This window comes from Sparus aurata, chromosome 3, assembly GCF_900880675.1.
Source record: "Sparus aurata chromosome 3, fSpaAur1.1, whole genome shotgun sequence".
NCBI lineage: Eukaryota > Metazoa > Chordata > Actinopteri > Spariformes > Sparidae > Sparus > Sparus aurata.
In genome coordinates, this window is record NC_044189.1 from 4,320,503 (window position 1) to 4,392,591 (window position 72,089).

Below are 72,089 nucleotides of genomic sequence, written 5' to 3' on the forward strand. Positions count from 1 at the left end.
TCTGGAAAAAGCAATCCCAAAATGCTTCTCCCTCTGCCCTATCAGAACTCCCATCAGCCTTTGATCTAAGGAGATCTACCAAGTGCCACCCCTTTTCTTCTCTTCCTGCAAGGGCCTTTAGTGTCCCTTTTCCAGTACACACCCAATTCTTCTAATTGGTCACTTTGGTACATTATCCAATAGACTAAAAGAGGAGTTGACCTGTCTCCCTCACAACTCGTCTAACTTGGCTGCGGTCAACTTTAGGTCTTGTCCCCAAATTGACATCTCTATCCTTCTACGGGAACATAAACGTTTAGACATATCCCACCATTTGGCGTGCGGGCCAATCTCAGGTTTAGTACTTTATGATGGCCTGCTGTCTGCTAACCTTTAGCACTCACACAGTTGAAAAACTACTCTAGGACCCCTGGAGCTGTGAGTCTCACTCTGTCTGCATTCCTTAACTCACCTGAGGAGAAACAATGAGTCATCACGCAATCTAAACTAAGTAAACTCAAAAATCAGAATGTGTTGCCATCCAGATACCTCACTTGTGTTACCATATTGCAGCTTTAGGCATAAATTAAAGAGTCTAACATCTCATCTGGACTGAATCCAGGTTTGAAATGAGGCCATAGCGGTCCTAGTGTACCCGTTGAACCCTTGTTGGCTCATCACGTTGCCTAAAACTTTATAAGCGCAGCTATTTTTCATTAGGTCTAAGTTGTGTTCAAGTCCCTCTATTAAATATCTTTCCCTAAATCGGGACGGACCAGCTGCCCAGACAGGAGTCTGTCCCCACAAAAAAGGCTCAGAACTTCCTCCTCTGATCAGAAGAGTCTGTTCAGTGCAGCTGTGAGCTCAGAAGCATTACATCACTCTCTGCTAACATCAAGTCTGAGAGGAAACTTTATAATTAGTGTCAGAGCAGTTATCTGAAATCACAAAAAAAAGGATTATAAGGTGGTCTGAAATGAAATTGGACCGGCTCAAGCAACAGCTCTGTTTGCTCCTACAGCCCCTGAACGCCCCGCGGTGCACCTCCACAGGTGGGCCCAGTTATTTGGGCTCAGAAACATCAAGGTGTGAAAAAAAAAGAAAAAAGCCTGACTGACATCTCTTTAAATGCCGCGGAAGATTTGCTGCACCTCTTGCATCAGGCAGGACAAATCATTTCTTCAGACCCGGACCGGCTTCCACCTTGCAGCACCTTTCACAACACATCCTGATTATTATTCTACGTTTTCTCACACACGCATTTACTACCTTTACATCGCACCACATCAACCCCCTCAAGCTATTCTGTTGTTGAGAGGGAAAGACATTTGTGTGTGCGAGCGAAACGTAAATGACTGTTGTGTGTTATGTTTGCTGATAAAGAACACGATGATCCAGAACCGCTTAATATTCCACATACATACGAGCTCAAATGCGTTATGCAAACGCTGACTCACGCTTTAATAAATGCATCTCATTTCTCCGCGCTGCCATTGTTACATAAGTGTCAACATATGCAAAATATGTTTGTTGATCTAATCAATCTGTGACTCATTTTCTAACCTATTCCTCGTCGCTGCATCTCACACACACTTTCTAATGTCGTCAGCGATGGTTAGTCATACGATTAATTATAATAATACAATGTTAACTATTTGAAATAACTACTAATACCAGATTTCTGTTTCTCTCTTGTCACCAGAGGGGAACGTTTGACTAATTAGCGGGTAAAAATAAATCTGGATCAGAGTTTAAACGTCTCTAATGAAGAGCAGCACTGTGGCCCTGATGTGTTTCTCTAAGTGCTTAAGCCACAACGTTAATACATATTACAAAATGAAACAATTCAATCGTAATTAATTATGAGGGGGATTAACTGAAAAGGTCAAAAATACCTCATATGGCCCACAATGCACACAAGCAGTATGAACATGTGATTTATTCTTTGTTTCATGCAGCTCATGTGCACCTAGAATCAGGCATGACAGTAAAAACACTTTTTAATCTTATTTCTCTCAATACAATACAATAAATGCATAACTACTATGCTTTTTCAGCATTAGGAGCCCAAATCCTGCCATTAAGAGGCTTTACTTTGCCGTGCCACATTACTTTAAACTAATTAAATCACTGTGGCAAAGCAGAGCAACTGTCTTTTATTTTTTTTTGCCATTTCTGCAGATGTCTTGAGCTTTTTCTACAAGCCAAGACGATCAGGTGGGTTTTAGTCCCACTTCCTTGGTTAACTTCATGCTCTTTACAAGGTCCATTACTGGAAGGTCAGATTATTTTATGTGAATTTCTGTAAATATATTTTGAGTGGACAAACAGACCGCCATTTTTTCCGGGAAAAGCCCAGTGGCAGACCAAATAACAAGTGCAGAACCAATCAATACTCGGACAGACTGTTAGACCAAACTCCATTCTAAAAACGTGTATTTTAAGGTAGGGCAATGTTTTTTACACATCAAATTGTGCAGTAATGCTTTCATAAGACTCTTATCAGATTATCTGCGGTGTACAGGCACAATCGGCTCACACATTAACACATTTTTTATGAAGCCCGGACAGGTATTGACCGGCCGTGTCCAAGAGTTACCCATTTTCATCCTCTGTGCGAGCAGCCCGAGGCAACAGATCTCTTCTAATACGGTACTTTTTTGTTTTGGAAAGTAAAGGCAATTGTAAAGTGTCGCCTAAAATGCAGCACAGGAGCTTTTAAGCACAGTATCACCAGCTTTCAGCACTGACGATAAACTGCCATCTCAACTTTTGAACGTGTTAAATGAAATGACATGATAAACAGACATTAATGAACAAGGAGAGGCTGGAACCAGGCAAGCTTTATTGGCTTCAAACTTAACAAAACACTGCTGGCAGATAAAAAAAACGACACTCCTGCAAATAGCTCGTTTGCCGGAATGATGAAAACAAACTCTATTTAAACACACATGAATTATATGGTCTTTTTTTTTTGGATGAGTCAGTCAAGTGTCATTAGACTCAGAACATATATGACCATGTAAACTTCTCTACCTGTAAAGTGTAAACACGTCTTGGCAGACTGCGTACAGCGTGTTCAGGATGAATATTTACACCTTGGATCACAGTTTGAAGAAATGTCTGGAAGCAAACACTTCAGAAATGGTTCACTGCGTCAGAGCGCTGCTTCTCTGCTGTGACAGCTCTGATTCATTTGTATCAGAAGTCAGCTACATAAATATATCTGTGTGTGTGTGTGTATGTGTGTGTGTGTATGCTCACTACACAGCATGAATGCTCAGCTTTGGCAATTAAAATAAACATCTCAAAAAACATCAGCGAAAGCTCTCGTACTCGGCTGCTAAATGATTCCCTAGTTAATTTCCACACAGCAAATATTCATAAAAGATGTTAACACCGCAGTTAAGTTGCTACACTGTTTTTTTCTTTAACAGTACCACAGGTTGTAAGCTTAACATTGTTTCCCTCTATGTCTAAAAATGGCTACAAACAATGTCCCACACGGGGCACCATTTATATTATGCTACAAAAACAAGCAATCTTTAAGTTTGTCACTTTAAGTCACTGTGCAACTGTGAGCTTCATGGGAGTTGAAGTGAAAACCTTGTGTTCTCCGTGGAGATTTATGTTGACGTATATGAGGAGGGCAGGTGCTGAGAATCAACAAGCATTTTACATTTCTGTTGCTTATGTTGAAAATTTCCATATTTTTCACTTAAATTTCCTGGTGCAACAACAACAAACTACCAGAGGTTTGGAAGAGATCATGTGTAGATTAAATTATCCAGTTTTGTTGCCCACAAACACAGCTGGAACACGTGCAGACGTCTTGCTAAAATATACAGTTTTGTAGCTGCAAACAAAACAGGAAATGTCCCGACATCTTGCTGCAAAGATCCAGTTTTGTCGGGACACTAGTAGCTGGAAAACAGCCTGATATCTCCTCAAGAATATCCAGTTTTGTGGCCACAAAGATGGCTGTAAATTATCTTGAAATGTTTTCTCTTGCTAGATGCTGTGGCACTTTCATCCCCTCCTCCTGATAAGAATTTCAGCTAATATTGTTGTAATCTAAATCAAATATATACATTTAAGTTTTGATTGATTTGTGTTTTACAGAAATGTAAATTGCCAACATTTTATTCTGGCGTCTGGGTGTTGAGAATCAGACTTATTATACTCCATGGAAGCAAAACTAAATTTGCTAATGAAGGCCAAAAAAGTGGAGTTTAATCAGTGTTGTTATTTCTTTTGCTGCACTATAAGAATGTCACATGACTTCCTGCCATGGCATGAAAAGTAAACGTGACATTTTTCGTGGACAAGTGCTGAACTTTCAGGTATTTCCAAGCAACATTCAACAACATTTTCTTCATATCACTTCTGAAATAACTACCGTGTGGAATTTTCTGGAAAAAAAATGCATAATCTTCCTCTAATTAATGGTAAGCTAAGCTAATTGCATTAATAATTAATAACAGGACTTAAATTGGAATGCAAAGCCATCTGTCGCGGCGTACTCAGGTTTTCAGTTTGCCTCCCATGTAAGCTCGTGTTCATCAAAGTGCCGTGTCTCTACTTCTATATAGTCTTTATATAAACCTTCTTTTAACTTGTGTAAAAAAAACCAGGAAGAATCGGATTCCATTATGAATCTGTCAATTCAGGAAGCACGTCGTCACAAAAATTAACTCAACACTGTCACATACTTTATCAGGTTAATGTAGAACTTTATAATATTTTCTGACCTGAATGGATTCAAATGGAATCAAATCTGAACCTGGCTTTTCAAACGTCTGCCTTCTCACATCTTCATATATCTTTATATATCTTTATGTACACGTGGCAACAGCATCACAACTCCAAAGGCATCCATTTTGATTGTGCATGTGGGCGGAAACAAGACGGTCCCTGCTCGGTCAGTGCTGAATGTTTTACAGAAGCCTCCTGAAAGCTCCCACCAGAGGGCGTTTTGTCAAACTGCACCGGAAGAAAAAGTCTCTTGTCTTCCGTTTCATTGCACGAAATGTTTAAACATTCATCCCCGAAGCTTCCCTCTCGAAATACAAACAGCTTAGAAAATCCAATAGCTAAAACACCTAAAACATACTGTAATATTTACACCCCGTGATAGTCAGACAGGATAAACGTTTTTGTAATATTCTTTTCAGGAAGAGAGAGTCGGAGGGGGGGAGGAGAATTTCTATACAATGGAAGTATAAATCTCTATGCATGTACAATTCACCTCTGATTGTGTGTAGTTGTGTTTGGAGGTCATGGTACATGGGCAAAAGTTGTAAGCAATACTGATTATTCAGAATATTTATATCATATTGGTGTTTCTTTTTCAAACACAGCTTTCCATGAACAAGGTCGGGAAGTGGGAAGAAGACAAAAACTCGACCAGCACATAAAAAATAAATACAGATGGAAGACATTTTATAAAATCAGATGAAGTCCGTCAGAAACAAATACCACAGTGACAGCAGTCCACTTTAGATTTATAAATCAGGTTCTCTTGTTGTTTTGCGCTCTCATTGATTGAGAAAGAAATAAGAGTAATCAAAATGTAGTGAACCTTCCCAACCGTGTCCAGGAATCGCAGAAAACAACGACTTTTACGTAGGTATTCATTGTCTTTGTTTGATGACAGGATTATACATTTATATCCAGAAACGCTGTTCAACTTATTTTTTCTTTTCTGTGAATGGACGGCGTTTTGGAAATGATTCATGTTCCGGTGTCCCGCGCTGCTTCACACTGTCGCCTGTGTATCACGGCCCTGATGATGAATGTACCCGTCAGAAACCCCACAAACGTCTTGTTGCTACTAATCATCGTATCCCGTCACTCCTCCCCTCCCATGTTCCCTCCCGGCGCGTCAAAACTTTTGTTAAGTGTCTGTCTTCGTCTCGGCCTCGACATCGGCGGTGAGTCATCCCTCCGCCCACCTGCCTCTCCTCTCCTCCCCTCTTTTCCTTTCTCCTCTCTCCTCCTTTTTGATCTCCTTAAACCTCTCTCTGCTGCATCCCTCCTCCCACACACTTCGAGGATGCAGGATTTGTGTTTGTGTGGTTGTGTGTGTGTGTTGTCTCGTGGTGTGTAAGAGCTGTAACGGAGCCAATCTAATCCCCCCCGGTTGTGTTTTTTCCCTCCCCTTCCCTGCGTATGTAGCCTAGCATGGCGAGGCGCTCATTCGCATGTGCGTGTGATAGCGGGGAGGAGGCACGGCTGATGGCGGCCCCGCCATGGGCAGGGACTGGGGCGGGGGCCCGCTCGGGTGGGGGTGAGAATGGGCGTGGGAGGCCCTGGTTAGGGTGGAGGTGGCGGCCATGTGGAGGGGGTGAGGGTAAGAGGAGGAGGTGGAGGAGGAGGAGGCCTGCTGGAGCTGGTAGCTGGCCGCCGATGAAGGCCCAGAGGAAGAGGGCGTCGGCTGGGAGCTGCTGCCCCCCTTGGGTGGAGGCTGCGGCGGCGTCTGGTTGAGCTGGATGGAGATGTCAGAGGAGACCTCGGAGGCGCTGCGGCCACGCTGTGGTGGAGGCCAGGAGTCCGGATGGAGGAACTGGCCGCTGTAGTCGCTGCAGTCGGACATGCGGGGGCGGTAGAGGGCGGGGTGAGGCCGGTACAGCTCCTCCTCAGCGTAACGCTTCATGAAGAGGTAGACGGACATCACTCCTGCACCCTGACACACAGAAACATGATGAAGATAAATGATTTCTGCAATCTTATATAATCAGCGACATGTCATGTTGGGTTCCTTTAGCCTGAGTGTTGCTATTAGTCCATGTCCTGTGAAAATTTACATGCCAGCCTGCTAGGGAGGGACTTGTTGCGGGTATTAATTGGTATTTACAGTAGCTAATAGCTAGCGGTGCGCTGACTCTAGCTGGTCTGGCAGCTCCCAGTGAACTGGGCCGAACCAGAACAGAACAACACAGCCTCGGGGACGGGGAGCCAGTTAGATGACAGGAAGTACAGAACCAAGATGGTCGTCTCGTCCTGTTTGGCTCCTGGCAACGTTGAGCCTGTAGCCGTTCACGAGGCAGCTGCTAGTTAGCAGTAGTTAGCATGTCTTTAGCAACAAGTAAAGCTATTGTTCAAGAATCGAGCTGAGGGAAAATCAGTACTCTGCTGCAGATTCACTCCAATTTACCACTGTCCTTTTTTATAAATGCGCTGCAACATCTCACAAATTCAGAAAGCGTTTACTGGAAATTAAATGAGTACACGCCCTTGAGTGCAGGATGAGTCAGTCGCCTCTTTTTGAAATCATTTCTAGGAAATTTCAAACTCTAAAGTACCATTATGAAAACATTCAAATGATTTTTTTCTGGCCACAGGTGCCAGATGAGCTAACAAAAAAGCTTGCTTGTCTGATAATCCCCTTACTCTGCAAACTAGAGCTGACAACATGCTTTTATTTCATGCAGTCATAGTTATCAGCAGCTGTTGTAGTGCGCTCAGTAACACAGCTCGCTAAGAAACCCTGTTAACGACCCACACGACATCTTTAAAGATGATTTGGCCTGTTGCATCGACTTTGACTGACCTTTTCTAACTCGTCACTCACAAATTTATCAACTTTATAGAAATGCAATACTCGTTCGCTGGAGTAACACTTTTTAATCAAATATATGCAATTATTGCTTTTTTTTATATGTGTATGGTCGAGCAGAAATGGATCCAGATGCAGGTTCTAATTTTTCATGAATAAAAAGTGTAATTTTTTTCTGTTAATTAACAAAACTTAATGGATTATGAAGCCCCGGGGACGTTCGGGCGCTGTCTAGTTTTTATTACTAACTTCGTGTTGCTTTTAATGTGTTTGGCTGTTCTCCTCTTGTATTTTATTACTCCTGGCAGGCGCTTCATCTTCTTACAAAACATTTATTGCTCTGTTATTCTCTTTTTTTGTGTTATGTTTTATGTATATTGATAGCACATTGAGATGCAGCTGCACGGGTTTGATACTCGAGACAAATTCGCCACAGGAGACCGAGAAGTTGCTGTTAAATCAAATAAATAGTTTATCTTCTGGCTACAGTTTTATTTGTGTTTCGACGGTTTTAAACAGATCTGGTTACATGTAGTTTCTGACGGACAGTTGTGAGAATAAAGTGGATCCGATAGATGAATGAATACATCACTCGGGGCTCAGAGTGTCCGCCGGGAGAAGGAAATTGCGACGTAGAGAGACGAGGCCATCGAAATGAGACTTTTCAGCAAATTCTCCGATGCGAAAAAGCTTTTATAAAACATCAGAATCGGCGCCGTCGTCCTAAACTGCAACACGGCGCCATTAGGAGGAGACCAAATTAAATCAATCTGTAGCCGTTTCTGCAGAGAGTTGACAAAAAGCGGCTTGGCACTCCTCGTGGAATGAGCCATTATCACAAATGTATTCATGTTTTCACTTTGGGGCATCCGCCGAGCGCTCGCAGCTCATTCACTATTCATCCACAACATCAGCGCGACAACCGCCTTTAAACTTTAGCATGCTGATGAATGTGTGTTAGTGTGTGTGTTAAACTCCATGTTTTGCAGCTCTGGTGCAGATTAGAACAAGAGCAGAGGGGGAGAAAACAGAAGGAAGGAAAGGAGGAAGAGAGAGGAGGAGATACGAAGAAGGACACAAGAGGACAGGTGGGGAGAAAGAGAACAGGAGGAGATGAGAGAAGGAGATATAATAGAGGATTAGAGAGGGACAGATGAGAGAAGAAGAAGAAGACAAAAATGAGGGAGAAATGCTAGAAGAAGATGAAGAAGTGGGAGAGGAAGAAACAAAGAGGAGATAAGATACGAGGACAGAAGCCGGGAGAGGAGTGGAGATAAGACGAGAAGAAAGGAGAGGGGAAGGGACAGCGGATTAAAGAAGCGACGAGATAAAAGTAAAGGACAGACAAAGAGAGAGAGAGGAGGAGAGGAAGGAGAGGAGTGGAGGATGGAGGAGGAGCAGCAGAGCCCCTCCTACAGCTGCGACAGAGCTGCTGCTGCTGCCCTCAAGTATTCCAGCTATTAACATTTATGAATATTGATGCCGGCAGGATGACGAGCTCCTACGCAGGCACTTTTTAACTGTGTGTGTGTGTGTGTGTGTGTGTGTGGTTAGCTGAATAAGTCTGCATTTTCAGCAAAGCTACAAGCGATTTGTGCATCTGTGTTTACACACATGCTGGAGTGTGTTTAGCTAAACGGGGGTTTGGTCGACATCCAAGACAATCTGTGTGTGTGTGTGTGTGTGTGTGTGTGTGTGTGTGTGTGTGCACATGAGCTTTATTGTCGATTGTTACACAGATTCTGTAAATGTTGAGCATCAGTACACATCAGTGTCACATCACTATGATCTGTGTACGTTTGTGTGTTTACTTCTTTCTGCCTTTTGTCTGTATGCAGCACACTCAAACGTTGATGTACGTTGGAGTGTGTGTGTGTGTGTGTGTGTGTGTTGGTGTGTATCGCATATTCTTCGATTACCTCTTTGAGCAGGAAGGAGGACGCGGCGAAGGCGAAGGACCAGCCGTAGCGGTAGTGGAAGAACTGCTCCGGCTCTCTGGGTCGGTTCATCACCTCGTCGTTGATGCTGGAGATATACAGGACCAGGCCGACCACCAGACTGAGACCTGCACACACACACACACACACACACACACACATAATTCATTACCACAAATACATTTACAGTCGTGTACTGGCTTTAAAACGGGGCGCAAGTTCAACCCAACCACCAGAACAAATACTGGCAATGTACATTTCTGCAAAACCACAGATCATTTAAAACGATATGTTTGACACTTTTTCATTTTCTATCTTGTCACAAGGCTTTGCATATGTTCTAGTTAATTTAAAGCACAAAAAACACTTGTATATGATTAGGAAAATCCACAAAAGTAACTTCAGATGTTCCGATATCTCCTTAAAAAATATCCAGTGGTGTAACGATTCCAGAAGGCTCGGACTGTGGTCACCAGCTTGGCAGAGTTTCCAGTGTGATATGAAGCCTACAACATGAACAGAAGATCAGATCTGTGTTTTGCAGAAATGTTAAATGTGAACATTTGCTGTGTAAGCTCTGTTCATGGTGCTGATCCTCTCTGGGTCTCTTGAGCTACATGACATCAGCCTGAACAGCCTCATCAGACATATTAAAGTGGGTTCAGGGTGCAACAGGTGATTACTTTGTGTCTTGCAGAATATCCTGAAGGACAAACACATCCAAACATCGACCAACAGGAGCACAGAGCGCTGTGTGAATGTGTCAAAGAGAAAGAGGAATAATGATGTTTGCTGATGTGAGGTTTACATGAAGAAACGGAGGATTCATTTTAGAGGTTTTAAAACTAAAGACAAAACAGACAGTGGAGACGTCAGAGCAGCTGAACAGACTGAGACGGACATTTAGTTTTATTGTGTCCTTCATCCGTCTCAATCCTCCGACAGTCCAACAAAACACTAATAAGTAGAAAAGCAGGAGGTGCGAGGCTAATGTGGCTTTACCCCCGCTACCCTGTAATACCAATCCCATTTGAATGGGGCTTTAGTCTCTTTGTATTTCTGTATTATTGTGTGTGCATGTGTGTGTGTGTGTGTGTGTGTGTGTGTGTGTGCTCTGTAGCCGGAGAAGCTAATGATAACGTGTCCTGGTTGTACTGTAAATAGGCTGAGAGAACCCCGACAACAGGCCGAGCTGCGGCACAGAGATAAACAAGGACACACACACACACACACACACACACACACACACACCGTGCACTTCAGCTCGCGGTCAAATCTGTGCACAACACACACACACACACATAAACACACCCGTCCTCACTGACACACTGTGAACCCTCATTAGGAGTGTGTCAGTGCTTCCTCCCGTGTCGACAGACTAACCACAGCCGCAGCTGACCTCCAAAATCCTCCAGCAGCCAAACACTGACACTCAAAACACACACAAACACACACACACACACACATACACACACACACACACGCACACACAGAGAGAGTAAAGAAATAATTAAACTCTCGTCTGGACGGACTTTCATTTGAAAATGTGTTAAGCCGGATTTATGCTTGTGTGTCGGGGCGTCTCGGAGGCTCAGCAGAGTTCCTCCTCAAACATGCAGCTACAAGTCAGAGCTGCAGAGACACGACGCGTTCACCACAACCAGGCCGACCGGTCAGCCGGCTGCTCCTGGTTCTCCTGCTGCTGCGCCATCAGAGGCAGAGACCATCTCTTCTCTACGGATTTTATTTCATGATCTGGCAACGCAAATTTCCAGTGTGAGCGTTTCATGTCGGCACCTGTCGCTCTCTGACAGAACTGAAAAGAAAAGAATGTCATGACTGCCGACAGGAGCTAATGTGGCGTCGGTACAGCTGCATCAATGTTGTATCTGTTTCTCAGTTTCTACACTGACAGATGACAGTAGCTGCAGGAAGAAGACAGTTTGGCTCGTAATCCTGCAGAAACAGCCGTCAGTGGTCAAAATATCAGACCTGCAGTGAATGAAGTCGACGTACACAAGGAGAGCTCGGACATGTTGATGGAGAGGCATTTTAAAGGGTGACGCATGCTTCTGGAAATATCTGATATCCAGAATTAAAGTGCCACTAGGATGTAGTCGCAGTAAGGTTGCAGATTGAGAATCTTATATATCGATTATATTCCATTTCTGCCAGGAGATCCTCCGAAATCATTTACACCAGAGCTGTAAGTCATGGTTAGTTTTTAAAGGCCCTGAGGTCGGTTCAGCGTCCCTGCATCTGCCTGTAAAAGCTTTCTTGTTCGAGATGAGTTGTGCATATTTCAATCTGACTTTGTGTTTTGTAACATGACCACAAAATAACTGACACGCAGCAAACTGGAGGTTGGAATACAGGGCAGAAGAATCAGACGTGTGTGAACACGAGAGTAACAATCGATCGACAACAACTCAGAAAACCAGCAGAAACACAGAAGCCTCATCTGCAAACAGACTCACAGAGCGCCATCTGCTCCTGATTGGAAATACCTGTTCACCAGAGAGGCTGTTTGCTGTCACAGCTGTGTAAAAAAACTGGGACTAATCAAAGCAAGAGAGACAGGAAGTCCTCGAGGAGGCACGCCGGAGGATTTGTTGGAAAGCTTCGAGTGACAGCTCGGAGAGAGCTGGCAGAGGACGCGGACACATTTCTGTTGTTCTGCTCCAAAGTCAGACAATATGAAGTGATGCAGCAGATATACAGCTGCAAGAAAAGAAGAAAAGAAAAAAGCCTCCGTGGTGTCTTTGCAGAGGAAGGACTGTGTTCAGAAAGGAGGAGGAAGGAGTGGGACAGCTCACAGCCTTGCAAGTATTTGGTCCATCATCTGTTTTCTTGTAGTGCAAGCATCATAGAAAACACAGAGAACACATCAAACTGCTCGATCGAACTCTGGAAAATGAGACAGAGTTGTAATTCCCTCTGTTGGCCAGCAGATGGCGGCGTTGCGGCTGAAAGCTCTGACAGCCTCCTGGTGTTCGCTGTGTGGACGTATGTGAATAGACGCGCACACACACATTCACACAGAGGGTGAGGAGGGAAAATAACCAGAGAGGCAAACAACAGAGACAGAATTGCAGGAGAGAAATTACTGGAGGAAGGACAGAAAACAAACAGCTGGTGCACGGCCTCCATGTTGACGCCTCGGGGTTCACGCCGGACCAGCAGTTTCTCCACGACGGGCAGTTTTTCATGCTGACTGAACTAAACTGTGCCGTGTGTTTCCTGCAAAATCTCTTCAAACCACCACTGATTTCTGTTTTTCCTTCTCCCTGATGCTGTGTGAAATAATCACAGCGTCTCTTTTATGGTAAACAAGAGAAAAGAAACAGAAGAAGAGAAAAGAGTTTCGTCGTTGTCGATTTCTCGGTTCGATTCTTTTCTTCGTCCTATGAAAGCAACTCTCAGGAGCTGCACACAAATCTGTGGAAGATAAAATGTTTATTCTGTAATTCTGTTTCTCACTTCATCTTTAAGAAGAAGAATAATGCTCCCACATCTTTAATCTGTTTATTATTATCAAACTGTAGCATTCATAACATTTTTATTATCTTAATATTTGGAAATAAAACATGTTCCGATTTTCTTTCCCTTTTTTTTAACATTAAAAACTGATTTATAACATTAAAGTGTCAAATCAACGTTTTCACATGTGATATATGTGATCACACTGAATTTACAATGTGTAAAAATATAATGATTGTGAAACTAATATTCTGTATTAACTAAAAACATGTAATTAAATAAATAAAGGAAGCGTTCTGACTCTGAGGCCTGCAGGTCACTCTCGACATTTCTGTATATTTCAAAGCTCTGATTCAAAGTGTTCATACGATCATATTCAGCACTGACGGTCTGAGCGCTGGGTTAGAATGTCAGTCTATTTCTGGATCCAAACTGTAAACACACACTTGTCAAAAACAACATAATGGAGCTCTGAACCTTAAACGTCTGTGTCAGCTGCACACACATCAGTGAAGAGATCATGCAGGAGTGCTCCTCATGTCCAGTGACCTCACAACAGATATTATCAATTAGGCCTCAGCACATCGTTTATAATGCAGGACGATCGCCGTGCTCCTGTTTATTGGAGTCAAACTGGAAGTATTCACACGTTTTCTTGACTGAAATATGATTTCTGTTCTCGCTCTTATTAAAATAAATTCATTTCTGAACTAAAACATTGTAAAGTCGACTCCTGAAGGTTTCAGGAGATGTTTTTTCTGCAGAAGTTTCAAAGCAGTTCGTCAAAATGATTGTTTTAATACCTCTGGCAGGACTTCAGTACCAGAACTTTATATTATCATGTTTAAATATTAACTTTAATGAGTGCCAGTGAATCCACACGCAGACATTCATCTGTAGCTGCACGTCTTGTGAATGCATGTAGGATAAAAAATGATTTGTATTTAGATACATCTGTCAGAAAAGAACCAAAAACAGCAATAAAGTTAAAACATAAACAGTCCGACAGCAGCAAATATTGTAAAAGCTTTGGATGTACAATACAAGTGTAGCTGTTGAGTTTGATGGTAACAGGATGTGAGCAGACGTGTTAATCCTGCAGTAAACGTGTGCGTTTGCGTGCATGTGTCTCTCCGTCTTGGCTTGGTGACACTTCTATGACACCGCGGTCGTCACGTCTGGCCTAATGTCCAGTCAGCAGTCCACCATGCTAAGCTAGCATCTGTGAGGTAAAGCTCCCTCATGCAAAAAGGTGATGTCATCCTGTCTGCTCGGAGGAGAGAGAGAGACTAACGAGGTCCAAAAAAACAAAAAAAAAATCCCAACATCCGCTCCATCAGCGAAACGCTCGAGGTAACCGAGCGGAAAACGTCACCCCGCCGAGCTGCAGCGACACGAGGGAGTGATGTCACCCTGTTGGCTGCCGACGTGACTCTGATGAGCTCGACGACAGACATCTCAGCTCGAATCTGTCAGCGACGTGACAGATGGAAGACTTTGTTTAGTTAAATGTTAATCCTCAGCGAAACAGGAAGACGGATCACAGGTTTGTCCTGAGAGGGAAACTTTACTTTAGCTTTCACTGAGGAACTTTGTGTGTCGCTGGTTTGTTAGACGAGTGACTCGTAGCTGCAACATAAAGAAATGTGAAGAAAAGTGCTTGACTAACATTCATTCTGGTTGACATCATCCAGGCCAGAAACTCCCTGTGGTCGGAGAGCTGAACCGGCCACAGGATTGGACCTGCAGGATTCTGCTCTGTGCAGGACAGTCAAGTTCATCCTCACCTAACTGGGAGAACTGTCTCTTTACGGAGCAGCTTTGATTCGTGCCGACGTTGTTTTGTTGAAACAGGAGGCGGACAAACAAGAGAAGCTCGACTGTTGTTCAGGAATCAAGCGAAGAGACCAAACAAACACGCTCCCGGATCAGTATGTGGACAGCAGCGTCTATAAAAAGAATATGATCAAACATTTCAGCCGGTAACTTTCCACTTTCAGCTACGTGTCTGGAATAGTGTGGCTGCACTGAAGCCTGGCGTCCGGTCCACTTACTGCACCCGGACTCTGGGAGATTTTTGGGCTTCAGAGCAGAAAAAACGTCGTCCTGAAAGCAAACCGAACCGACTTTCTGATTGATACGTCAAACTAACACAAAGCCGCTTTCCGGACTGTTTGGTTTGAGTGCAAACCTGCCGAGAAACATCCAGTCGGTGCAGCTCTGCAGCGTCCTCGCAGACGAGCAATTATTATATATGGAATTAAAACCTGTTCGCTGCTCAGCCAGCAGCGAGAACAAGGTGAGTTCTGACAGGCTGTCAGCTGGGAGACGGAACGAGGAGCTGCTCCGTCCACTCAGCTGGCTTTTTATCATTAACCTTGAAGGATGTTGACTTTTAACAAGCTCACTCCTCTTCCTCTGCTCCGCTGCACTTAAACATCTTATTTAAGCCGGCAGGTGAGGGATGAGTTCCCCGTATTTCAGGCAGGTATTCAGTCGGACCTCCATCCTTTTTGTCTGCTCCTCCAGTCCTGATGAAACGACGTCCTGCAGTGACGTCATCAATCCTGCGAGTTCTCTTTTCTCATGCATGACCGGCTCCGTCTCCTACAAAATACTTTTCTATATTAATTTGATGTACAGTCTGGAGGAAACAGACCGCCGCCTGGCAACGGTTCTTCAAATCAAGACAGTGTGACCGCCTGCACTGCATAGAGGAGATAAAGAGGAGGCTGAGCTGGACGGGTGGATGCACAAAGCACCGACCAGAGTCTTAAAATCTTTATATATTTTGTGGAGTTGTGTTCTTACACCGTCCCAAGTGTTTCCAACAACGTCTAAACCCGGAGAAATCCGAGAGCGAGGAAGGAAGTCAGCAACCGTGACGGAACGTAAAGATGGAAAACTTCTTACGTAAACATTTTGCCTCAGTCACATTTTTCCCACTACCACTCAACGTCAAACCTTTTGTTCTCAGCTTAGATTGAAAACATCTTATGTCCGTGTACATCCAAGTCTCACTCAATGCATCAAATAAAGCCGTGCACTTCGAAGTTAGACGCTGTAGGTTCCCGTCTAGCGTCAAGTTTGTTGGGACTTTGGATGGTCATACGATGGAGTTTCCGGTTACACCCCGCCTTTCCAAAACCCCGCTGTTCCGAACATAGACTCCAATTCATCGTAATGGCGGGGTTTCCCTTTTTTTTCAAAGACCCCGCTATTCCGAAACCCCCCACTCCGAACGGACACAATCAGAAAGGAAACGGAGGCTGCGCATTTATCCTTTTTTCCTTTGTGGGTTCAAACGGATCATGTGGCTGATTAACCGCAAAACAAGCCTACTTCATATTAATGACATAACGCTCATTATGTTTCAGCTGGACAAATGGCTATGTTGAATTGAAATTACTTTATCATGCTAAATATCCGAAATTGGCTGGGTGTGGGGATGTGGGATTTCAGCACCACGGATAGCGTCTAAAAAGATTAGACAAACGTTTAAATGTATTTGCTGCAAGCGAAAATATACATAATAATAGAATGAATGAGTGACGGCAGTGTTTGATGTAGGAAGTAATGTTAAACTTGAAAATCAATTTCGGAACAACGGTGTTTAATTTCGGAAGAGCTGTGTTTTGGGGGGAGGGTCGGAACAGCGGTGTTTCGGAGTGGGGGTGTTTTGGAATGGAGGGGTTTCGCAATGGAGGTGTGTCGGAATGGAAGGCTGTCCCCGGAGTTTCCCCCCCGGGTTCATTTCCCCAAGAAGACCAAGAGTCAAGACTGGTTGAAAAGACTGTGTATGTAAATAATTAACACTTACACCACCTTACGCAACGTGACTGGATTCATGTAACTTTCATAACTCACTTTTTGAAGGTTCCCAGATTAAACTTAGCGTGATCTTCTTCCTCATCCTAACCGAGCAGTTCTGGTGCCTAACCGTATGAGGTATCTGGGTGGCATTACATTCTGATCTTTGAGTTTACATAGTTTAGATTTAACGATGACTAACAGTTTTTTCTTATGTGAGTGGAGGAATGAAGGCAAAGTGGGGCTCACAGCTCCAAGGGTCCTGGAGTTTTTGGAGTCAGCTGGGGGTGTGTTAAAGGTTAGCAGGCCGTGAAGTACTAAACTGAGTTTGGCCCCAACGCCAAATGGTGGGAGATGCCGAAACGTTTATGTTCCCCTAGAAGCCAGGGAACCCATTTGGGTCATTTTGGGGACAGGGCCTATTGTTGACTGCAGCCAAATTAGATGAGTTATGGGAGATGAGCAGGGAGACAGGCAGGGACGGACTGGCCATTGGGCAATGTGGGCAAATGCCACTGTGGCCGCCTGGTGATAAATGAATAAATATAAAGCAGAGCGGCTGCATCAATAGGCGGCTGCGGCCGCAAATGAATAAATAGGCTAAATAAATAAATAAATAAAAATAGCGGGGCGGCTGCGTCAAAAGGCGGCCGCAAATGAATAAATATATGGCCAGCGACCCTCATTTGCCATTCGGGCCGGCCGTCAAATCACAGAGCGGTCCCAAGCTCGTTTCTCCCGGCGATTTCGAGAGTCAATAACATTTTTAAGTCAAAGGGAAACCAAACTTCTCCTCACCCAATATACTAAATGGGCGATCTAATCACTATTTATATGCCACATACGTGTGTCTATATCACAGTCATGGTTACCTTCTACAGTCACAAAGTTTTATATCATTCTGCATTGTTAGAATTGTTGGAAGTTGGAGGTTGGAAGCTGGAAGTTGACTGAGTTTAAGCTAACAAAATAATGAATCGAGGTATCAAGCGACACAAGGTGGGAGCAGAGAAAAAGAGAGAAATCTCAGAGAGCACTGTTGGTTGACGGTGAAAAATGCTGCAAACCGACTGATTTGTTTTTAAAATCAAGTGCAGCTTCAGCTAGCACTAGCGCTAATACTGCTAGTAACAGCACACCAGGGAGAAAGACAGGACAGTGAGGATGAGCAAGAGGAGGATGAAGAGGTAGACATGGATGACTGCGTGACGGTAAGACACGTTTGTATTATGGAGCGTCTGGCTCTGATGATTTATTAATGTGTTTTATGTATTGGGGTGTAGTTGTTTATAGCTTGGGAATTTATGTTTACTATCACCAGGGCTATCAAAAGTGCCTGCTCTTTACGTGTGTTGAAAATTGCGCGTGCGCGCGCGCACCCCCCTTCCGTGGGCCGCTGGTGGGTGAAAATGCCAGGGCCGTTTTTTGTTCCCAGTCCGTCACTGGAGACAGGTCAACTCCTCTTTTAGTCTATTGGATAATGTACCAAAGTGACCAATTAGAAGAAGTGGGTGTGTACTGGAAAAGGGACTCCTCGCATAGGAAGAGGAGGAATGGTGGCATTTGGAAGATCTCCTAAGAACGAGGGCTGATAGGATTTCTGTTAGAGCAGAGGGCGAAGCAGTTTGGCCTTGCTTTTGCCTTAGATTTGAGAATACCAGAAAAGCGGCCGCTTTCTCGATCCAACGCGGGCTTGAGATCTGTTTCAATAATTCAATCATTCCACCCAGCCTTGCCTCTGCAGAATTCTTTTATCATCAAACTACACACCGATACCTTTTGATGAAGAGAGCCCAGATACCACACGTAAACCAAACCTTTAATAACATTCCGAAAGTCTTTCAGTCATAATATTTGAACTGTTCATCAGGAAGCTTTATTTTAAATCAGATGTTGCGTACGTATTGTCAGAGTTATTGGTTATTAATCAGATTTTCTGACGTCTTAATGTTGTTTGATGAACAACTCACGCTTCTGTTTTCATCTGCAGACACTGACTGGACAGTATTTATACCACAAACCTTGTTTTTCACTCTTTGAACAAATTAGATAACATTTTATTTTATTATAATAAGACTAGTGTTCCTGTTTGACTCTGCCAGGTGTTACAGACTCATCCCTGCACGCACATTGTGGTAATAAAACATGTTGCTGTGATGTAATCTGCTTTCACTTCCACAGAAACATCCTCCTCTTCAGGGACAAGCAGCTTTAAACTTTTTAGTGTTTGTGTTGCTGCAGAACGTCAAAGAAAAATACTTTTTCCAACAAGGCAATAAAAAGTTTTTTGGGGACATGAAGGTCAAACAGTAATAAAAGAAAGTGTAACCTCAGCCGTTCTTAAATCTCTGCTGCAGCGCTGTTCTTTAAGTTTCTTTTCTTTTTTATCTGCCGTAACAGGACGAGTTTGGAGTCTCTCATTGTCACCGTGCCAAACTGTAAAGCCTTCAATTTAAAGCGAGGCAGGACGAGTGACCGGAGAGCAGCTGAGGAGAGTCCACTTTTAATCACCGGCTCATAAACCTCTGAGAGCGGCGGGGAGAAAGTACTGCTCGCGGGAAGCAGCACCTGTCCCATTAATTGGACTTTTTTGGCATAAAACTCTGAGCGAGACGCTGTTTTGTCTTCCTGGAAAACGTGTTTGTTTTCCACAGACTTTTCATTCCACAGATTCTCCCCACAGCTGAGGTTTTGTCTCCCAGGCTGCTTTGCTGCGACGACAACACGCGGCGGCGTAATTGGAAAATATGGAAACAAACCGTGACAAGAAAAAGCCTGGAGACACGAGTTGTTCCACAAGAGCGTAATTTGTGTTCTGTGAGTTTTCGACTTGTTCCTGAGCACAGAAAAAAAGTTAATTAACACGACTCTCCGTGCGGGAGGATGAAGATGCACCCTCGCTCTTCTCTGGCGGTTTGCTCGTGGTGCACGTGTCCGCGGTACCTGACAGTATGAAGAAGATCCCGGAGACGAAGGCGAGGATGGTGCGCTGCGGCCGGATGTGTCCGATGTTGCTGATGACGAAGGCCGTGAAGACGAAGAGCAGCGACACCATGGGGAAGGGCGTGGCGGTCCGGACCATTTCTTTGATGGGAGGGAGAAGACAGAGAGAAGGACGGACTGATTAAGAACAAAAGTTTTCCAACAATCCAAATAAAACATTTCACCCCTTTTAAAGAGTTTCTTCTTCTCTGCTGTGAAGGAAACACATCATGAATAATTCAAACTGTAATCAACTTGCTTCTTGAGTTACTTCCACTGTGTTTAAACTGTAAGTCTGACACGACAAACTACGGCTATTAATATTAAATCTGCCACGAATCCAGCCAGCAAAGTCTTCACTTAAATCTTTTATTTATTCATCATGTAAAAGACATCGAGATGGTTTATTCTGTGTTTGTGGTGCAGCAGGTGCTTTACTTTTACGATACTGTTGGATTTATAGTTATTTGTCTTCAAATGTTGGACGTTTTGGATGGTTTGGTTGTTCGTTCTGGTTCTTGCAGCAGCGATAATTCAGGTTTTCTGTCTTTTTCAATTCGTCATTCAGAGAGGGGAAACTGGAAGACCCAGTAAGATGATATACAAACCGAGACAATCGAGACAGTGATTGATTTAAGATTAGAAATGTAACTTGAGAAGAAGAGGAGGTGAAGAGAAGGAGGAAAAAAATGGTTGAAATCATCAACCGGCTCAAGAGGCTTTTACTATTTTCCGTTTCTCTTCTTCTTCACCCCTATTTTTGCTCAGTTTTGGTCTCCACCAACCTTCTGAGAGTGATATCAGCTGCCTGATACATGTTTTACTGTGTTCATCAGCTAATATAACCCATTTTAGCCATTATTGAGGCTTTTTTTTTTTGCCTTAAAACACCAACAAGAAAGACAGAATCAAATCTGTAAAGTTGCCGGAAGTAGAAAAAACTAAACAAAGAACTCAAAGACACTAAAACCTTTCAAAACCTTTTCTTGTGGGTTTATTACTACAAGCAACCCTTTTCACATCACACATACTCATTTAATCAGTTATTAATAAGAAAATATTCTTTAGTGCAGCTTTAAATTTGAACTCACATCAGCTGCAGACATGTTTGGATGATTATTGTTGTATTTTACATCATGTTGTGTAAAGAATTTGTGTTTTTTCACAGTTTTTTTCTTAATCTGAGCTTTAAAATATGCAGATCTGTATGTTTGTCCTCCGTTGGTTCTTATAATTCTTGCTCTTACTCTACAAAAGTGTTTTCTTCAAGTGTTTTCTATCAAATCAGAACCACAATATAAAGAAATATTGCAGCGTACCCATATTTCAACAACACAAGACATATTTTCTGATGAAACACTTGTTTCAAATTCAGAATACGCTCAGAAAAAAGGTTCATATGAATTCTGCACACTTCTAAATAACCTGCGGTCTGCTGGAGCAACTCAGCGTTGTGTCGAGCGAGGCGGTGCGTATGATTTATTCAGCAGCGTCTCCCACGGTGCCACTACGGTGTTATGACTTGTGCAACGTCTTGTGAGCCTGAGGACATTTATCCGGCATTTAAACGGACCAAATGTCTCCCTCCCCTCGACTGCCGGCGTCCCCGACAACGCCGAGTGTTTTACTTCAAAGAGACAGAACAAACCGGAGCGCTCAGAGTCCGATTCACTGTGTCAACGCGTTAAAGCATTAAAACAGCTCAGAGACTAAATAACTCTGTGGGGAAGTTCAGAAAACTCCATGTTCATTAACTGTCTGACCGAAGAGACGCATGTTCAGTGTTCACAGGCTCTCTGGCCAACATCAGGCCTTTAGGGAAGTTTTGGTCGTGTTGATGCTTTTACTTTTACTCTGGGTTTCTTCTACGAATATTACGATTTTAGGTAAATGTTAGTTAGCAGCCTGTTAGACGATCAGAGACATCTGATCCTTATTAAATCTCACCTACTAGATGCAAAGTTAACCCTGTCTTTATGTAGAAGTAAGACGAGGAGTAAAAACCAAATTCATCTTTCTTTGGTGTTCACAGATGATTTTATACACGGAGAACCTCAGTCTTCTTCCTTATCGTCACATTTTACAGTCCATAAACATATTGTTTTAGCTCATTATTAGATCTTTCTGGTGTCCTTTCATTCTGTGTGTGTCATGTGCCTCATTAGATTGTATGAAGTCAATACGATTGTGAGTGTGTTGATGTGCTGCACCTGTCAGGTGGATCGGTCAAACATGGACTTTAATATAATCCTCCTGAAAATCTAAAAGAATTACTCCTGATCTTTTCCTTCATCTGGTGAAAAATGTTAAGTGTTTTTGTATTTGTCATGATTTGTATGAACAATTTCATGTTTTCTTTTTAGATTCTTCTTCTTCACAGTTTATATAAGTTTGATTTTGCACCTTTTTAACTTTCACTGCATAAATACATGAAGCTGTTAACATTAAGCTGTGTAGTTTGACGACATTATTTAGCTGCAAACAATGAAGGTAAAATGTAAAGCTGAAGGATACAAACAAAACAAAGACATTCAATATGAACGTTACATTTTCAGATATTCTGTATATCACATATGGAAACATTTAAGGGAACATTCTGTCATTTTCTGTCGAGTTCAGTAATTTTTCACTCAACACGTTTACTGACGTAAAGTCTGAATCTTCACGGCAGCACAGAGTCGCAGCGTTCTCCTGAAACAACTTCAGTATCTCAGGACTCGTTTTACAATGGCTGATTTGATTCGTCTTTTCAAATCAATCTGGCATCTCTGGGCTTCAGGAGACGTTGATTCAGCTTCATGGAGCCATTTTATTGTATGTTATTACATTTACATGTTAGAGTCTCCAGCTAGAATGCTGCAGCTCTGTTCTGCAGGACTGCGAAGCTTCACACGTGCAGGTGAGGAGGTGATGACTGGATTATTTCAGGTTTGGATGAACTGTTCCTTTAACTCCTACATGCATCTAAGAGTTCATTAACATCGTCGTCTATCAGTGGAAATAGGTTGAATCAGCGTTGGTGAATATGATTCATTCTGTGTGGCTGTGACTTACTGAGGATGTTGGCCGTGTTCTCTGTGGTGATCTCTATCTCTGGCTCGGTGAAATACTCTGACGCCACACATCTGCCCTTCTCCGGTCCTGAGAGAGAGAGGGAGAGAGAGAAAAGAGAGAAAAGAGAGAGTGAACTGAGAGAGAACGAAAAGCAGAGCGATGAGAGGGAGGAGGGTTCAGCTCGGGTCAAAAGCAATATGGAAATGTGAGCGTGCAAAGAGGAAACACAGAGTAAACCCACAAACAAACCAGAAACACAGATAAAGGACAGACAGACAGACTGAGACGGAGACAAACAAACAAACAAACAGAGAGGCTCAGAAAAAAAGGACGAATGGAAACGAGAGGCGAGAGACGAGAGACGAGAGGGATGATGAAGAGAGAGAACGAGCGAGGCGGAGAGGGAGTGGAAGTGGAAGAGAAAGTGAATTAGAGGTAGAGACAGATGGAGGTCGGGAGGGTCGAGAGAAAACAAGGTCTGAGCCGAGAGACGGAGGGGCTGAAAACACACAGGACGATTAACCTCACGCACACACACACACGCACACACACACACGCACACACACACACACACACACACGCACACACACACACGCACGCACACACACACACACACGCACACACACACGCACACACACACGCACACACACACACGCACGCACACACGCACGCACACACACACACGCACGCACACACGCACGCACACACGCACGCACGCACACACACGCGCACACACACACACACACGCACACACACACACACGCACACACACGCACACACACACACACACACGCACACACACACACACACACACGCACGCAAAATCAACATCCATATAAACACAAAAACATGTCAACAAATTGATGCATACATGTACAGACAAACACCATTTTTCTTTTTATCTCTCTCTCTCTCACTCACACACACACACACACACACACACACTCACACTCACACACACACTCACTTACACACACACACACGCACACACACACACACACACACACACACTCTGAGAGCCCGTTCCAAATGCCACCAGCGTTTTCCTCCCCTGACCTTTTGTACCAGGCGTCAGACGACAGGGAAACACAAACATGGCCGCCTCCCCAGAGCGACGCCATCATGACCCGAGACACAGAGACAGCCACTGCGGCGAGGACGGTTATTTGTATCCGTGCTGTCCGACCCGGCTGAACGCAGGCGTGAATGAAAACCTCTTTCTCTTTTTGTTTTTAGGGCTGCAGGATGTCTAACCGGTGAAATCAGACCGCGTCTTCATCGTCTTTGTGTTTAAAACATCAGATCTGTTGTTGAGGTCAGGGGTCAGAGTCGTAACCACAAATACAATACAAATAACATAAAATTGATTAGTTCCCGACCTGCCACGAAGCAGACCCTCCACAGGCCGGAGTGCAGCGCCATCTTGACCTCGGTGGTCTGGTTCTGCTGCAGGACGATGCCCTCCTCCATCAGCAGCCAGTAGTCGGTGGAGACGGCGACGCCGACCAACAGCAGACCGCACGCCCCGAAGATCGACGAGAGCAGCGTCAGAGCCCTCGTGCTGAACGAACTCATCTGAGGAGAGACAGAAAGAAGAAGGCGTACCTGTCAGGTGTCACGCTGAAGACGACGACAGAACATCAGTGGGAATTATTTTCAGTAACCAGAAGACAGAAAGTGACGACAGCAGAGAGGAGAGAGTCCGGTTTGTTTCAGGATCAGAGAGATGATGCGAGGACGGACACAGATCGATTCAAATCATTGATTTATACGTTTTAAAATATGCAGCAGCAGATCACAGAGGCAGGGAAAACAAGGCCGACGGGCTTTTTGATTGAAATCTTTCTTGACTTTCATTGACTGGAGCTGTTAAATATGTATGTTGTATTGAACAGGAGAAGAGATGAAAGAAGACAGGAGGGAACGATCTCGGACTCAACGGAACGTCTTCATGCTGAAAATACAAAACTCAACTCGACTCATTTTAAAGTAGAAGAGCGCTGAACAGCCTCTTCATACGAGTTTCAGAGTAAAAAGTCTCCCTCTGAAGGACATTTGTGGTCAAAGCTAACTGAAGCTCACGTCATATTAATAGAATTCAAAGACTATTAAAGTTAAAGGTAGAATCAGTAGGATTTGTCCCAGCTGTTCCTGAACGCACCACAAAGACAGTTGATTGTTGAGTCTCATTCCCAGGACGTCAAATAGACACATGTTGGGTTGGTAAAGCGTCCCGAGCAGCAACAAAGAGAGAAAATCAGAAACTCTCTGCAGATACGAGACACTAACACGCCTTTTCTCCACATTCCAGTCTCCCTCTCTGTCTGTTTACGGCTTCTTACGTCTGCCGTGCGTGACGCCAAATAAGAATAATTCACCTCAAATGCACCAAATTAAAGTAACAAGGCTGTTTTGAAAATGCGAGGAGGAGAAAGTTCAGATATTTGCGTTCAGATGTGGAGAGGAAAAGTCAAAGAGATACTCAAGTAAAGTACAGATACCTGATAAAAATCTACAGTAATGAAGTCAGTATTTAGTCAGCTCAGGCCTAACCTTCAGCAGGAAGTTGTCTCTAATATGATTAATGAAGGCAGAGATGAGCATCATTAGCTAACGAACGGTCAAACAAAAGGATGCAGAGGTCAGAGAGAAGACCTTCATTAGGTGGTCCAACATATACGATCCTGTGAGGGGTCGATAGTGCAATAAAGATTAAAACAAATCTAATTAAGCCTGGAAGATGGGAGAAACATTCAAATGTAATATGTACAGGTTGGCATGCTTCATTAAAATGAACAAATTGTGAATGAACCCTGGTGTGAAGCTCATCAGACCTGCAGGGAACATGCAGTGCAGTCTGACGCTCACTAGGTGGCAGAAACGCCTCCGCTGCCTCTGCTGAGCATCATATCAGCTGTTGACACACTGAGAAACATCCACACACACACACACACACACACACACACACACACACACACACACGCACACACACAGAGTCTCATCCATCCAGTCAAAATGGAGGTCACATTCAGCGGGCTGTGGTCTCTGTGATGTTTCACGCCTGCTTCGCTTCCACACTGCTGGAGAGCTGACCGCACACACACACACACACACACACACACACACACACGCACGCACACACACACACACACACTGAACAGAAAGTGCAGGTCGCTCACCTGGAATAATAACGACCTGCACGCACCAACAGGAGAGGAAGAAATGAAGCTGAAGCTGAACGTGTGACAACAGATGAGACTCAAAGTTGAGAAATCTTTATTTGTTGAAGATTTTAGGGCAGATTTTATGTGACGTCTGTAGACAACAACACCTTTCACAAGCTTTCTTTAAACATACCTTCCAATATTTCTGTCCTTTAAAAAAAGATTGAACCCATTTCAAAACTGTAATCCTTCATTTTATGTCACTGCGACGATCTTTTCCATGTAAATAACCTTGTTTTGTATTTTTTGTGTGAACTGTGAGAGAAAACACAACGTTCGATCCTTTTTATCATCTAAACTCAGTTGCAGATTTGTCTCGTTTGTCCAGGATGTGACTTCATAAAGCTTTAAGAAGATACACAGTGAAAAGGGCTTTTCAAATACGTCTGTGTGTTAATTAATTTACATTTTAATAAACTTGTCTTCTGATCTAGAGCTGAACTCGATCAGTCGGAGAAACTGCGTCACTACTTCAGGTTGAAACTTAAATGATTTATAAAGGAGCGAAGCTGCTGTCAGGCAACAGAAATGTGGATATACATCAATATTATCATCAATAACAAACAGTAAACTCACTCTGTGTCATCATAATTCAAACTGTCTTACTGTAACGAGGGACTGATGTCGAAAGCGATCACATTAAGCATGAGACGTGAGTGAAAGAACGGAGAGATTATATAAATAAACAGCAGAGGAGGTCATGAGATCGTCGATGATGTGCACAGAAATGTACATATCTGTGAACACATATTAAAGTATACATATTTAGCTTTTAAATCATATTAAATCTTTGTTTTGTATATTTGTGTGAACTGTGAGAGAAAACACAACGTTTGATCCTTTTATCATCTAAACTCAGTTGCAGATTTGTCCAGTTTGTCCAGTTTGTGACTTTATAAGGCTTTAAGAAGATACACAGTGAAGAAATCTGCTCCAATACGTCTGTGTGTTAATTAATTTACATTTTAAAAAACTTGTCTTCTGATCTAGAGCCGAACTCGATCAGTCGGAGAAACTGCGTCACTGCTTCAGGTTGAAACTTAAATGATTTATAAAGGAGCGAAGCTGCTGTCAGGCAACAGAAATGTGGATATACATTAATATTATCATCAATAACAAACAGTAAACTCACTCTGTGTCATCATAATTCAAACTGTCTTACTGTAACGAGGGACTGATGTCGAAAGCGATCGCATTAAGTATGAGACGTGAGTGAAAGGATGCAGAGATTATATAAATAAACAGCAGAGGAGGTCATGAGGTCGCAATGATGTGCACAGAAATGTACATATCTGTGAACACATATTTAAGTATACATATTTAGCTTTTAAATCATATTTACAGGCAGACTGACGATTGTGTTTCAGCACAGATACGTGACATTTACAGCAGGACGTTGAAGGAGGTTCAGTGACTTTTAAAAATGGTGTTTATGAGGCCGACAGAGAGGAGGAGCGAGGGGCCGATAAGAGAAAAGCGCCGGGAACAAAATGAACTCAGCAGACAAGATCAGAGCCGAGCAGATAAGAAGCGCAAAAGAAAGTCGCTGTCAGGCAGGAGCGAGCGGTGACCTCATCGCTCGGGCGAAAACGCTGCAGAGCACATTCAGCGGTGTCAGAGACGATCCGCTCGCTCACACATGAGTCACACGGTACCGATCTTTGATAGCGGCGGTGAAACACCTCTCGCCTCGAGTAGATCCCCGGCCAATCGAAACCCCGCGCGGAGATAACGGCGGACACGTCAGGAGCGTGGTGGCATTACGTGCAAATACTCGAGTATGAGCGAAGGCCTGATCCCCGACACAAGGTCCTGGAAATATTTGAAGTTTCTGGTCTGACCTCGACCAAAGACCATGAATAAATCTGCAAAACCTGAGCAAGTGGATGAGTTATAAATATTTAAAACCAGTAAGAGGGGAATGTGTGTGTGTGGCGCCAGACGGTACAACTTGTATTATCTTTTCAGGCAACACATGAATTTTAAAGCAGGGGGCCAATCCCCCCAAATATATCAGAACAGCAGCAGATCATTCAGAGTTTCACAAGTTGGCCCTGAGGAGGAAACAGAGAGCGGTGACTTTCTCCAGAGTCAAACACGCAGACGTCACCGAAAGACGTCAGACGTCAGCGCTGCAGGAAAGTCACATCCTCCCGCTGAGACAAAGGTGATTTGTGCTCGGCTCGTGTAAATAAGCATCAGTCTTAGCGCTGGAAATGTCAAGGCTCAACGCGAGACGCCGCTGAGTCAAAACACACAAATCCGTCCTCAGACGAGAGGAGACGGAGACGAGGACCTGCAGGACTCAGATAACTGTCTCTCACATAGCGCTGCTCACGCTGCGTCTCTTCACTTTCACAAACAGAAGTCTCAGAGTCGCTGAAGGACACTGTGGACGTTAAATACTGAGATCCAGTTGTTCTTTTAATCACTGGACTATAAACTGAAGACGGAGAGAAGAGATTACAGAAGCAGCGACTATGAGGAGAAAAAGGCTTTAAAGTTTTCAAACTGTTGAACACATAATCAGAGTTGAAGTGTTTTTCTCTAAACAAGTCAAAGTCATATCATCAGCACACTGTGAATCATCGAGACAGGACCTACAAACAAATTACATTTTAACTTAATACATGTAAAGTGTAATTAAAAGGTAGCCTGTTCTGACCTGCACCCCAAGAATTCAGTGATTTGTTTTTACGTTATGTTACATAAGCGACGGAAGTTACGTTACGTGATTTACAAGACTATTTTTTTTTTAACAAAAATAAAAAGGATGTTTTTTCCCTGGTCCTAACCAATAAGTTTGTGAACCTTAACCTAACCAAACCACAAACGTTCGAGACATAAGGGAGCGTAAAAATCAGAACATGTCTGCAAGCTTTATTTTGAAAGTCTGATGGGTCGGTACTGAGGCCGTGTTGACGTGTTAGTTACCGACAGCCGGAGTCTTTATCTGGCCTTTCCACTGAGATTTCAGTTAATCAAAATGGATATTTTTCAATTAGAAATCACAAAATAAATTTCATTTGAGCTTCACCTGAGGCTAGTGATGGCCCGCTGATTCAAAATTAAAAACTTTACCTCAATACTGAGACATTTCTCCGACTGTCAGTGGGCAAACAGTTCACATATTAGGACATATTCTGACTTTTTGACAGTAATTAAGTTCCCTTACATCTCAAACCTTTGTGGGTTGGTTAGTTTAAGGTTCGACAGCGACTTGATTCGGATCAGGGAAAGTAAAAAGTCTTGTAACTAATTGCTGGTAAGTTTTTTGGTCCATCTGATACTTAATTAGTTCCAATAGTCTCTCTCAGTTTCTTGCAGAGACTGTCACTTATTAAAATGTGTTTGGTTGACCCGCTCCCAGTTTTCTTGTTCCAGCTTTATCTTTTTTGTGAAATCACAGAACGTTTGACTCGGCATGTTCGAGGGAAACAAACACAGAAAATAATCTCCAGTCCAGGTCCAGTCTGTTTTTTTTATAAATGAGTTATTCTTAGAGCTGTGGCTTCGTGACTAATGAGAGACGGGAGGCTGAAGAAAAATGTGGGTTTGGAGGACAAGAACTGTTGTAATGGGTCAGCGCACACACACACACACACACACACACACACACACACTGAGGCAGGCCTGTGTTTGCTGAGATAGCTAACAACAAATGGGCCGGGATGAGGTTCTCTTTGTAGTTTAAGCCTTGAGAACGTAAACCACAATTCCCAGGTCGCACCAGCCGCTAACTAACTGTGCGTGTGTGCTGGGAGTGTCCGGGAGCAGAGGCGATGTAATGAATTACAGATGAACGGAGCGCCGGTGCTTAGGAACAAACAGACAGAGGTAATGATGTGGGGAGGAGGAAGGAGTGAGGGGGAAAAAGTAGAGGAGAAGAGAAGGTGAGCGCTCGCCGGGAAGGATTAGGGGAGAAGAGAGGGGGGAAGGAATGAGAAAGTGGAGAGTGAAATGGGAAAAAAAATTGGGGTGAAAGGAGGTGAGAAGAGATGGGATGACTGAGGGAGTAAAGGAGGAGAGGAGATCAGCGAGAGAATTGGTGAAGGATTTAGGAAGGGAGTGTGGATAAATAAAGGGTGTGGAGGGACGTGGGAAGCAGAAAGGAAGGAAAGGAAATTAGGAAAAAAGAAGGAAATGGGACGAGAGGATGAAGGTAAACGAAATGAAAGAAGGGAGGAGAAAAGGGGTGGATGAGGAGCTATTTTGGGCATTTCAAGGGACTTTATGTCAGCGCGTCCCTCCACCGGTGCACAACAGTCCCTCTTACATCCGGATCACATTGCACTAACTCAGTGAAACCTACTAGACATCATTCAGATCCCTCTGTTACTCCCTGAGATCCTGGATCCTGGACCAAACATCACTGGGGTCTACTCTGGACTCAAACACATCTACAACCCAAGTTTCGTGAAAATCCGTCTTGTAGTTTTTGTGTTATCTGGCAGACAAACCAACAAAATAAATGGACAGTCGTGAAAACACGTTTCTGCAACGAGCAGCAGGCCGAGGAAAAAAGAAGGAAATGGGATGAGAGGATGAAGTTAAATGAAATGAAAGAAGGGAGGAGAAAAGGGGCGGATGAGGAGCTATTTTTGGCATTTCAAGGGACTTTATGTCAGCGCGTCCCGCCACCGGCGCACAACAGTCCCTCTTACATCCGGATCACATTGCACTAACTCAGTGAAACCTACAAGACATCATTCAGATCCCTGTGTTACTCCCTGAGATCCTGGATCCTGGACCAAACATCACTGGGGTCTACTCTGGCCTCAAACACATCTACAACCCAAGTTTCGTGAAAATCCGTCTTGTAGTTTTTGTGTTATCCAGCTAACAAACCAACAAACTAAAAGGACAGTCGTGAAAACGCGTCTCTGCAAAGAGCAGCAGGCCGAGGAAAAAAGAAGGAAATGGGATGAGAGGATGAAGGTAAATGAAATGAAAGAAGGGAGGAGAAAAGGGGCAGATGAGGAGCTATTTTTGGCATTTCAAGGGACTTTATGTCAGCGCGTCCCGCCACCGGCGCACAACAGTCCCTCTTACATCCGGATCACATTGCACTAACTCAGTGAAACCTACAAGACATCATTCAGATCCCTGTGTTACTCCCTGAGATCCTGGATCCTGGACCAAACATCACTGGGGTCTACTCTGGCCTCAAACACATCTACAACCCAAGTTTCGTGAAAATCCGTCTTGTAGTTTTTGTGTTATCCAGCTAACAAACCAACAAACTAAAAGGACAGTCGTGAAAACGCGTCTCTGCAAAGAGCAGCAGGCCGAGGAAAAAAGAAGGAAATGGGATGAGAGGATGAAGGTAAATGAAATGAAAGAAGGGAGGAGAAAAGGGGCAGATGAGGAGCTATTTTTGGCATTTCAAGGGACTTTATGTCAGCGCGTCCCGCCACCGGCGCACAACAGTCCCTCTTACATCCGGATCACATTGCACTAACTCAGTGAAACCTACTAGACATCATTCAGATCCCTGTGTTACTCCCTGAGATCCTGGATCCTGGACTAAACATCACTGGGGTCTACTCTGGCCTCAAACACATCTACAACCCAAGTTTCGTGAAAATCCGTCTTGTAGTTTTTGTGTTATCTGGCAGACAAACCAACAAAATAAATGGACAGTCGTGAAAACACGTTTCTGCAACGAGCAGCAGGCCGAGGAAAAAAGAAGGAAATGGGATGAGAGGATGAAGTTAAATGAAATGAAAGAAGGGAGGAGAAAAGGGGCGGATGAGGAGCTATTTTTGGCATTTCAAGGGACTTTATGTCAGCGCGTCCCGCCACCGGCGCACAACAGTCCCTCTTACATCCGGATCACATTGCACTAACTCAGTGAAACCTACAAGACATCATTCAGATCCCTGTGTTACTCCCTGAGATCCTGGATCCTGGACCAAACATCACTGGGGTCTACTCTGGCCTCAAACACATCTACAACCCAAGTTTCGTGAAAATCCGTCTTGTAGTTTTTGTGTTATCCAGCTAACAAACCAACAAACTAAATGGACAGTCGTGAAAACGCGTCTCTGCAACGAGCAGCAGGCCGAGGAGCTGTCCACCGCCGCGGTGCTGAAATCCTCACGACACCCAACACACACACACACACGCTGCCTCTGCTACTCATTCATCTCTCTCTCTTCAGGCCTCTTTCTTTTTTTGGGTGTTTTACACATGAGTGTCTTTCAAAACGTCCCCTCCTGATGGTTCTGTTGACCCAGTTTCTGTACGGTGTGGAGACTCGGCACTGTCGGAACAAAACAAGGTGGAACAAAGTGATTGTTGACTCTCGTGAAGTGTTTCTGGGGTGGAGAGTTAGTTCAACAAAGCTGCTGACTCCAACACAGGAGACCTCAGTCCGTATTTTATATTTTAAGAAGCAAACATCTGGTGTTTACACTCTTCTGTCACACGCTCAGAGACTTTTTAAGCCATTGTAAGACACATATCCCGCCCAAGGACCCAATCGTCTGCTTCATCTCAGCTGGGAAACATATCAGCCAATCGTGTTGTTGTTCACAGTTGAGATTCAGGAGTTTGGACCAGGTGAGTGCGACCAAGAAAAGGTGAGGTGATTCCAACATTAACCCTCACAGACCCAGACAGCTGATAAAATAGCTATTATTCTAAAATGTTCAATAACGTTTTGCACCACTAATCCTGTCCACACGCTTTAGAAACCTCATGTTGTTTGGACATTCAGGGGCTCCGTAGTGAACGTGATCGTGCCACCGTGTTCATCAATTTCTTTCTATCTGGGCCAACTGGCGCTGGTCGTAGTCGAGGTACTGGATCACACGTTGCTTCCAAACACACGTATGTGGTCGGTAGATGAAATATAGGATTACACCTGATTTTCAGTGAAAAATGTCCACATGGTCGTGTAATAAATCAGTGAAACTTGCTGAGGAAAGTTCAGATATCGACAAAGAATGCACATGGAAGTTTAATTTCTGGAGCTTCTGTCTGATTTCACAGAAGATTCTAGTAAATTCTTCCATTCTCAGACAAACCAAATGTATAACTGTGACTTTAAATGAACCAAACTGACATCTGAGGTTCTCCTGAATCAAATGATGTTCGCCGCCTGACTCAGACTGTCAGAATAAGGTTTGAAAAACTAAAGACCTAAACGTGGCCAAAGCCTGGTAAACAAAGGAACGTGCACCGAAACTAGTGTCCAGCAGTTGGCGCCGATTATCAAACTCCCATCTCCAGATGTTTAAGAGCGCACCTGAATGCATCATGTGTGAGTAGCAGCAGTACAAGCTGTGAGGAAAAAAGTGTTTTAAATCTAATTTTGCGGCAAAATTATGTTGTTTTTCACTCAGATTCACGATGACCAGTGAACATGAACTTACAGCTCTCTCTCTATGTATTCCGACGGGGTCCTGGTCTTGCTAAGCCCGATAATAACAGCTTTGGGCGTCGCTAAGATGGCTACTAAGTGGTAAGACTTTGCATAAAAGGACTCTGATTAGCTGTTCTCCTGGAGGCAAGGAGGGAAGGGGGAGGTCGGAGGTTGAGGTCAGCTCCAGTGCTGCATTTTCTTGAGATAACAGTGCTTATTTTTCTCGCTCAGAGGCACTTCAGCAGGGCGAACGCACACCGCCGCTGATTATATCTTTATTCCCGCCGCTGCCTGTCATCTCGTTTTACGTCAAACTCTGAATGTGTGTCTGTTTCCTCTGTTGAATGACTATAAAACGGAACATTTAATGACTTTACATAATCGCAGAACCTGAAGCGCCGTTCACCCGCCGTCTCCGCCCCTCCAGCACAAAAGTCTCCAAAAGTGAAAAAAACTGAACGTCGCCGCGGGGTTAAATTTAATCCGCCTCTTCATTACAACACAACAGGCTCGACACGATCGTCCCGTCCCCGCCCCCCTGCACGATTTCAATTTTTTATTTGGATCTATTATTAATTCTGTTTAATTTTTATTGGAGGCTTAAAAGCATCCTCAATGAAGTCCAACTTAATGAATGAGTGTGCGTTGCTAATTAAGGCACTAAAGCAGGGGTGTCAGAGTGGGAGTGATAATAAGTTTCCTTAATCAGGAGCTTTGCACGTATGAATTAATTTCCGGAAATAGGCCATTTACTTAATAAAGAGCCCATTGTGCGGTATATAGTCGGAGAGATGGTTTTTATCTCCCATCAACAAGCCTCTTCACTGGTGATTATTGTGACGGGTCTGCGTTGGATAATTCTACGTCTCACTTAATGAAAAATGACACAATTGTAACTGAAGAACAATGTGGACGGAATTAAACTAGTAATCTGATAAAACATGAAGGATTCATATGAGATCTGGACATATTAAACAAACTTTGTCTTTTCATTAAAGGCCCCCACGACATGTTTCATCTTGATCAGCTCACAATGAGTGAAGTGGTCCGACTTGAAGACTCTCAATTCTGCTAAAATTAAAAACATGTATGTGTTTCTTGGTTCTCTAAGCTCTTCAGAAGCACAGATGCACAATAAAGAATAATAAAAGTAATAGAGTCCAGGCTCTCATTTGTGGTCAAAGCTAACTGAAGCTCACGTCATATTAATAGAACTCAAGGACTATTAAAGTTAAAGGTAGAATCAGTAGGATTTGTCCCAGCTGTTCCTGAACGCACCACAAAGACAGTTGGTTGTTGAGCCTCATTCCCAGGACGTCACATAGACACATGTTGGGTTGGTAAAGCGTCCCGAGCAGCAACAAAGAGAGAAAATCAGAAATCTCTTTTCTCCACATTCCAGTCTCCCTCTTCTTACGTCTGCCGTGCCGTGCGTGACGCCAAATACAAATAATTCCCCTCAAATGCATCAAACTAAAGTAACGAGGCTGTTTTTAAAATGTGAGGAGGAGACAGTTCAGATGTTTGAGTAGTCAGAAGTCTCAGAAAAATAAATATAATTATTTCTCTCGTCTGCTCTCCTCAGTAGTTTGGATTTGTTTGCTCAGCTGGAAAGAGTTTCCGAGAATTCAACTTTTGACTCATGATCCCAGTATCTCTAAAATCTTTGCTCCGCTCCAAAGAGGCCAAGTTTTCATCCATTAATATGGATCAATATTTAATATGAATATTTCCTGCGACTTCGAGGAAACCAGCTATACCATATGCACTCCAAGATGGTTTTTCAAAAATCTTGGCTCCTTAAAATTAAGAAGTGGCGAAGATTCAAAAGGTGAATCAGACGAAACGGAGATGAAAGACTCGGCAGCGACGGCGGGTCAATATGGAGCGAGGCAGAGCGACTGCTGAGCCTCACGAAAACTACGCGTCCCATGGTGCCGGGCGGGGGTCCACAGATGGCGTTCCCAGGTTAGCTTGCTCGCGTTGGGGGGAGGTGATGGGGAGGGGTTGTTTTCTGTTGAGAAGGCAATATGTCCCTCTGTCAGCAGCGAGAGGCTCGCGCCAACTGGCAGGAGGAGAGAGATGGATATTTAAAGACGGGAAGAATGGAATGGAGTCGTGCAGGAGGGGATGATTAAAGGGAGTAAAAAAAAAGATGGAGAGAGGAGGGGCATGAGGTCAAATGCATGTGCTGGATTAGATAACCCCGAAAATCATTTGTAAGAGGGAATGAGGAAGGAAGAAAAGAAGGACGGCGAACGCCATGACACATAAGAAAAAGGGATTATGATGCTGAAAGCAGTTAAGTTGGTAAGGAAAGAAAGGACAAGCAGAGAACGAAGAATTGAAGGACATTTAGCTCTAAAACACCCCCAAAAAAAACAAGTTATCGTTCTTAAAAATAGCATCAAATTCTCCAGACGGGAACTGAACCACGCTCGCGTTCGCCGGGAGCCGCCGGAAGACTCTCGTTCCTCAAAGCGAGTACTTAAGACGATGAAAGCTTTGGGAAACAAACCCCTCGTCCTGTAGTCTGTGGAACGACTGCTGGACTGATAAAGATAATTAGCTTATGCGGCGCGTAAGAAAACACACACACACACACACACACAGAGAAAGGAGGGAATGCCTGCGATAGACTGTGTGTTAATGTGCTGAGGAGATAAAATAGAGGGAGCGATAAGCAGAGATACAGTCGGAGAATAAAGGAGGCGAGAGGAGGAAGGGGAGCGGGAGCTTACAGGGAAAGACCTTGGCCCAAAAACAGAGGAAAGTCCTTGTACGTACGCACATACTGTACGTCACACACACATGCAGCACGGCTGGCTGGCTGGAAGCAGGAAGTGTTAAGTGTGACACATCCTACACGTCTGTTCATGTGCAGGATTCATAAAAAGCCTCTCACACACACACACACACACACGGCTTCATTCACCTTCACTCAGTTTGAATGTTGTGTAATTTGAGGTCACGTCTGGTTTCGGCCGGAGGGGGAATCGTCCTTAACTGTGCCTGAGCCCAACACTGAAAATATATCTCTGCTGCTGGGAGGGAAGCTTCCATCTCTAGGATGTTTGCCTGCCAGAGAAAAAACAGCTTGAATGCTTTGATTTTTTTTAGATTCTCCGCTTTGACCTAAAAGGAACCGACTCAAGATGTGAATGTGAGCTGGGCTGTCGCAGATTTTGAATACTGTTTGTTTTTAACAACATTTCAACATTTCTGCAGAACTCTGACACAATCAGATTCATTAATATCGGGTTTTATGTCGAGGGAAACGTGCTGGTGATGGCTGCCAAGCCAGAGACCAATGTTAAAGATGGCGTTTAGACATTTGTAGGTGTGAGACCGCTGGACGATCAGGGTGAAGCAGATATTTTTGAGAAGACATTTTTTGAGATGACATCTCCAGCCGCGTTTGTAGCGACAGAACCAGTTATTTTAAGCCGAAACAAGATGTTTTTCTAACCATGACCAAGTGGCTTTTGTGCCTAAAGATAACCAGAGCATAAGAACAGCATTGTGACGACATAAAAATGAAAATTGAGCTTGAATATAACAGAAAGAACGTAAAGTTCCAACACATCAGTGGTTCTCAGAAACGGACATCGCCATCATTTGTTTATCATGATGATTGGATTGGGTCAACCACCAAATTTGATGACTTGGGCTCAAAATATATTTGCTTTTGATGACGCGTTCACGTACGCATGATGGCTGCCACACGTATCCTGGGTCAGTTTGGAGCATTTGTCGTGCACGTTCTCAGAAATCAACGCTACGTGTCCGAAAGATGTGCATATAAAGAGCAGTATGAACAGTGTTGAGGGTCGCCACGTAGGGTTCCTGGAGTCGACATGCATCAAACTGGATTATCTCTGTTATGAATCATTGTTTACTTATGTTTTACAACCTTTTTACACTCCTCACACAACTACTTTTGTCACCTTTTGCATGAGAAGCCGAAGGGAACATCATGAAAGCCTCTGAGGAGATACTGCAGGAAGGTGTGTTCCCTTCTCCTCATTTGTAGGATTAATTGTGCTGAGACAACAATTGTGTTGAGATGCAAAACACACAGCTCTTGGAGAGAGATCGGAGAGGCAGCCAGCGGGAGACGGCGGTGACGGGCTTTGTGTCTCTGCCTTCGACTGTCTCTAGATTTAGTTGTTTCATTCTGAACCCCTGAATCCAGAAAGTACTTCAACCTCAGCAGCCTTCACGAGTTCAACTAAAACTACTTTCATTTGCTTAAAAAACAAATCCCCCTGTTGCTGAATCAACATGACAGCGGAGCCGTGTTGTCGTCTCTCCGCTGGACAAATGTATCTCAAGGACTTCGCAGTACCTCGAGTAACCCGAGTGGGAAATGAAGCGCTGACCCTGCCGCTGTCGCTGACTCACACCATCAATCAGCCGTTTAAACAACTGAAGTTAGCGTGTGATTCATATCCCTTCACCTCAGAGGGCTGCGCGCCATCTGACCACGATGATACCTCACGTCTTACACAAGCGGCGTTCGGATCTGTGCACAGCTCTGCAGTCGACTAAATGTTTGCATGTTTTATCAGAACCTTCTGACCCACTGTGATGGGGGTTCTGAGCTTTCACACTCACACTCAGACTGTCAAGAGGAACTAATTATTAATACGAGGCGTATTCTGCTGCATTTTCAGAATGGGTCTTAAACGGAAGCCCGCTTTCCCCCTCAACCAACCTTGACTAATTCCACCTCGGTTTGCGGTTTACTACATCTCCATAATTGTACTTTTGTTGTCATTGTGCGTTTTCTGCAGCTTTATTCTTCAGCTGTAGCAAAAAGAAAGTACTGACAATGAAAAGCAGGACAGAAAAGGAGGTTTTATTTTCAAGAAAAAGCCCAGAAGTGATCTGTGTGTTCTCTTCTCAGACAGCGGCGGTCTTTTTGTTGGATTGGATCGTTGATTGTGTCGGATTGTCTTTTTGTTTGGGGGCCGACACCAATCACTGATGGTTTGTTCTCTCGGACATACACTTAAAGCAAAGTGTTTTTATATCTTTGTATTGCAAATGGCGACGGTGCAAAGCATTTCCAAGGGAAAGCTTCTCAACAATGACAAACCTTAGCTTGCTATTCCTGTTCCGGCTGCACCCACTTCTTCTAAGGTCACCTCTTCACCAGCTGAGTTTGAGATGTGGTTTCCTTTTCTCAATGGATAACATACGCTTTACTACAAGTCCTGAATATTAAAGATGGCTCGTGTGCGAACGAATCAGTTTGAAGGAACGACTCTTTAACGCAAACGAACTGACCTGATTCCACGTTTCACTTCTCTCTTGTTCGTTCGTTCGTTCTCACAGACGAGTCGCTGTGTTGTTCACTGTTTAGTTATCAGAATGATGAAGAGGACTGAGAGCCAGCCAATCAGATGCTGAGTTTAGGAAACTGTCATCCAATTTTAGCCAATGAGAAACAGGAAAGCATAGCAACGGTTTCCATGAAAAAAAACCCCATTTAATTTCGTTCGTAGCTCGTCGTTCTCGTTCAGTCAGTCGGTCACTCTCGGCTTACCTTTAATACATTTAATCAATTTAATGTCAAGGTGAATATACACATTATCCACTGTTGTGTTGTCTAAAAGTACACATAATCTTGAAGTTGCAGCTGTGTATTTGCCTCGAACTACAGTGTTATGTTGACCGTTAGCACGATCGTTTGAGAACGAGGAGCTGAGAACTGTGCGTTACATGATTCACCGCTAAACGCGACTGAACGAACGCTATAAACGATTCTTCCTGCCGAACTGACCGACAGGAACTGAACCTCAACATCGAACGATGAAATCCACCTCTGCTGCGAAATCGTTGAGTTGTACAAACTGTACATGGCTAAATTTGACTGCTACACTGGGGGGTCGTTGGAAAAGCTTTGATGGATCCAAACATGTTTTGAAAGCCACTATATGGATTACTCAACTCCACCAATCACGGCCACTGCACCAAATTTAATGCTAAAGTGAAAAAACGTACATGTAAACCATCTCGCAGCCCCACTGGGACCAACTCTGCCCGACATCGAACCACAATGCTGAATGCTGAAGCTTTCACACACTGGCTGAAGGTGAAGTCATCGTGATAAACAGACGGACGCATGAAGCAGATGAATCACGACGTAGATGAAACGCGAGTTGAGCGTCCACAGAAACACTCAAAATGAAAAATGACTGAAACCTTTCTTAAACTAATAAAGCATAAACACCAGGCTTCCATCGCGTGCTCCACATTTTATTTCTTCTCCAACATTTTGAGTTGAACATGTTGCTCCTTCAACTACGTCAACTCATCGCACACTCGCCTCTTCTACACTAAGATAACGGCACGACGGGAGAATTAGCTTCACCTGTCGCTTAAACACAATTACAAACATTTGCATAAAACACTAATGGATGAAAATGTGCATAAATTTACTGATTTTCATAAAACGTCGAGGCCGTACCGACGATGTCAGCATTATTAATGCATGATTCTTTGAGAGCTTATTGAGACTTTTCATTAAATTTACATTTTCATAACACTTCACAGTCATTTATCCTGTGAAATTCTAGTTTGTCACATTTTATATCAATAAATCAGAGGAGGCGTATTGAGCGTAGGCTATCTGATGATTGGTGGAGATGTGAGTCCTCTTGATATAAAGTATATCTTAGATGGCACGCAGCAGAGCGTATACCTCCGCCGAGGCTCAACAGACCCCTCCGACTCAGTGGCACTCTAAATTTTAAACCACACTATAACTGCTTAACTATAATTTATACCCACAACTCAGAGACACCAGCCACCTAAACACATCTGATTCTTTCATCATTTATCCTGCAATTTTACAGAAAGCGAGATGTAAATTCGGGGATCCACACCAAAGGTTGATGGGGTTTATTCTGGCCCGTGACCCGTCCTCCAGCCAAGATTCATGGAAATCTGTCATTGTGTAATCATGCTGACAAACCAACCAACAAACCAACATAATTTATGACAGTATATACAGCTGTTGTGTCATCGTACGCTGCACCGGAGGAACGTCTCTGCAGATCATCCTTCCTCTTTCTTACAACAGCAGCAGCAGCAGCAGCAGCGAACACACCGGTTCACAGTTATCACCAGATGCAGGCTGGGAAAATAGGTGGAGAATGAAAAAGAAAAACAAGGAGCTTCTTCCCCCGTCTCACACACACACACACACACACACACACTTTGCATATGTATGCAAGTAAAGAGAGAGAAAGATGGACCCAATAAGAAGTGCTGCAGTCTGCTGGAACAGTATCACAGGATGGGTTCCCCGAGAAGGAGCCAGGAGTTTTTAGAGCACACACACACACACACACACACACAGACACACACACACACACACACACACACACACACACTCTGTCTCACCCTCACACACGTTTGCCTCAGTCCGGTGTCTCCTCCCTATCCTCTCTCCTCTCTTTCTATCTGACACACACACACATATATACTGTAATGACACAATCACATCATCCACACACACTTTGCCCCCCCACCCTCCTCCTCTTCCTCCTCCTCCTCCTCCCTCCATCCCTCCCTCCCTCCTCCCCTCCACGCGCCGCTGGGAGTGAAGCGGCTGTACTGAGCTCCTCTCCAGACTCTGTATGAACTGTACGGTGTTTCAGCGCGCTGCCTCCAAATGCGCCACACTAATCACTGTACAGTACATTCCTCCGCTAACAGGCCGTGCAGACACACTCATCAGCAGCTGTCAACACACACACACACACACACACACACACACACAAGAAAAAATCCCAGCGCACATCTCCTCCCTCCTCACAGCGAGCGAGGAGCAGGGAGACTTCTCCTCCTCCTCCTCCTCTCTTACACAACATCCCTGCCTTTCTCTTTTTCCTATATTATCATTATTATTATCATTATTATTATTATTATTATCATCATGTCACGGAGGAGGATCGAGGCTGGGTCGCATGTCAACACACTGAGCCACATGCACGATGAGCAGAAAGTCCTGAAACGTGCGCAGCCAGAAGAAGAAGAAGAACGCGGAGCTCGCCTCTCCTCCCAGCAAGAAGCCAAAGAGTGCGAGCGGCTCCGAGGCAGATGTGCGGCGGGAGAGGAGGAGAGGAGGAGAGGAGGAGGAGTGGTGAGGGAATGAAGAGGTTTTCTGGTTGAGGCGCAGTTAGAAAAAAAATGAGGCAGCAGAAGCTTTTACTCACCCTGCGGAGCGGAGAGCTGCTCGGACGGTGCAGCCGAGGAGAGATCTGTGCGCACTGGGAAGCCTCAACACCAAAATCGCAGTTTTCGCCTTCTCTCTCTCTCTCTCTCCCTCTCTCTCTCTCTCTCTCTCTCTCCCTCCCTCTCCTGCTCTCGCCCCTCTCTCTCCCTCCCTCTCTCTCTTTTGCGTGTTTCCCCGTACTCCCCTCTTTTCTCTCTCTCCCCCTCTTTCACTCCTCCTTCTCCTTCTTTACTTCACTCTGCTCTTCCAGCACTGCGGAGAATCGGTTGAATGGGCTTCACTGTAGTTTGGGGTATGGGGAGGTGGGACTGGTGTGTGTGTGTGTGTGTGTTACAGTGATGTAGGCTTGAGGGAGAAGACACGCACGCACGCGCACGCACGCGCTCAACGCACGCGCGCAAAGACAGCATGGCATGAGAGCGTGCATGCTGGCTGCAATTGAGGACACATCACCAGAGCTGACAGCATGACTGATTCAAACATACAGCAACAATTAGCATCTGTGTAACTCGTTAATGAGCAAAAAAAAAACAAAACAGGGACTCTGTAGTGGGAGCCAGCTGCATTCAGTCTTTATTCCACGTTAATCTCTGAGGCGGCAGGATGACTGACAGCAGCGAGCGGATCTCCAGCAGAGAGCCAGAAGAAGAACGAAAGCGAGCTCCGATGGGTTCGTTTGATTCGACTGTTTTGCGTCTGTGATGAAGCCGCCGCGATCACAACTCGACAAAGTGTTTGAAAACGGATGAAACCCCCGTCGAGATGGACCGTTTTCACGTTTTCAAGGGGATCCTCAACACCAACACACAGAATATATCACAGCAGAATGAACGATGGCTGAGTAACATCGGCTTGCGTTAAAACTGAACGTTTCTTTACGTCTGTTTAGGTTGAATTTTCTGTTTCTGTCCTGTCACGCCGCTCTGGTTGGGCTTAAAATACCTGATTTGGTCGTCACGATCACAGAAGGAAAGTTCTCCCAGTTCTCCTCTAAAAACACCTGCTTTTGTCTCCACAACAACAGCTGGAAATGTCCTCAAAAACATCCAGCTGTGTGACTCCAGCTGTGGTTGGTCGTTTGGCAGCTTTGCCGGCTTTAATAACCCCACCACCACCTCTTCCTCGCCCTCCTGAGGTCCCTTGTCGATGCCCGGTAGTCGTGCATGACGGAGCTCTGCACCATCGTGACATCGTGATTTGAATTAGCCTCTCGCCACAGAGCACAAGCAGTAGTGTGTCCCTCCTGAGTTGCTGTAAAGTAAGAGTTGTTTGTGTTGGCGTGACATGTGGGAGAGAAATTAAAAAGACGTCGTCGCTGCTGGTCGATACATTAACGTCACCTCTCCATGTCCTGTATATTATTCCTGCTCAGTTAAACAAACCAAAGACAATGAAATATTGATGTTTTGCAGTGTTGCAGCATTATTTGTGTTCTCAGTTTAGCTTCCTCTGTTCAGCTAGCCAGCTAACTTTGCTTCAAGCTTCAGAAGTTGAATATAACAGAAGCAGTGAGACGATGAGGACGCTTCGATGCGACGGTTCATCTGTGTGCTCGATCACCGGTGAGGGGAGGCAGTCTGAGGTCGTTATCGGCAACAGACGGGAAAACACGATGACTTCAGAGGTGAGCTGGTAATCAACTTAAACCAGCAGCTCATCTGCAGAAAAACAGAGTAACCAATGTCCTCCTTCCAGCGTTAAATATGTCATCATCATCACGATGTTTCACTGTGCACATCTCTATCATGAACTCTGCACGATGAGTTTTAAATCTAACATAAAAGAATAATTATTATATAAAAGGTCCAATTTAATGTCCTCTTTATGGACGTCAGAGAGCGCTGGCTGGTTCTGATAATAGAGTTAATCAGAGCTCTACAGCAGACGAACACCATGACAGACTGAACGGTGCAGCACTAATTAGCAATGTGTCACTAATTAATGATCAAAACGCATTGAAATCCTCCTGAGAAAAGATCGATAGAGAGAACTCTATTTCTAATGATGTCATTCGAGGTGCTGAAGCTGAAATCAATACATTGCATTTCTTTGGTCATTATGACATCATACGTTGAAAACATATAAAAGAATAATTGATTATCACAGGATTCTAAGTATTAAAATCTTTGATCAGCGGGTTAATCTGGTCCGGTCAGGTATGAGTTAAACCCGGCCGGGCTGCTGTATAAGCAGACAGCATGGATTTATAAAATATTAAGGGAGCGGTTTGATTCGAGGGCTCCATAGTATTCATTTTCAAATCCTGGCAGTCTTCGACCTCGACCGGCCAGCGGCAGAAATGGAGAATTTCAAGGTAAAGTGCCTCAGACTGATCGGACTGGACAGCTCCATCTCCCACAAGATTCGTTCATATTCCACTAAGATGCTTTTTTCTCCAGATTATTGCTGCCTGGGTACGGTAGAGGTGGAGGACTGTGGCACCAGAGACCAGAACTCACAACCTACATCATGCATGTCGTGTGTTGCTGCAGCATATTCTCACTCACCGCAATTTGAGGTTGACGCTGTAGTTATCCCTCAGGCGAGACCCTCTGGTGCAGTGTAAATAGAGCACGACAGGTCCGAGTCGGGGGTTGTTTGACAAACACTGGACTTTCTCTCCAGAGACCCGGGTTCATGTTCTGGGCCTGACAAAGAGTCAAACAGGTGAGTGCAGTTCGAGTTTGCATTGTGCCGTTTGTAAACGTGACACCAGTGGTTATTTGTAAGGCGAGCTGACCTCTCCAGCTGTATTTCTGGTGACCAAAACCTGCAGATATGTATGACGAGAAGTTTGACCATCTCCAGCCGTGTTTGTGGCAACCAGAATACGTATTTTAAGCCATGATAAAACGAAAGGTTTTTTGCGTGGAGACCGGAGTATCAGCACAACGTAAAGATGCAGTTCTTCTTTATTCTGGCAACGGGGTTGGTCATTGACTGAAGCTTAAAGTGAAACTCTCGCCAAAAAGCAACCGAGACTTTATTTGTGATTGAATAGTCAAACCTTCATGTAAATGCACAATTACAATGAAAGAGGCACTTTTAAGATTTACCGTATTCTCGTTTTCGGGCAAGATAATTTTCAATGGGAGTGCTACGGGCACTTTTACGCTAGCATCAAAATCTCTATTTTTAAAACAGTAAGAAGTCTCGACACAACGTGAAACTTTGCTGGTAATATCACCAGGGTCTCTACACATGAACACGAGCATTGAGAACATTGTTTGTGTACACAGAGTTTAATAAGAAGAAGGTTTTTGGACAACTCACGTTAGCAGTAGCATCTCCGGCGCGTCGCCGTCATGGCAGACAAAAAGTGTCGATCCCCGAGTGCGACCTAACAGGTAGGAGGTCCACCATCACTCTCCTGCCTGTTAGGTTGCACTCGGGGATCGACACTTTTTGTAGACAAACTATGTTCTCAATGCTCGTGTTCATGTTGTGTCGAGTCTTCTTACTGTTTTGAAAACAGAGATTTTGATGCTAGCGTAAAAGTGCCCGTAGCACTCCCGTTGAAAATTAGCTTGCCCGAAAAACGAACTACGGTAATTCTTAAAAGTGCCTCTTTCCTCGTAATTATGCTTTTACATGAAGGTTTGACTCACATTCAATCACACATAAAGCCTCAGCTGCTTTTTGGCGAGAGTTTCACTTTAAGGTGGGTTTTGGTTAATTGTTGGACACATGGACACATCCAGTCTTGTGTTTCAGGTCAGCCACAGGGACCACAGCCGTTCCCTGTCCCATTAAAATGATCACAGTGTTTTAGTTACAGGCGAGAACGCAACAACTTTTAAGCCTAATTATAGACATAAATCAGTGTTATCAGCTTATGTTAACGTTTTATACACATTAAGAGATGATCTCAAAAACACACATGAGAGAGCGAGAGAACATGATGTCACATAATTTTACTTGAGCAAGAAAAAAAATGCATGTGCATGTGTCTCCCCGTGCTTTTACATGTGATATTGTGTGTGTGTGTGTGTGTGTGTGTGTGTGTGTGTGTGTGCTTGTCTGTTATGCCTCCATACCCTCTTTCATGGTTGAGTGGCCCCATCAGCCCCTGGCGACCCACAGACGAATACAGTAGGCTGTGCTGCCCTGTGAGTCACTCTGTGTGTGTGTGTGTGTGTGTGTGTGTGTGTGTGTGTAGATGCAGGGGTGTATGTGTGGGTAACAAGGGAATTCACCCCACCTGCCAACCTCACACACTCACACACATTCAGAGGGCCCGCTGTTTGCAACCAGACGAAGGTATTTACTGGTTTGTTTGCTGTTGTTTGTTTGTTTGCTGCAACTGTGATTGGCTGATTACAGAAGAGGACAAAAATCACACGACAGGATCATCCAACTCATGACTGTAGAAAGGATATTGCTACGGGTGCATGGAGACTTCATAAAACTGACTGCATTTGGTTTTTATTCAGGTTTTACACGTGTCCCATATGTATATAATCAGGTTTTATGACTGCTTGGATGCTGTTGGAGGACTCCTGCAATGAGATAAAAAGCAGTCAGTGATGTAGTGGAGGAAAGATCCATATCATCTTTAAAAAACTGCATGCCAGGGTCTGGATATCATCATCCCCTCAGGTGCAAGGAGAGCCTAATGTGAGCTGATGTGTGCCATGTGGCCTCTATAGGACGCTAAGTCCATCCTCAGAGCGTGTTGGCGCTTCGCGGCCGCTGGCCTACATTCTCACACGAGTTCTCAATAATATCTGCCTTCAGGAAAACAAAGATGAGTTCAGTCTCGAAATTGGGTCGTCCCCACTTCAGGTGGGCTCTCATCCCGCAGTGCTACCGGCCAAATAATCTGCATCCATAAATCCCGTTCCCAGGGGAAAACTCTAAACTTCTTATGTGCGAGCTCGAGGATAAACGGCTTCATCGTCTGCACGGCTCACGCGGTAGGTTCTGCAAAATGATTTATTTTCTTTGACCAATGATTTGTTGGGACTATATGACTTAGAGGACGACATGGTTCTTGTTTTAGGTCCTATATAATTATTTAATTTAATCATATCACTTTAGTTACTTGACTCTCGTGAGAAAATGCTAATTCCCTGTTCACCGTTACGCCGATGATACTCTGCTGTACCTTTGACTGGAACTGGGTGATGTTTTCTGTCCTGTGCTGATCACCTGAAGGTCATTAAATGTTTAATGGCTGAAAAACTGTCAAGGCTGAATGAGAGTTGCACCAAAATCCTCTTTGAGGCCCCATAGAATCCCATCCAGGGTTAAAATAGTACAGATGTGGTTGGGATTGGTTAAAGCTTCACATCAAGAAATCAAGGCTTAACTTTTGAAACGTGTTAACAGAAACCTATTGACTTTCTAGGTCTGTAAAAAGAAACTAGTGTTAAACATATGCATAAATAGAACTGTAATAGGTTTTTGCCCCTGTTACTGTACCGCAGGAGTATTTTAAGGAAAAAACAAATTCTCAACCAGCTGCCTTCATGATCTTTCTCTGGAAGAACATGTGTTAAGTGTTCATGTTAAGTAATATTGTTATTTATTTGAACTTGAACCACGTGAGACTATAAGATGTGGCCCCAGTGTGTTTTCCATTTAATAGGGTCAGTTGCAGGCTTATTTTTGCATTAAGAATTTTAAGTAAGGAATAAAATGATTAATTAATTGTGTTCAAACTCCTAAAGATAAATCCCAGAAGCATTTAGAAAACTTCTGACAGCTTGGTAGAAAAATTCAGCTTATAACCTTTCAGAAGAGCCAAAACCAGGAGCAGACAGCAGACTAGGCGTTTAATCTTACATATATTTCTAGAACTAAAATCAGGCCAGAATGTGTTTTATATCCCTGTATATTGCTGCAACGCCAGTATGTGAAGTACACTTTGATTTTAGAATATATTACTTATTGTCCTTTCATTGCAACTATTATAAATAATGTAAAGACCTCGATGTTTTGCAGCGTCCTAAACTTGAGTTGTTTTGTGCCTTCACGGCGGAAAGCAGAAGTGAAACTTCCCAGTGAAAACACTTCTAATGAGGCCCAGAAAAACAGAGGGTTAAGGAACCTCCTGCCATTTATGGTGTAATGTGTGACTCATAATCACAAACATAGTAATAGCGAGGGAGCACATGGCCTATTTAACTGGTTATTCCGAGTCAGGCCAACTGGTCCTGAGTCAAATTGCCCTTCTGCTGCTGCACAGATCAGGGAAAAAATAACTACCGATGCAGCCATCACACTTTGCTGCAGTCCTACTGTTTCTCAAACTGCCCCAAATCCAACGTTTCTACACTTCCGTGGAGTATTTCGATATGTTTCGCTGTAAGCACCCAGCTGTTTGCAAGCAATTTTGCAAACTGGCAGCCAGAAATGGAAGTGAGAAGTCATTGTTTGACTCGTGTATGCAGAAATAACAGCCAGTGGTGTCGTTCGGTTTTAAAAAGGCTGTTTTAGTTTCGAGGGATTAGGCCTCAGCTGCTGGAGGTGATCACGTTGCATAATACAACATATTGTTTGCTGTGTTGTATTGAAAATCTACTTATTGCCCCTTTAGTACTTCCATTTTACCTTCCTCGGGCTCTCTTTCTGTAGTTAGAGAAAGGGCTGCTGCTGAGTGCAACAGTAAATATCACTGAATCAATACTAATATCCCTTCAGAGAGGCAGAAGTCTATTTTGAAAGACAGAGCGATAATCAATAATTATACAAAGGGTAGAGTTCAGGGGAGGACGCTCTGTTGGCTCACAGGGAATTCTTAAAATGGCTGTTTACAATCGATGCGCTCATCGATCGGAAGCTAATAAAATCAGAAGTGATACATGAGAAAGGTAACTAACATGTCAGCATCTGGAGAACAAATAGATTCAGTGTTAATGTGTGTATAGTCACTTAACAAAGGTATATTTTGACTGTTTGATTTAACTTTTAACATTGATTTGCAGGCACAAAGATCACTAAATGTAAATCCAGCAGCAGTATGTAGACATACCTTTAATTTTAAACCAAATTCAGCCCAGTTGTAACTTCTACTTGTCTTCAAGATGAATTCTGGGTCTGCTCGACTATACCTGCTTGGTTTGCAGGTGTGGTTCTCCATTCAGTTTATCTGGCCTTCGTCATCTTTGGCCACTTTATTATTGTTTTCATCATTAAAAGTGAGTCAGGAATGGAGTCAACACACTGATCGATAGAATTCACACCAGCATCCAAATGAGAAACAGATGTTTTCTGAAATCTCTGAAAACACCAAATGTTGACGCCTCACATCAGTCAAAGTGATTCTGGGTAATTATACCCAGATTAAATGGATGCTGTGTTGTATTGATGAACAGTTTATGTATCCTCATCACTAAATCTAATCAAGGAACTTTCTTGTAAACATTGAATCTTCGGCACATTTACCATCAGCACATGGTGTGATCACGGTCGCTCTGATGTTTGAACTTTTACCTGACGTATCTTTGAGTAAACCTTGTTTACTATCTGTGTTTCACTATTTAATATGTTGTTTCTGTTTCTGCTTATGACTGGGAAGATTTCTGAGAATGTGTTTTTCACTGAGGCCATCCTCTCGGGATCCAGTTGTTGTGAATCAACATAATACAGATGTGTGTCCGGTCCATCTTCTCACACGTGTTGCTACCCTCGTCTATATGATTTTAAAAAGGTAGTCTTTGGGGGTGGGACTAGGAATCAGTCCTCACTTCTGAATCTCATCCATCCTGATGAATCCCAGATGAATAACATGAAGCTGGAACCTCCGCCGGCAGTCAGGGAGCCTCATCGCTGCAGCAGCTCGATCAACGCTGAACACAAGCTTCTGCTTAGCACAGCTCGTAAAAAAACCTCCCAGTGGACACAGAAACCTACTACTTCTGCCCGAGGCATTGCTTTAAGAGCTCCACGGTAGAGTAACTGAAGTAAAACTCCCTCAGCACCGAGGTGCTAAAGGGATAAGTGGGCACCGATCCACGAATGCGGCTCCGTCCAGGGGTTAACGGCCCGGCTGCACATCAGTGTCATTCACAATGTTATTGTTTCTCAGGAAAAACATCAATGGCAGGCAAGAGAGGAACACTGTGACTGTAGTTCTGAGCTGTTATCTCACTATTTAACTTCCCTATGTGCTTTGAACAGAAATGTATAAACAGCAGATCTTAGCAGGGAGGAAGAAGGTAAAGAAAAAGCTGCACAGCGAGCACAAGAGTCCATATAGATCCTCCCCCTCCTCCTTCATCCTTCTGTGTGTGTCTTATTCCTCTGGGGTCCCTCTCGCCCCCTCTTTCCTTCGCCCCTCGCTCTATTTTTAGCTCTCTGCCAGGGAAATCCAATACAGCAGCGCTGCTATATATAGCCCACTGTACATTGATCTACACATGTGAAATGAGGGATTTCTACTTCAATGGACTGCAGACTCTGGCGGTGTGGTAATGAGGGACGGCTACATCTGCAGTTTGTTGGCGTGGTGCAGCGATGTACGCTCACTCGTTAGGGTTTTATTTCAAAATGCTTTATTTACACAAGCATGAGCTGATTTTTCCTGTTTCAGTGGGTTTGTTCGCCACCTGGAAAGCATTAAAGAGTTTAACAAACGCTTAATCGTCGGTCGCTAATCACGTGTTCTCTTTAGAAGTCCGTCAGGCTGTTAATTTATTACTCTGTGGCTTGTTTGTTTGCCTCCATATTGGAATATCCTCTTTTTTAAATGCAAATGTGATGAAAAACATGCACCAGAGAAAGATAACATCTCCAGCTGAATATGAGATCATTACAAACATTTTAAAAACAAGCACACACTCCAATTATTGAGAATGATTCATGTTAAATATTTATTCATATTTGCGGCACTTCTGCACCATTATTACTGTAGTTTGGGGGTCTCGCTACGTGGATGCAAATGTCACGATAAGCTACATGCACAAAAAGACGCAACACGAGGATAATTTCACTAAATGTCAGATGACTCGTGTGCCTGTGTTTGTACTGGCATGTGTACATCCTGCTGTCAGTGTGTACAGTATGTGTGTGACTGCCTGCACGTGGCTTTACATGCAGCCTGTGGGTGATCTGACTCTGTTCAGGCAGAACAAAACGCATTAGATCCTTATGTTAAACCACCCGGACGCCAACGGTTTCACCTCTGTCAGATAGCATACATTTCCCAGAATGCTTTTAGAATACGTCAAGAATAATAAAAGGGTTCCAAGAAGCATCACGTGCAAGGTTTAAATTGGTGATGCAGAAAGAAAACGGAGCCACAGTTCATCATGTCACACATGTTGCAATGCATTCTGGTCCGTTGAGGCTTCTGCTAGTCTCTTTCTGCAAAAATGACGGCAACAGCACTTTAACTTTCCCCCTTGTTTTTATATTAACAGTAAAATCAAATGATTATGTGTAATGTGAGAGGTGTTGCTTGGAACAAACCAAATATGTTATAAACTAGAATGGCACGAGTAGAGTGCATACCTCCACCGAGGACCAAAAGTCCAGAAAAGTTGCTTTTTCAGTTTCATTCCCAACTCGTCAAATACGACACTTTGGGTTTCCCAACCTGTCACAAAATGAAACTGACCTACAGTCAGTGGCGTGCACAGACTTTTTGAAGGGCAGGGGCAAAAAGAAGGGCACTTTAGCGCGCGTTTTGGCTCCCAAGAGGGCACTTTAGCGCATGTTTTGGCTCCCAAGAGGGCACATTAGCGCGTGTTTTGGCTCCCAAGAGGGCAGTTTATCATGTTTTAACCAGCCAAGGGGGCAGTTTAGTGTATTTTGCCAACCAAGAGGGCACTTCGGCACGCTTTTTTTGGCTCCCAAGAGGGCACTTTAGTGCACATTCTGGCTCCCAGGAGGGCACTTTAGCGCACGTTTGTCAACAATTGGGCCACGAGGGGGGGGCGACTGCCCCTGCCCCCCGCTTGTGCACATCACTGACTTACAGTTCCAGGGTGTCAGTATTTGACGAGTTGGGAATAAGACTCAAAAATCTCCTTTTCTTATATATAGCACCTCTGAGTGTGATGAAAGTGATCCGCATTAAACTGGACTCACTCACAGAAACCAGCCACCTACCTGCCAACTTCCTGGATCCCTTTGTGTGGATCTGAAACGAAAGCTAACATGGTCTTATTCTGGGCAGGGACTCGTCCTCCATTCATGTTTTGTGTAAATCCATTCAGTACTTTTTGTGTTGACAAACCAGCAGTGTAACTCCTTTTAGCCTCTTTACGTCAGTTGTTTGTGTTTTATGATGCATTTACTTTGGCATTCCATCTCAGCACAACACATCCAATCGTTTAGAGAAGCTGGGAGCTGTTTCCAGCTGAAAAGGCTTGGATGAAACCACTGCATGGTACCGGTCCAGCACCAAACAGCAGACATGTAACGGTCGTGTAACGTTTAGCAGCTAAAAAGGTTTGGTTGTTTTGTTGTTGGAAACCAAAAGAGACAAAGACGACTGCAACTGTCTTTTTTATGGTTCTCTTTGTGGTTCCCGTGTCATCCAAACAACCGTCCAGGTGATGGAAGACGTGTCAGATGTTTGTGATGACTTGTAGAAAACAGCCCTCGAGTCTGACGCAGCAGACTCCATACGTAACGGTAGTAAACCTGGGTGCATTTCACCACCTTTGCTCCTGTAGGAAGCTTATTTTGAATACTTCCACTATCTGGTTGCTGTGACAACAGCGACTTCGGAGAAATTCCAGCAGGGAAAATAAGACGGGGTGGAAGAGGTGAAGGACGGAGGGGAAGAGGCAGCGAGGGTGAGATTACAGAATCAGAGGCAGAGGTCTGACAGTGAGCGAACAAGGTGTTCATGTGATTACTGAGAGGAAGGAGAAAATTATGTTAAACAAAAAAGGGGAAGTGAGAGAGGGTGGAAGGAGGCGCTGCATACGGAGGAGGACGGAGAAGGAAACAAAGAAAGGAGGAGGAAGACGGGGAGAAAAGAAACGGGAGGGAGGGAGGAAACCGAATTAGGAGAAAAGATGAACAAATGAACGGAAGAAAGTCGGGGCGGTGCGAGGACGAGAGGAGGCTGATGAGGAGCCGCGGGAAGGGCGAGGAAAAGTGTGAGACGAAAACACGAGCGGAATACGAACAGAAGAATTAATTGTGTTTATTAGAGACGAGTGAGGCTGACAGACACACGTAGAGACAGAAACATACAGGAATTATGAAAAATCACGTTGTTCTCGTGCAAAAATGAGGAAAACTGTCTTGAGTCGTAGTTCTTGAGGTTAAATAACGATCATTCGGTTAAAGTTTGCGTGATTCAACTTTACTTTTCTTTCTTCCGTGTTCTGCTGAGTCCGACACGGTGGAAACCTCTGAGGAGCGACGGTCGGCCTCCAGCTCCACCCTTCAGTGTGGCCATCTGATCAGGTCTTTAGATACGCATCATCAGCTCCACATCCTCCTCCACCTCCTTTTTAAAATGCATACTGTACTCCTGCACTGTACTCTATGACACTGGCATACGTAGTTAACTGCTAACGAACAGGATCGAGCGATGAGATCAAGGGGAGCGAAGGGATGACGGCGGCAGATTGACTGAGGGAGGAAAAAGGGATTTTGCTGCTCCGACAGTCTGAAACAGGAAGGTCAGCGTCTTCAGAGGACAGCCAGGAAGAAAAGAGAAGAAAGGAGGAGGAGGAGAGACGATAAGAAGAACGGAGGTGCTTCAGTGTGTGCAGGTGAGAACTTTGCGTCGCTGCCATTTTTCCATACATACTTAATAAAGTGATGGCGGCTATTGGTCATCGACTCGACACAGAAAGTATCGGCAGAGCTTCTTGGTCTGGAAGTAAAGACAATGCAGAAGTTCTTTTAAACATAACATTTTTTTACTGGTTGCAAAAAGAAGCTTATGAGAAAATTTGACCTCAAGTTTACAGACTCGATCTCTGGTTTCAAGTCTTCTGTTTAGAGTCAAGTAGACGATAGAGTAACGTATTCTATCGGGCGTGGCTAACTTCTGTTCCTACCTGATCTTCCGGTCCTCCGTCAGATCCAATCAGGATATCAGGATGTCCTCTCCGGCTCCACCCTCTCGTCCACATCCGTCACTTCTGGCTCCAAAAAACAAGATGGTGACGGCGGTAATGCCAACCGTGATTTATAAACAATTCAGATGAGGGCTTTCTTTGTTTTGTTACACCCTCTGCAACATTTGGGATCATGTAAGAGCACAACTAAAACAAATATATATAGAAAAAGGTCATTTTTAGACAAATAGGAGGATTCTTACATATTCTATCCTTAAGCATCAACAAATACCAGTTTTATTGGCACAACCGAGCTGTGAGTCGATGGCGTTGATGTGGTTTCTGAACGTTACCGTGGCTCACCAGGCTGTGGTCGGCACCATCAGCGAGGGCCAGTGTCGCCTCTTATGTAACTGCGGCCGCGTCAGCGCCCCTTCGACTCCGCCTGCGGTCTGATCGCTGCCATATTTCACTTCAAGTGTTTGCAGGCTCTTGGACAGCGGCGGCCCGAGGCGGCTGCTGCCGTCTGTGACAGCGTCTCCTCGCGCAGCGAAGCTCCGGCAGCATCTGAACATGCTCCATGTTTCTCCTGTTAATCACCGCACCTTCTGCTTTGTTATCAGCAAGGCTCCAAAGTTCTGTGATAAGAGGCGCCGACGCCACGGTGTGAATAAATTAGGAAGAACCTCGCCGTTGTTCCTGCAGAGACCTTCCCCGCTGTGATACAGTACACGCAGGTTGGAGGGATTAAGAGAAAGAGAAAAAGCCTGAGCCAACACATAATGCCTCTTTGAAATCCTCCGCACCCTCTGCAGACGACTAATTTCCCTCTCTGCTTAAATCCACTCACCCTCTCCATCCTCCTCTCCCTCCATCTCCCTATCTGTCCTCCTCCTACGGCGTCTCTCTCTCTCTCTCTCTTCGCCTTCGTCTCCCCGCGCCGCTTTTTTAATGTCAATGCTAAATCGTGTTGACATCATGTATATGATGTTTGTGTTCCTGTGACTAAGCTGATCTCGCCGGCTGATTTCCCTCGTTGGGTCTGTACGCAGAACGTCGTGCTCGCTGAATGGACGAGGATTTGTCCTGAGAGATTGTGTGACATCTTTACACATCAGCACATTTTATGTCATTATCGCTTGAACAAATAATGGATTTCTGTGCTCTGTGAAAAAGGCTTCCGAGACTTATTAAAGACTTTTTAGTCACGAGGAAAATGGAATAAATGCGAGACGCTGTTCTTGCCAACGTGAGGAACTGTTGTCTCTGGGTGATTTAGCCTCCACCTCATCTCTGCCTTCATTCCCTCTCTCTCTCTCTCTCTCTCTCTCTCTTGGCAGCCATTCTGCCGTCTGTGCTTATTGTTCCCTCCGTCCTTCGCCGCCTCCCTTCCCTCTCTCCTCTCGTTCACCTCTCCTTCATCCTCCCTCCTCTCCTTTCGCTCGACAGCAACAGTCATAATTGGCGCAGAGACGCTACAACACGGTATTGACAGCGCTGACACACGCGCTTTTTCCAAGGACGGCCGCGGTTGGAACAGCACGCAGGTCACATATGAACGTATTCATGGATCCGACGCTCTCTGAGGAGGTGTACAGTAAGCAAAGCTAATGCTTCACTAATGTGGAGAAGTCATATTGATTCCCAGTAATCTCTATGGGCCACCAGTAGAGGCTGACAAAGGTTGTGACGTCGCTTCAGGGCTGCGAGCTTTCAATACATCCTGAAACCCAATAAAAACTTTACTACGTCCTCTTTCACAGCACTTCTTCTAGAGTTTGAACCTTTGCGCCATTTAAACATCTAAAACTGGTACCGACTTCCTGTCATTCAGGTTATCAGACGATTGCCTCGAACTTGACGAAGCTACAGTAGATATAGTTTTATAATCCGTCGTATCGTCTTTTATCGTCATCTAAGTTTGAAGCTGGAACTTCTGGTGTCTACATCGACATCGCTGCTGACATATAACACACACACACACACACACACACACACACACACACACACACATTGGTCTTGGGTTTGTGGGAATGTTTTAAAAGAGCAGTGAAGTAAACCACATGAGCGTCACAGCAGCAGGCGAGCTGGATGGATCAGCAGCACAGGAGATAACAGACGTACCACGAGGTCCTGACGTCTGTTACTGAGCGTGCAGGCTGATGAGCTGATGAAGAACAGGTGAGGAGCAGAGCGACCAGGTGAGGTGAGTCTGACGGCCACGCCCACAAACACAAGCGAGGGAAATGTGGACGTTATTAAAGCTGTTAAAGGTGAATTTGGTAGAATCTGTGAACTCTATCGTGCACCAAACCAAAATCATCCGATCCAGTGGCGTGACTGAGTCTGCTGGATGTGTGAACTGTATATTCATCCGACCGAATGTCCTGCTCATATTCTTGAGAGGGAAAAAATAACCGAGCAGATGTCCGTGTTTTTATGTTTTTATGTTTTTATGTCGGGGTGTTTTGATTTCCACGAGCAGAGAAGTCTGCTAAACAGCAGCTTCCTCTTCCTCGCTGCTTCCTGTGAGAGAAACGCCGCGAGCCGCTTTCAGTCAGCAGACGCTGCCGAGGCCTGAAGGGACCGGAGTCCTGCTAACACGCACACACACACACACACACACTAACGCTAACATTCACACTAAACCATGATGACGTGCTGTCATCTACGTGTCATCTGCTCTGTCAGAATTTAAGAATTCCAACATTTTAAATGACAAATGATGATTTTCAAGGTCACCTCCCGAAGAAAATTATGAAATGTGACCTATGAATACTAAAGTGTGTGTGTGTGTGTGTGTGTGTGTGTGTGTGTGTGTGTTCAGGTCTGTGATGCCTCTGACCCATTTAAGGCCTCCTGCTCAGCCGGATGAGAGACTGAATGTCTGAGCAGCTGAATGTTTTTTTACCCTTCGGCCACCGAGCTCAGGCACATCTGTGACAGACTGCAGGACCAGAGGCTGGACCTCCAGTGTGTGTGTGTGTGTGTGTGTGTGTGTGCAAATGTGTGTGCAAATGTGTGTGTGGATGATGTGAACTTTGTGAACTCGCTGTGTCCCCCAACGTTTACTTATGTGAATGTTAAGAGTATTTTTTGCATGCATATTGAGAGAGTGTGTGTGTGTGTGTGTTTGTGTGTGTGTGTGTGTGTGTGTGTGTGTGTGTGTTCCCCTTGCAAACAGAAACAACCTCCATCATTCACATTTTATTTCTGTATTGGAAGAAAAAAGGAATGCAGGTGTAGTAGCAGCGTGTCACCACTAGCTGGCAGCAGACTGTTTTCCTGCTGATGTGCTCGTCATGCTCACAGTTCAGTTTTCTGTCTCGTAACGAGCAACAATTTTATTCACACACCTTTTATTCCAGGTGAGAACACAAAGTGCTGCATACAGATGAGTGCTGTGAGGCAGCTGCAGCCACAGAAGTCATGTGGAGACGGAAAAAAAGATTTAAAACCTTTAAAAAGTACAAATAAAAAGAGATTAATTAGATGTTAATTACATTGAACAGCTTCCTGTTACGGAGATCATGTGCTCAAAGCTAAACACACCTTGTGGATGGATTCTTGTCTCAACTTTTAATTGTCAATGTTGATTAGTTTCACAATAATTTGATAAGTTGTTTGGTCTATAAAATGTAAATCAGTGTTTCCTCAAAGTCCAACACAACGTCCTCAAAAGTCTTGTTTTGTTCACGACATAAAGACGAAAATATTCAGATTTACGACGCTGGAATCAGAATTTTGACCTTGACAGATATTTGGTGATTCATTTAAGCGATTATGTGATTAATTGTTGCGGCGCTACACTGAACATTTCTTGTTTTTTCTGATGATAGATTTCACTGAATTCAATTAATCTAAAACGTTGTCTCAGAGAGGCTCCGGCTCATAATGATCTTAAGCGATGTGGTGAAAGAGTGACGGCCTCCATGCTTTTATACAGAAACTGAACTTCGCTGCACGCTGAATAAAGTCAACGCAGACTCAAACGTTCCTCCTGCATCGTGTCTGGATTCATTCCTCAGGATGTTTTACACCGACAGAGGGATCAGATCTGATTCTCAGCAGACCTGATGACGCTCTAATCTCCCACTTTCACAGCAAAAACAACCAATGATGGAAAATATTCCACTGAAATGAAGCTCCTGCAGGTCCAGAAGAACCCTCCCCCACCTTCCCCGTTGGTCCGAACCCACGACACCTTCACCTTCTGTCAGGTGTCGCTGCGAGCACCCCGCCATCTGCCGCTCCAGGTGGAGGTGATCATGGATGATGCGGCGTGTACAGGGCAGCCGTCCAATAACCTTAACGACACACACACACACAAACGCACGCTGAAACATCCCACAGTCGAGAATATTCAGTCATTTGGTACCGTCCCGGCTGAGGCCCGGTTAACGACCCTGTTGTGAAACGCGTGGCTTGTTAACTCGTCCATTAATTAACGTTTTAATCGCCGTGTTGATGTACGGTCGCGTCACGCAGATAAAAAGCAGGCCTGCCCTTTGAGATTATTAACTTTCACAGGAACATCCATTTATTAGTGAGAGCTGCGACCCGGTGCGTCTGTCAGCGGCGAGCGGATGATGAGTCGACGCCGTCACACACCGACGCCGCCGTCACCGCCGCCATGCTGCTGCTGCAAATTGGCGTCGTTTTGTGTTGGAAGTGTTTGTTTTCCCAGCTCCGCTCGTATCGACGGCTCGAACAATAAAACACTGAAGCAGACGTGAAGTGCTATTGATTAACCGCTGCCTTCACTTCCCGCCATTCTGAAATCATTATCTGTAAGTAAAGAGTTTGCAGGTCGTTTGTGTGAAGAAACTCGAGAAGCTTTGTCGAGTTTATCCAAACACAGACGGAACAATGCAGCTCGTGTGACGGCTCGTTGTTCCTGTTGTCAATCTGTTTTGTGACGGCGAGCCAATCAAACTGATTTGATCAGTCATCTTCATCTCGAGTTTCCTTTCTTCACTTGTTTCCATCCTTCCTCTGAGAAGTAAAATAATGTCGGTCGAAATGAAAATAGGAAATGAAAAGCAGGCGTGTGCTCACTTCTGGTTTTGTCTTGTCGTTTTTTGAAACGTCTGATCGTCTGACGGCTTGTGTTTGTCGTCCCATCGGGCGAGCAGCGATGTCACGTCTGTCTTCCAAATGTTGTCATGACTGATGAAGATGAAGGACACAAAGCAGCGGAGTTATCTTTTAAATGTCAGAGACTGTCGAGACTGTCCTCTTTTCATTTTATACCCAAAACGAACATCCAATCATGACGTGTTCACTAACAGCTGTTGCCGTCCTCATCCTGAAAGCAACCGCCCATTTCTGTCATGTTTTCTTGTTGGACAGTGACCTCTCGTGGTCGCTTTAATTATCACGGCAGCAAAGGAGGAAGTCAACGTATGCGTATAAATCCCGTATATGGACGAGGACGATGTTTTCAAGACATTTTAGTGCCTCAACAAATGTCCAGCGCGCCAAACTCTGCACGGTGACATGTTTTGTTCCAGGAGCCAGTGGGAACATGTCAGCTGGTAACGGTGCATTCAGGCGTTGTTGGAAATTATCAGAAAAAAACGTCTTTCCAACTGGGAAAATTCTCGTGAATGACTCAGAGAAAAATGTTGGTACACGAGTTGTTGAGTTGACGTCATGCGATGCCGAGAGACATGGTGGATGAAAGTAAACACTGGGTTGTCATCCACACACACACACACACACACACACACACACACTTTCAACCCCCCTCCATCTTCCTCATCGCTGCTCGTCTCCTCGTCTCTCTCTGATGGAGTCGGGCTCGGAGGGGGAGCTGGATCTCCTGCAGACTGTCATCAGGCAAGACTTCACCTACACACACACACACACACACACACACACATACACACACACACACACACACACACACTCTCTCTCTCTCGCCCTCCTGCAGACGTCTATATTAGGCAGCCAGCTCTGACTTTATTACCTCGCCATGAGATCAGATTAAAGAGGAGGTTTATTGTCCTTCTTCTCTCTTCAAGGTCCTTAAAGTCCTGATCTGCGTCCGACTCTGCTGCATATCTTAAACATCACGTACAGACGACGGCGAGGCGCAAACTGACAGCGGCTCCTTGTAATGAAGACCGAGCGACGGCGGTCACACTCCACTCGTCTCGGCTCGGCGGGGGATCTGTTTCGGGACGGACCTCGTTTAAGGGAACTCATGATTGGAGACATCAGCAGCGGTCGCTCGGTGTGATCGGTCGTTGCTTTAGATTCGAATGAAAAAACAGTTTGTGGACAATAAGCTGCTTGTGTGTAACTTATTCCAGGCACATGAAACATGACAGACGCTCCTGACGGTCGTGATGTTGCAGCTCGCAGGTCCTCCGAGCTAGCTCAGGGTGGTTTTCTGTCCTTTGCACTGACTCTTAGTTCCTCTCCTGCTCCTCCACATGCAGTCCTTTATTTTCTTTTACAGCAGAATTGAGAGTCATGAGCCTCTTTAACCGAGGACTCCATCCATGTAGCCGGGAAATTTACCTAACCCTCTCCTCCTAATTGACATTTAGAGGCGGGAGTACCGACGGCAGATCAGTCAATTTCCTCGATAAATCAGTGCAGCCAAAGCAAAGAAAACCAATTTCAGGCAAGAAAGAAATTGGTTTTTATTACGACTGAGGTTTTCTTTATTTTCATCAGATGAGGGGCGACAAACACGAGCAGTCTGACATTCAGGGAGGTGAAACAAAGCTCCGGGTTAAACACATTTATTCAGGAGAGGAAGCAGAGGTGAGAATTACAGCCGGCTCGGTCTGTAAACAGCCGCGACTCGAGCTGTAATAAACAGTAATCTCCCTTTAACCTCTCCGTGACTCATCTCTACCTGTCTGAGGATCTCTCTCTCGGTCGGTGTATGACTCAGCTGAGTGTTCGCTGCAGAGTGAAGCTGTCAGAGACTCGCGTGTACTGAACTCTGTGGAGACGCCGTGCTGCGGGAAAGGTGAGGTTAGATCTGCAAATTAAGTTTGAAGTTCGAGGACACACACACACCGTTCTCTTACTCTTTGACTCAGCTTTCAAATCTCTGTATCTGAGCAAGACTGAGGGAAAAACAGGCTTAAACACACAGGAACTAACTAACAAAGCACAAAAAAAGGAGGTGGAAAGTCACAACCAGAGAAACGGTACGAGGATGAACCTACAAAATAAAACAGGAAGCAAAAGAGACGACTCCCTGACTCAGAGTCTCGACTCTCTCGGCTCATCCTGACTCGTCTCATCCAAAGTACACAATAAACACTTCTAATTTCATGTTTTTATGAGTGTTTTTTATCGTCAGTGAGTAAGTAATTAATAGGGCTGCCCCCAAATAGCCAAGCACTGGTCGACCAAAAACTCATTAGCCGACCAAAATTTCATTGGACAAATGGTCGCAGGAAAAAAATAAAATAAAAAAAATAATTGGAGCCGTGTCATGTCAAAATTAAGTCAAAATCTATGTGACGGGCCTGGCCTTGTATAAAAGGCTGGAGGGCTTTTAATTTGAAGGGCCAGATACAGGAAGTTGTGACACTCACTCACTGTCAGTGTTTTTTTTAACACGGCAGGTCCCTTCGACATCGCGGTTAGACAGTTAACAATTAATAGCCAACCATGTCGGGAAAGACGTCTAAAATATGGAATCATTTTGAAAAGAAGGAGGATGAAAAACTTCGCCTATCACTCCTCCACAACGAACATGATGTACCACCTTAAACATGTTAGTAGCCTAGCTACCTGCCCATGGCGGCCCGAACGTTTGAATGCACAGATAAATACATTTTATTATTGTTATATGCGCTAGTATTAGACTATTCGTGTGTACTGGGGAAGCTAAATTATCCAGCTCACTGTGTTTTACTTACTGTGTAAATCTCTCTACAGGCGCATCCACTTTACTGTGCACTTTACATATATATATATATATATATATATCAGTGGCGGCTGGTGACTGAAAAAATTGGGGAGGACAGGAGGAAAACCAGCCCACGGTGTCATGTTATTTTATACAAGTCAACTACTTATCCCTACTTTCTTATATTCAATGAAAATTAAGCAATAACACAATGACTTGCAAGACTTCTTTAAAAAAACATTTCATTAAATGGCTAATATACAAGACAAAAAAAAAATACAAATTAGTATCCCTTCCGGGATTCAAACCTCAGTCACCTGTATGGCAAGCAACTGTGCTACCCCCTGTACTACCTTAGCACTTACTGTACAAATATGACGACAGTGACTGTGTTGCTGCTCTGTATTGTGTCCCGGTCGTGCCGCTAACGTTATGTCCTCCAGCAGGACGAACGAAAGAAACGAAAACTATACTTCTCTCTGATTTCTCCGAACAGTTTTTTTTCTTTCAGAATTTTGCTTATATTTCCTTTGAAACTGATTCCAATATCGCTGAAAACTCCATATTTCTTGTCCGAGCATGGCTGGCAGTGAAAGCTGTAAAATAAATAGAAGTATTTTTTGTTTACGGTTGTATAAATGTGAGGATGAAATTTGGGAACTGTTATTGGACCAACCTGCTGTCAATCTTGTATTCTGGTTGCTGATTGGTAAGGGAGGACGTCCTCCTTTAGCGCGTCATTTTACGTGTCTTAGCCAATCATAGATCAGCATGAAAAAATCCTAAATGAATTGAGTGAATGAAGGAGATCCCTCCCACGGAGGACAGAAGCCCTCCGTCCTCCTCTAGCCCCCACCTTCCTGCTCCCTCGCTGTTCAACCGTTTTAAGTGGATTTTCTTCCAAAGAAGAAACTTTTTTTTATGATATAATATATATAATATATATATATATATATATATATATATATATATATATATATATATATATATATATAGAGGAGGACCAAAAAATAGAGGAGGACCAACCTCCTCTGCCTCTATGGACGAGCCTCCTCTGATATATATATATATATAGATATATATATATATATCTATATATATGCGTCGATTAGTCGACTAATCGCTCTAAATGATGACCACTGGTTGATCAAGAAAATCCTTGGTCGGGCGCAACCCTAGTAATTAATCAAGGAATGGATATGTTGGGGGAATCAGTCGTTGAGTCTTGATTATGAAGTCGATAAATAGTATTTTATGGTGGCAAACTGCAGAAATGACTCTGAAGTTGGACTGAAATGAAAAACTGTGAAATGCAAATGGTTAAAAAAAAGTAGTTTAACTTGTCAGGCCGTTAGATTCAGAGAGCTGGAAGATTTCTGGACATTTACAAAACAAATATCTATTAACTACTTTCTTGGAAAACAGCAGAATATTATAAAAACTTTGGAGGTAATTACTGTGATATTTTGGGAGTAATTTCAAAGATTTTTGATGAAAATGTTCCTAAATTTTGCCGACCTGTAGAATTAAGTGTCACCAGAAGCATCTCTATAGGTTAAATATGAGGTATGAACACATTTAAGTGCTTTACAAAAGGCCCGTTTTCATTGGGTGACGTATGATGCTGCATGTCACACACACACACACACACACACACCTCATCCTCTCTTCATTGTGACAAACCTGCATCCTGCTTCAGTCCGCTCCATTGGATTTCTGTCCGTTCTGCTCGGCTGCCTCTCCTGCAGTCAGTCCGGTCCGCACAGTCCGGCCCGGAGTTAAAAAAGAAAAACAGCGGCGCGACAGCTGGCCAGTAATTACACTGCTGGCCCCGGTAATGTGATTTATTAGGTCAAGCTGCAGCAGTGAGTAAGTCACTCAGGCAGGTAGTCAGACAGGATCCTCCAGCATCCTCACTGGATCTGAGAAATCACTGCAGCTGGCTCCCTCTGGTGGAGGGAACGCTGCAGTGCAACCACAGCCAGAAAACACTGTGGATTACATCGGTGCCTCTCAGTGAGATGGAGCCTCTTAGCTAAGGTGGTGACATATTGATTACTGATCTGAGCGAGGAGGCTGAGTCGTTACAGCAGGAATCATTTCACGGCGAAATATGACATGAAGGACGGAAAACTCAGCACGCAGCATCATCAGCACCGTTATTTCTTATCTCAACAACCCCAGAGTGATCCGGGCTATTCTCTTTGGTGTTACTGAAGGATAAAACTTAGAGTGCTCTTTAAGGAAGTCAAGAGAGGAAGACTTTACTGATGTAAACAAAGTGAAACGATGAAGTTTATGCAGCTTGTTAAGCAGCAGTGCTCATCTGTCTCAGTTTAAACTCTCTACAAGGTCTCATCTTTGCTAATTCCTCAGAATTACCCCTCGAGCGTCGTATCTGGAGGCGCCCCTCTAGTGAAGTATACAGGAAGAGAGACGTTTATTTTAAGGATTTCTACCCAGGAGACCTCACATTGTACGCAAAGTTTCATCCTGATTTTACCCAAACATGATGGTTTTTCTAAACCTAACTAGGTTGATGGATTTGCTCGTGTTTGTAGAAAGTGTCCGTCCTCTTCTGACCTCTCAGATACGCACTAAATCTGATCAAAATCCTCTTTTTAAACGTTAACAGTCCAGAAATCATGATATATCAGACGGGATGTTGGAGGAGCAGGTAGAGCGTCACAGGTAGACACAGTTTGTGTGTTTGTCGCTCTCCTGTTAGACGTGATGATAATCGAATGAAGCGGTTCCGTTAACAAGTGGTTCTCCCCAGTTTGGTGTGGAAGAACTTGACCTCGACCTCGTCCAGCACCTCTGGAACAGACTGTGAGCCGGAGCCGTTAGCGTTGGACGTCAGCGATGCTCTCGCGGATGAATCCCTGCAGCCCGACTCAAACCATCTGGTGGAAGAGCGTGGAGGCACCGAGCGAGCGGCAGATTAACGCTCGTGCTGATTCGCCCCGAGTCTCTATTCTTTCCCTTATTGTTTTGTTTCCCTCTCCATCGTCGCGTGTCCGTTCCGCTGTAATTAGAGACGGATCGCTCGCGGTACATTTGCCGCACATCTCAGGCCACCACACCCCCATCGGCTCGCCTGATACTTCAATCAACGTTAAATCAGCTCGCGGCTTTCGGAGGAGCGGCCGGGGTCGGAGGTCACGCTGAGCTCGCCGCCTGTACGAGGGTTTCAATCACAGCCGTGTGATCGGCGGCGGCGTGTGATGAAGATAAGTATGAAGCGCGGGAGGCTGTTAGTCATGTGCGCCCTGCGTGTGGAGGTGCATCATGAGAGGATTTCAATTACAGGTTTGAAGGAGGATGTCTCATGAGGTTTTTCATCAGCAGGTGTGTGTGTGTGTGTGTGTGTGTGTGTGATGAGTCTGTCACTAGATGCTCTTCTTCATTTCACGTCCCGGCTGCAGCTGTGCGCCGTCACCCGGAGGCCAGCGAGGAGCTGATGGGGATCACGAACTCGGACCACGCCGCCCTCCTCTGGTCAGCGCGGGGACGATGATCAGAGTTGTGAGGTCTTTATTGGACCGTAGCTCACAATGTGCGGCGGCCTGATAGCTTTATTGATCACTACAAATGAGTGAGCCTTTTTGAAATTGCACAGCGTGGTTTACTGTCCGTGTTGGCGATAAAAACAGAACTGCTGCCATGAAATTTCTTTACGGTTCATTCCTATTAGCTGCCTGCTTTAATGGGAGTCATTAGTTTCAGCCATCTGTCATCTCAGACACTGTCTGTGTTTTGAAGTATAACTTTATTTCTTCTGTCTTCCCCAACATTTTTAAAGCGACAGGGAAATATAAGTCAGTATGCACGAGGCTGCGAGAGCCAGAAACCTTGTTCACCGTTTGTCTTTGCTGCTCCACATTCAAGACTTTTGGTGGAAAACTCTAAATTGGGCTCAGGGACGGAGCAGGTGGAGGCCAGACAATCAGGAGGAGCAAACAAACCCAGAGAGGGGAACAGATATAATCTAAAATAATACAACAGGCAAACAAGAGCAGAAGCTGGAGCGCGATGGCTAACAAACAACTGAGGAAGGTGCTTGTGAAAGACGGCAGGGACGGATGAGAGGATGAGATTCAGGTCAAAGATGGAGATGTTGGACGAAACCTGGAATTTCTTTAGGAGACAGGAAAAAAGAGGGATGTGAAGAAGGTGAAGGAGCAGAAAGTTTAGTCGAGTTGTAGATGAAGTTTTTCCCACATTAAAGGAATTATCGCCTTCACACGGAGGGAGACGAGCTCGACAGTTGTCGAGGAAGGAAACACTGTGAGAACGCGACAACTTTCACTCCAAAATGAGCGATCCCGGTATTTAACGGCTGCAACACCTGCGTGGCTGTCGGAGTTGTCTCGAGGTGTTTGCTGATTAAATACTTGGATGAGAACCTGTGCTGTCAACGTGAGAAGAAGACTTTCCTCACGCTGTTTGGTAATTGTTAGAAACGGTTCGTATCTGAACTTTAAATAGTCTCCAACTTGTTGTACTTTATCCTTCATAATAACATCTGAACTTATATTCTGTATGTACAACTTTAGACCATCTGATCCGTTATAAAGACATAGAAACACCTCCAAACACTCTGACAGTTTTAGACTTTTTGACTTTGAAACAGGAAATTAAACAAAGTCTGGTTCACACAGCGTCAGGTTAAAGTGTTAATGATACAGCTCGGAAATATTTCTGCCATTAACAAAGATCAATAAAACGTTAACAAGTTGAAACCAGCAGTGAGATGAGGGTCACGTTAGACCGGACCTGGATTTGTTCAGCACCAACGGAGAGCTCCGGCTGGAAAATCAAATTACCGACATGACGGAGCGTCTGTCTGATGAAGATTCAGATCACAGCGGGGATGTTATGTTTGGACTTTCATGGTCCACAGAGGATGAATTCTACTGACTTCTGTGGTGCTGACTTTTCCACCAGTTCATGCTAACGTGCTAAACTGAGGCGAGCGTGGAAGACGTACGAATCTGACTCACAGGAGGTGGATCACAACCTCCAAGGTGGCGACCTATAGGCTGAAAATAGCAAGTTACTCGCTAATAAGTTAGATGTTACCTTTTCTTTTTGGATGACATTATCTTTGTATCCTATCCCTCGCCGTCGCCCAATATGACTCGTTTTAAGAAATGCAAACAAGAGCTGGAGTCTTTTTTTCTCCTCATACCAGATGCAGTGGACGTCTGCCTCATTAGCCACTAATCTTATCCTCATTTAGCATCAGTGTGTTAGCATTGTCATTGCCAGCATTGGTATGCAACCATTAGCATTTAGCTCAAAGCAACGCGGTGTCGATGTGCAGCCTTGCAGAGCAGCTAGCATGGCGACAGACTCGGTCCTGTTCTTATCTCGTTAATTAACTCCCAACCCGTCGGATTTATCTCCCGACCTCGGGGAGCACTCGTCTATATGATGGAGACTGATCAACTTTAGGTTCTGTCTTTAGGGACGAATTAACAGGAACATCAGGGATAATATGAATTAAGGAATTATTATCTGCACAGGTCTGGTGATCAGTGTAACCGTCGTGGTTCACATTTAATAATATATCATTTTAACACACCTTGATAATGATTTAAAGACAACCTGTGTGGTGACAGAAGTTGAAGCACACAGCTCTTTATTTTAAGGATACGGAGGCCAAACATTTTAATAAAAGGCGTATTACTCCAATCTGTTTGTGCCAATCAAACGGTAGATACTGGGCGAAATGTTTCTTAGTGCAGAGTCTCAAGAGTCTGAATTTATAACAACGTACTTCTCTGAGAGCGTCCAGAAAGTAGGACTACATTAGTTAAATCAGCAGACTTACAAAAAGAGGCAGAGGCTCCGACTAAAGCGCTCTCCAGACACCATTAGTATTATCAGGAGAGGTCAGCCATTCGGTTCGGGCCGCTCACATTCAAAATTACAAACTGTCACGCGGCTGATGAAATAATTTTAGCGGACGGACGCAGTAAACCGGCGGCGAGAGGTCGCGTCCCCTTTTTGAATTTATATGACTCGTGTAATCACGCCGGGTGATCAAGTGCGTGAAACACCAGATGTTTATCCGGCCCGGAACTAACTTTGAATTACTGAAGGTCACCGGCGAGTCAGAACACCGGAGGCAACGCGCCTTAAATATCATCCAGGTGTAAATCTGTGTTATAGAGTTTAAGGGGGAGTAAAAACAACAATCAGGAAGACGCCGTCTTCTGGAAGTGGAGTCAAGACAAGGTTAAAGAGAAAAACACTCGGAGGAAGTCCGTCAGAATCAAAACAAGTCGAATAACCAGAATGTTCTGTGGTGTCATCGATGAGTCGTGTGACTTTTTAATCAGACATCTCCCTTCTCTCTCAGGAAAGAAACTGGATGCTTCACGTCTGTAAAAAGCGCCGCCACCGGACAGATCTTTACTTCTATGTCCTTCGATTCTCTGCTGGATGGATGAAAACGGAGAAAACTAAAACTTCAGTTCTCTGGTGAAGGCAACGAGGTTTCGACTAACAAATGGTGAAGAAGTAAAATAAAACAAAGTCTAGTTTTTGGCTCATTTCCGGACAGATGCCGCAGAGGATTAACAGACAAAATAGCCTAAAGGTTAAACACCTGTTTCGTCCTGCAGCTGAATATTCTGCCTGGATGTCGAACACATTTGGTCCCGACGCGGACACGCTAACGAATAAAGAATTAATCACTCCTCTCACTTGTGTAACACAGTCGTTGCTAATATACCGCATAAACAGGAGCAGAGGTGTAACGGTTTTCTTTTCTATCCTGCAGAATTTCACACAAACATCCAGGGAATCAATCGCAGGAGAGTGTTTTCTCGACCCCACGTGTAATAATTCCACCTGAATCATTACTGGATTGACAGAACGACGCAGAACAACAGAGACGTCAATTTTCATTTAACTTCTTCTCTCAGCTGTGGACGTCTCGGCGCCTCCAGGTGCCTCGAGAAAACTAGAGTGACAGCACCTTTATTCTCTCCTGCTCGCTGTTTGATTTATGATCTCCTCTGCTTATCGTCGGCCGGCCGCCCTGACGTGAGGTCATGTCACCTCCTCACCGCGTGTCACCGTGTTTTGCGCTCTGCTGTCGGATCACTGATGTGTCGCCGCTCTCGTCGAGTCTCGCTTTCGATTGCTGGTTTTCAGACCTCAGACGAGCTTCAGCGCCGAGACTTCAAAGATTGTGAATCCTTTTTTGTAAGCCCGATACTTTCATAGCCATTACTTCAGGTTGGAGAATAGTGGGTGTCCAGAAGATGAACATTTAAATTGTACTGCAGCAGAGAACTGGAGCACAATATGTATTCTGTGTTGTTGAGCGAGGCGGTGCTGTTTGTTCTGCTCTGAATTTCAAAGAAGAGGAGAAAAAAAGAGAATAATCTCGAACAGAAATAGAGCTCGGACGTCTCCTCTTTTATTCTCTCCATCCCTAAAAGATATCAACATGTAGTCAGAAAGATGTCTCAGCACAGCGAGCGCTCCATGAAACATGATACAGCCAAACATGTCATTTTCCCACTAGAATAGAAAGTCAAATAATAAATAAAGTGACAGAAAATGCAGCCGTGATTCCAGTTATTACGAACGACGTGGCCAGCTGCAGATCAAGTCACACAGCGGATCATTTTGAGGACACCTGGGGATGTTGTCAGCCCTTTGTGAAGGAGAGCTGCAAAAAAACTGAATGGTAACCCGTGATTTGTACAAAGTGCACAATGCCAACATTTGTTCTGGCGATTGGTAGTTGGGTCTCGACCGCCGTTCACTTCCTGTTTCAATCAACAAAAATGGGAGAATTCACAACCACCTTTGTTGCAGCCGTCTTCTGTTCACCTTCAACACCTGATGCCTTCAACAAGACGTCGGAACATTTTACAGCTGTGTAACAAAATGGTGCACTTGAGCTTTTTCCTCACCTGAACCGAATGTTTTAGTGCCTGAACCAGATCAGATTGATTTGTATCTCAGCACCCTCATTGGAAATAAAGTCCAGGAAGTGTTTTGTTTCCTTGTTGATATCAAAAATGCATCTTGATAAATGATTAAATGCACTGATGTGTGTTGTAGCTACTTGAAGTGCACACTGGGTGTACCTCAAGGATCTGTGTTAAGCCCACTACTTTTTAGTCCCTACGTCAGTGACCTTCCACAGTACTGTCATGGAGTAGAGGTACAACTATACGCTGACGACACTGTTTTATACACACATGCTACTTCAGCTCAGCTAGCAGCTGAGAAACTAGCCAGTGCTCTCGATGGAGTGATTGAGTGGCGAGACCAATCTTTCTCAACCAAGTCAAACCTTCATGTAAAAGCATAATTATGACGAAAGAGGCACTTTTAAGATTGCATCAAAATCTCTATTTTTAAAACAGTAAGAAGGCTCGACACAACATGAAACTTTGCTCGTAGTATCACCAGGGTCTCTACACATGAACACGAGCATTGAGAACATTGTTTGTCTACACAGTGTCGATCCCAAAGTGCGACCAAACAGGCAGGAGAGTAATGGTGGACCTCCTACCTGTCAGGTCGCACTCGAGGATCGACACTTTTTGTCTGCCATGATGGCGGCGCGCCGGAGATGCTACTGCTAACGTGAGTTGTTCAAAAACCTTCTTTTTAGTAAACTCTGTGTACACAAACAATGTTCTCAATGCTCGTGTTCATGTGTAGAGACCCTGGTGATACTACCAGCAAAGTTTCATGTTGTGTCGAGACTTCTTACTGTTTTAAAAATAGAGATTTTGATGCTAGCGTAAAAGTGCCCGTAGCACTCCCATTGAAAATTAGCTTACCCTAAAAAGAAACTACGGTAAATCTAAAAAGTGCCTCTTTCCTCATAAGTATGCTTTTACACGAAGGTTTGAATCATATTCAGTCACACATAAAGCCTCGGTTGCTTTTCAGTCAAATCTTAACTTCAAGAAACACATTAAGAAAACAACATTATACTATTAAAAAAAACAAAAAAACAAAAGCAAACTATTAGCGTGCTGTGTATGCCACTGTGGGACATTTCATTTGCTTTATATTGCTACTTGTTCTTATTTACTGAGTGATGTTTGATGTTTTCATATATGTTGTATTTGTATTTGTGTTTCCTGCCAATGGAACTGCAGATGTAAATTAACTCTGGTGCAATGCATCAAATGTTACATTTATGTTTTAATTGCACATTGTCCCTTACAAATAAAAGTCCTGTAAATGTTCTGTATATTTTAGGACATTCAGATACGAGTATTTCTACATATTTGCTTTCAGAATTTCCTCAGTCAGACTTGTGATGTTTGTTGCTGCCTGTTTGTCGGTTCTGTTTAATGTTCAGATCAGGTCCTGCTTCAACAGAGTTACCATAGAGACTAATAGAAAAAAAAAAAAGGAAAAAGAAAGATGAAACTCCAACGTGGCTGAAAGAGTGCATCCAGCCCATCTCTCTCTCTCTGAGTCTTCACCTTTTCACTCTCGCTCTCGTTCTTCCTTTCATCTCGTCCAGTTTTCTGTCCTACATTCATCTCCGGATCCGAACCCGGCACTCGCCGACCCCCGGCGCCGCCTCATCTCCTCTGCTGCAATAAGCTCACCTCATTTTCCAGCTCTTAAGGCTTTAGTTGAAAACTGCTTTGAGGAGCACTTTACTTCCGTGATCGCTCCGTGTTTTGCTCCGCAGGTCCGACTCAATTGTGCATTTACGTGACACCGGGTCAAGTCGAGTGATTGCCGGCGACTTGGAATCGTATAAAAAAGAGTTTGAAAAGATTTGAGCTGCACGAAAAATGTTATTCTGACAGGAAAAACACGGATTATCTGTAATGTTTGCACCAAATATGACATCAGCTCGACCCATCAACGGGACATCACAGAAAATAAACGTATTTATTTGAAAGTTATTCACCTGCAGTTGGTAAAAATATGTTTAAACCAAAACTGTTCTGGTATCAGAGTTTTAAAATGTTTTCAAAAGAGATTTTAACATTTGCATTGTTGCACGAGACCCACCAGATGTTATATTTGTTAATCACCATTATTTTTCAGAATAATTCTACAATAGTGAGCTTATTAATCAGATAGCAGCACTCGTTTCCTTCTGCGGTGCAAAATGTTTCTCTCTTGTTCAGGGTTTTCCAGAGCAGACTACATGACATTGTACACATTTTGTGTTGAGGCTGAGACAAAGCCCCTCAAGGAGGACTCGTGACAGCTCCTCCAGTTCGAGTGGGTTCAGGATGTCTCATCAACTAGCGAGTCCTTCAACCTCCCGAGACCTGCCGACCGGCCCGGCACTTGACGCTGACACCTTTTTTTCTTGTAAGTGGTATTTTTTGGAAGGAGAAAGATTTACCTCCTCCTGCACGTCATGTTTCTGTAGCGTTATCACGACTGTGTACATTTTTACTGACCTATGAAATGTTTTTTTAAGGTGCTATTTGTAAGAAAAGTTGAATTTGTGAGTCTCATTTCCAGCTCTTTCACCCTGTAACCTGATGAAGATCTGTGTGCTGAAATGTTCTGATTGAAAGCGGAGGAAGAGGAACTTCTTTTTTCTTGTTCTGACCTTCTTCTGTAAACA

At 44.2% G+C, this 72,089-nt stretch overlaps 1 protein-coding gene and 1 long non-coding RNA gene across 3 annotated transcripts; both read right to left on the minus strand.

Moving 5' to 3' along the window:
• Nucleotides 1-2,802: 2,802 nt before the first annotated feature.
• On the minus strand, nt 2,803-41,963 carry cacng7a (calcium channel, voltage-dependent, gamma subunit 7a). Its single transcript, XM_030413061.1, has 6 exons — nt 41,622-41,963; nt 24,180-24,375; nt 22,801-22,887; nt 19,708-19,848; nt 9,457-9,602; nt 2,803-6,664 (listed from the first exon to the last, which is right to left on the minus strand). Exons 2-6 carry the CDS (start codon nt 24,373-24,375, stop codon nt 6,158-6,160), a joined length of 1,077 nt encoding a protein of 358 aa, XP_030268921.1. The 5' UTR covers nt 41,622-41,963; the 3' UTR covers nt 2,803-6,157.
• Nucleotides 41,964-52,729: 10,766 nt separating this feature from the next.
• On the minus strand, nt 52,730-54,867 carry LOC115579499 (uncharacterized). 2 transcript variants are annotated; one of them, XR_003983665.1, is made up of 3 exons: nt 53,614-54,867; nt 53,361-53,426; nt 52,730-53,237 (listed from the first exon to the last, which is right to left on the minus strand). It is a non-coding gene; the product is annotated as an uncharacterized LOC115579499 (long non-coding RNA). The 2 variants fall into 2 exon arrangements; XR_003983664.1 differs by having other exon boundaries at nt 52,730-53,426.
• Nucleotides 54,868-72,089: the final 17,222 nt, after the last annotated feature.

Excerpts from the sequence above, each read along its gene's own strand:
- cacng7a (XM_030413061.1), bottom strand. The coding sequence starts at position 24,375 with ATGAGTTCGTTCAGCACGAGGGCTCTGACGCTGCTCTCGTCGATCTTC. Across the intron at positions 19,849-22,800 it reads GAACACGGCCAACATCCTCA|AAATGGTCCGGACCGCCACG; the intron begins GTAAGTCACAGC and ends CTCCCATCAAAG. Across the intron at positions 9,603-19,707 it reads GATCTTCTTCATACTGTCAG|GTCTCAGTCTGGTGGTCGGC; the intron begins GTACCGCGGACA and ends GTGTGTGTGCAG.